Genomic DNA, 72089 nt, shown 5'->3' on the forward strand with positions numbered 1-72089 from the left:
AGTTGGGAGTGCCTGGCTGGCTCAACCACAGAGTGTACAACTCTTGATCTTGGGGTTGTGAGTTCAAACCCCACACTGGGTGTAGAGCTTACTTTAAAAAAATAAAAGAAAAAAGAAGGGAGTGCCTGTGTGGCTCAATTGGTTAAGCATCTGACTTTTGATATTGGCTTAGGTCATGATCTCAGGGTCTTGAGTTTGAGTTCCTAGTCTGGCTTCAGTCTCAGCGAGGAGTCTACTTGAGATTCTCTCTCTCCCTCTCCTTCTGTCCTTCCCCCTAGTTCCTATTCTTTTTCTCTCAAAAGAAAGGAAATAAAGAAAGAAAAGGGCCAAAGTGTTGGAGCCTGCTGGACACAGGTTCCAATCCTATCACTATGAAGTTCAGAAGGAGAACATTCAAAGTACTCAGTTCCTAACAATGTTGTTTATTGTACTATAAGAACATTTTAAAAAGTGAAACTAAGTAGAGAATATTATTCTTGAACCCTTGCTAAGTATATGCAGTAGGCAAGAGTAAGCTGCTTACTATGCCCAGAGATTCTATCATTTTTGTAAGAGAAGGCAGTGGTGGGCAGCCCCTCCTTTCCTTGCTAACTTCCCCTTGTTGCATTTTGATCTTGAGATTGGTGGATGTCTTCCTGTATCCTCAAAGGACTTATGGTTTAGTGGACACTGAGAGTAGCATCCACTTGTTCCTGCAGAGATTGGAAACAAGGGGCTTATTGGCCATCTCGCTCAAAAGGCCCTAGACAGAGAGAAGGAGAAGGAGGAAGTCAAGAGATTTGGGAGTTGGAAGGAGATGAGTACTCTCTGTATCTGCCTGGCAGAGGAAAAGCTCCTAAGTGCAGAAAACATAATGACTGCCTTTGTTTGCTGGAAGGTTGCTGGTGTCTTTGGTTTTCAAGTTTTAGCTTGCTTCATAGAAGCAGGCAGAAAGCAAGAGATGCTGGATTCCCTTGAGTCCAGCAATTTGTAATGCCATGATATTAAAAAATTATTTTAATTTGTTGGAATGCAAATTCAAGAGGAAAATGTGGGATTGTTGCATAAATGGGTGGTATTTTTAAGCCTAATAAGTCAAAAGCATTGTAACTTTGTAAGAAAACCACAAAATGTGAAACATTCTCATGCTATTAACCTAGCAAAGTTATCTTAATCATGTAACGTGCACTCAAAATATTGCAAACATTTATCCTCCTCCATTTTGCCTTTATAAGTGGGGGAGGGTAAATAAAAAGATTTTTCCTCCTCTTTTGCATTAAAAAATTTTAGGAGCTACCTTTGTGTAATTGATTATCATATGGGGGTAAATGCTTGGATTCTGCTTTGGTTGGGATGCCATCTCTACCTTTTATTAGCAAGCCCCTCCTCCTCACAAGGATGTGGTTTCTTATAAAATGGGGGTTCTTGAGAAGATTAAGTGAGTGGATATGTGAAGTCCTTGGCAATGGGAACATTCTATAATTATAATCCATTTTTCTTCTTACATGCCTTCAGTTTATCATCACCAACATTTTCTGAGGAAGATAGAGCAGGAGTCATTAGTGTCCTTGCAAGGAATAGAAAACTCACAATGACAGAGCCCGTCGGCTGGGATCACATATTTAGTAAATGCGATTCAGATTTAAGTGTTCTGGTTTTCCACTGCATCTCCCGTGATATCAGGAAATTATATGTTTCTTATCTTCTCTTTAATGCTCCGGGAGTGAATTAAGCTCACCTGTTGACTGAATAGACCTACTTCAAATATGTATTTATTGATTGAATAGAATAACTAAGAAGCAGGTATTATCTACAGTAGTGTTTGGTCAACATTCCCTGATATGATATCACAGACATTCAAGCATTTTATAAGAATATTTTTCCTTTTGAGAGCAACCAAGTGTTTTATTATTTTTCAGGTTAGATTAAACAAAGACAATAGGTGCGTGAACCCCTACTATTGCCAAATTCACCAACTAAGTGCAAACAGGCTCACATGCCCGATGCTAGAACACAAAGCCACATTGCAAATGATGCAGTCATTGAAAATGAAGCATTTGCATAATCTGAAAGTATGATTAATCTTACAAGAGATTGATTTCCATATCTTTTGTCCATAACATGGCTATCCTGCCTTTTCATCAAAACACTAAAGCCTGAATCAGCCTTCCTTCTGGGGCCTGAACAACAGCATCTATGGCAGGAAAGAAAATCTAGAAAGACATTTCTTCACTTTGTGGAAGTGTCTGCTTGGAAGCCCCAGAGCTGAGAGGAGGAGGAGGTGATGGTGAATCTGGAGGGAGAGAGGGAAGTAGGTGGAGCTGGTAGCAGCATGGAAGGGTGAAGCTGAGGAGCAAGTGCTGCTTAGGGCACAGTGCTTGTTAGGAATAGATGAAGTTGCTATAAGGACAGCTTGCTCTATTTCTTTTAAGTTTGTTTGTTTATAAGTAGGCTTCATGCCCAACGTGGAGCCCAACACAGCACCTGAACTCACGACCCTGAGATCAAGACCTGAGCTGAGCTAGAGAGTCTAACACTTAAACAACTGAGCCACCCTCGTTCTCCTTTTTTCCTTTAAGTTTTAAGAAAATATTTCTAAGTTGATTTCACAGAATTTTATCACTGGGGGAGAAAGTTTAGAACTTATTTGCCATTTCCCTCCACCTTTTATGGTAGATCAAGACCCAGAAGGATCAGCAGTTCCCCCGATGTCACAGTGCAAATTCCACATAACCAAGTCAAGACTAGGTCTTTGGACTCCCTTCTGGATACAGCAATAGCTTACTGCTGAGTCCTGCACCTGATACATTGTCAATATTCCACAAATATTGGAAGGAGAGAAGAGCAGGAGGGAAGAAAGGAAGAAAGGAAGGAAGGAGAGAGGGAGGGAGGGAGGAAGGCTCCATCTCCCATACTTTACATTTGTGAACCCCATTTTTGTATCCCGGAATAAGAAAAAGGCAAAATAGATTGTGGTGGGCTTTGTAGTTGGGCACAAAGATTTAGAAAGCCAAGATTTTAGTTATGGTACAGATTGAGAAACATCAGAAAAATGACTCCACTTCTTTTTTTATTTTTCCGTTTACTTGAGGGGCCATCTTTCGGCATTGATGTGTCTGATCAGAGGGTCAGGCTCTGAGGCCAGCCACAAGATGAAGGCCACAGATAAGCAAAACTACCCTTGAAACTCTCCTAGGGAGGTGCCATGCCAGAGGTTGTGTACTGCTTTTCAGCCAGTACCTGCCCCCATATGCACACCGCCGTACCCCAACCATCTCTCTCTATTTCTTGTATAATCAAACTTACCAAAGTTAAATGCGTGTAAAATTCGACTCCACTGTCCTACCTAGTCCACAGGGAAGACTGAACTAAGTACCAATAAAATATTCTAGAATCAAGATCTATATGAAATGTATTTCATTAATTTGGTGGAGCTTCTTAGTTAAGAGATGGCTCAACTCTAGAATCAGATTTTTTTTTTTAATTTTTTTTTTGCTGTGTAGGCTACAAGAAAAGGAAGCTTTTGTATGAATATCCCTGGGAAAAGGAGAATGAATTTGATGACAATTGAATTTAGAGAAATTTAAATGCAAAAGGAAATCAATCTCCACTACCCTTGCCCTCCTCTCCCCCTCCCTTAAAAAACAAAAACAAAATTCCTGGTTTTCTCATACTTCCTCTTGAAGATTTGATTTAGGCATCAAAGCCTTCTATGGCCACCGGTTTCCTCAATGGGCTGCTCGTTGCTGTTTCTACATCCTCTCTGTCTCCCTTCCTTTTCCTCCTCCCCACCTCTACCTCAAAATCACCTTCCCACTTTTGTTTATGTTGCCACCTCGCAGTGGGCACAGACTACGGTCTTATGGAGGCCTTCGTGAAAATTTATTAAAAATGAATCAACTCCTGGAGACATTACAGAGGACTTTGGACAGGGACCCAGCTGATTTCCTGGAGGAATACCTGGGGAATAATTGTTTTGGCTCCGAAAGGATGATATTTTAAGTTGTTATATATTTGCTGATCTTGGGGAGATTGTTGGAACCATCCAGCATGCACAGGAAGCTTGGGCTCTTGGCCCAGTCAGCTCAGAGTCTAAATATTTGGAGGATGAATACTTGGAAGTGCATTTAAACATTTAAAGCATTTTATTTGTTTTTCCAGTAAGTCTCATTGTTAGTGTGATATCATTCTGCAGTAAGACTCTATCTGCTGAAGGCCTAGCTAGGCCTCCTGACAAGTCCAGACCTAGGATTCACCTCAAGTCTTGGCTCAAAGTCACAGGTGTAGGTCTACTGGCTAACATCCACACCACTGAAGTGGGTTGTTATTACAGTCATTCACTGTTGATGCCCATGTTCTAAAGTCATGCTAAGGTTCTGACCCAACTCTTCAGTGCAACCCAAGAATGGAACTTGCACACACATGAGCTCGCAGGCACGCACACGTGCACCATTTTCCAAACCAAACGCTGCAGTGCTTCCTTTCTTTTGTCAGTACTGGATCTTTACTGTTATTGCCAACCTTCAGCTCGACCCTGATGATGACTTGTGGTCAGTTTTCTTCCCCAGCTTCCCGGGCAACGTACCTTTGGGCTGGTATATGCCTAGAGAAGACAAATTAATATGAACACATTAGATTATGTAAAACATAATTAGAAAAGTAAATTTGCTATAAAAGCAGACTGTGTGTTTATAGAACTCTGAATCAATTATAAGCAATTGGAGGATTTTCCATGTTTTTTAGACCCACAGGTATACTCTAGAACCTGAATTATATGAATTGCTTGCCTATCCCAATTGAACTATCTAGATAGTTGCTAAATATCTACTTTGCTACACCACAGAGTCACAAGTTCTTGTTGTCTCAACAGAATGGGAATGAGTATCGAGTTCATTTCTGAAATTCGTAGTAGAAAGGGGTGGGTGGGGTGAGTATGGGTGTGCGCCTGGCCTGGTAATTGCCATGGTAAGGTGTCCTAGACGACATGATCATAACCCTCTTGATAGAATTGGGGATGTGATAGCAACAGTAAAAATTATATTAAACTCAGCTTGATGCCAGACTATCAGCCTCCAATAAACAAAGGACAAGAGAAACATCTCTAAAGAGACTAACTTGTGAATCAAGGAAACAAAACAGGCCAGAGAGGTGCTTGCTTGAAGAGACAATGCTTTCACTTCTTTGCAAAAGCTTTGCCTGACCTAATTAAAATGCCCAATGTAATTAAAAATCTAACCATAATCCCTCTGGAAGCCTCTTGCTCTCCCTCTTTCCACTGTTAAGATGCTCAGTTGGCACCCCCCTCTAGCTGAAAACTTATTGAACCAGAGTCCATTTGAGCACACACACATAATGCCTAGCCTGCTGAGTTGGAGCAAGGACACTAGTGATTTGTCCAGTGGATGGTGGTGTCTCGCTCAGCATTGATGTATGACATGGATTAGTACGGAGTGGCCATCTGCTGTTGGGGAGGGCGGTAGACCAAATCTGTTTCACTGTGGCAGATGATTCCCCAGTGCTGGCCAGCTGGCTTAGAGGGGACAAAGTTGGACAGGGCAAGTGATGCCCCAGCAACCCTCCGGGGATATAATTCAAGGGCCTCTCCCTTATGTGCCTGTATTTATTTCTGTCTTCTTGACTCATACACATACACTGTAGAGCTGACATGAAACAACATAGTTTGGAACATGGAGAAGAGAGAAGTGGCACATGTCCACCGTGAAGGCTAAAATTTGTTGGTCTTAGTATGAGAGATAACTTTGAGTTTCCTGGTAGCCTGGGCAAAAAGAGGAGAACTGATAAGTCACATAGTTCACGTTCTTTGAGAAAAGAAGCAAATCAGTTTCTTGGAAGAAATAAAGCTGCTTACCCCAGTTGTCAAATCTGTTTTTTCATGTTTGACTTGATAGGGAGGAGAAACTGAGTTTTTTAGGGCATATATAACAAAACAGCAAACTGCTAAAATGCTTGGCCTTTCGACAGGGAGAGGACCGGAACATTGACCCCCCTCACTCAGCAGTTCTCTGAGACTGGCAGATTTAACTTTGCCTCTTGACACTTGCCTCTTAAACACTATGTCAAAGAAATATCTGCACCCCCATGTTCATTGCAGCCTAATTTTTTAAAACGTGTTTTTCAAAAACAAATTTAACACAGCAATTAAAACCAATTCTGGAATGTCTTCATATTTGAAACACAGGGCAGTTACTTTTCTCTGCATTGTTAGGCAAAAACAAAAAAATAAAAACATTTGTTTCTACATAGGATGGAGGACAATCAAGAGAAATAGTTTATTTTTTTAAATAGAAATATTTTCTAATTTATTCTTCACTGACTACATACATATATACTTCCTTGCACAAACTCATGTTCACCAAAAAAAATGCTCCCCCCCTCAATAAAGACAAAACAATAACAAAATAATCCTTTAAGTCACACTACACTTTGTATTTAAGCAAACAAAGATCCTGGAAGTAAGTGCAAAATGTAAAATTAATTGAGGGACACCTGGATGGTTCAGTTGGTTAAGTGGCCCCCTTCGGCCCAGGTCATGATCTTGGGGTCACAGGATCATCGAGCTCCCTGCTCAGTGGGAACTCTGCTTCTCCCCTCTGCCCTTAGCCCCACTCGTGCTGTCTCTCTCTCTCTCCAGTACATAAAATCTTTTAAAAAAGTAAAGTTAATGGAGAGAAAAATGGTGAACAAACAGCATTATTAATATACAAAATATTCCTATTACATAGTGTTAATAGATGATATTCTCTGCTTCTCTAGCACTTTTTGAAATCATATTTAGTGACAGCATTATTTATAGTTGCCAAGACATGGAAACAATATAAGTGCCCATCAATGGATGAACGGATGAAGAAGATATGGTGTCTATACACAATGGAATATTATTCTGCCATGAGAAAGAAGGAAATCCTGCTATTTGTGACAACATGGATGAGATCTTGAGGGCATCATGCTAAGTGAGATAAGTCAGACAGAGAAAGACAAATACTGTTTGATCTTACTTATATGTGAATCAAAAGGAAAGGAAGGAAGGATAAAAGACAGGAAGGAAGGGAGGGAGGGAGGCAGGGAAGGAGATAAAAGAGAAAGAAAAAAACCTCAACTTATAGTAAAAGAGATCAGATTTGTGGTTACTAAAAGCAGGGGATGATGAGTGGGGGGATTGGAGGAAGGTGGTCAAAAGATAGAACTTTTAGTTATAAGATAAATAAGTACTAGGGATGGGGTGTACTACATGATGACTACAGTTATCATCACTCTATGGTAGATAGGGAAGTAGATAATAGAGTCAATCCTGAGAGTTGTCATCTCAAGGGAAAAAAAGTGTTTTTTCTTTCTTTCTTTCTTTCTTTCTTTCTTTCTTTCTTTCTTTCTTTCTTTCTTTCTTTTTTTTTTTTTTGTATCTGTATGAGATGATCAATGTTAACTAAACTTATCGTGGTTATCACTTCACAATATATGTCAGGCAATCATGCCATACACCTTGACCTTATACAGTGCTGTATGTCTAGTATGTACCAATAAAACTGGGGAAAAAAAACCCTCGTAGAATCATAACTTTTCCCTTTTTGTCTCTGTATCTATCTGTATTTTCTAATATTTTCCCACAATGAACATGGATGCTATTGTCATGCAAACATGCTGGTTCTGGGTTGTCTCGGACCTGAGATCCTTTCCTTGCTCTTTCTCTGCTGGCTCTGTATGCAGGGCACCTGACCCTCCAGACCCCTTGTCAGTGGGCTCCTAACTGGGTCTGGCCAGTGGTGGGAGTGTGGAGAGCAGGAGAAAGGGGGAGTCAGTATGTTTCTCCCTCTCCCTTTCCCTCTTCACTGGGGTGGCATCTCTGGCAGCTGCTGCCTCCCTTCTTTGGCTCCAGCTCTCACCGGAAGCCTGCCATAGTTCTGGCTTCCTCTGGGCCATCCCGGGCTCTGGGCTTGGGTAGCATCACCTCCTCCTTTTGTCCCTCCAGCTTAGGAATGGCAGCAACTTCCTGCTGTGGCTAGTCTCTGGATTGCCTCACAATCCCTTGTTTGGCTTCTAACTTTCTTTCATTTTATTGCATTAGATTTCCTTTGTTTTAAATATTCAAGGTGGTTTCTGTCTTCCTAGCTGGTCCCTGACATAAAGAAACAAAAATGTGTTTGAAGCACAAATGAATCAGGCAAAAGAAGGTAGGAGAATGTGAGTTGGAGAAGGAGCCCAAGAAGCCAAAGACTCCACAGATAGTGACAGCACACGGAGAGGAATGTCCGATCTTGATGTGTACCAGTTGGAAAGAACTTCTGGTCACCTAAGGACCTGTTTCCAGGCACATTCACACGCACAAAAATAGCAGTTTTACTTAGAGTTGTCTGCTCCAGGAGTAAAGGATAACAGTACACAAGATCCAGAAAAAGACCCCAAAGCCCAAAAGCAAGCAAACCCAAAGGATTCAGAGTCCTAAGTCATGAATTCAAGTCCTGACATGTCACAGATACTGTGGTTGACTCTGTAGCATGAGTCCCTCCCACATGACAGAGCAGCCGTGGAGTTTGAAGGAGACTGACCCAAACCCAAGCTTCTAGACAGTGGCCTCCATTGACATGGTCACTGGTTCATGCAGGGATCTCCCAGTCCTGAGCTAATCAGTACTTGACATTCCTTTGGCCCCTGGTGATAACAGTGAAGCCTGGTACTCATATTTGGTGGTAGGAGAAAGAAGTCCTTTCTTTCTCTTAGATAGTGTGATGGGTCCTGAAACTGCTTCAACAAGTGCTATGAAATGAAAAAAGAGCCTGAGAATAAAGCTGACACACACAAAAAGTATAAATCCAAGACACAATAAAACAGGGCTGGATTTCTTTTTTCTTTTCTTTTTTTAAAGATTTTATTTATTTATTCATGAGAGACACAGAGAGAGAGGCAGAGACACAGGCAGAAGGAGAAGCAGGCTCCCTGCAGGAAGTCCAATGGGGGACTTGATCCTGGGACCCTGGGCCAAAGGCCGACCCTCAACTGCTGAGCCACCCAGGCATCCCAGGGCTGGATTTCTGACCAAACTGTGCCTGAAGCCCACTGCCCCCCTAGACTTTTTCTGTTACAGGAGTTCCTACATTTCCTTTATTTACTGTTTCATACATTTTAATTTGAGTTTTCTGTTACTTGCAGCCCAAAGCATGCTAGTTGATAAATAGAAATGTTGTCTTGTTGTCCGTGTGTCCTTAGACTAGTCGTTTGATCTTTCTGGTTCTCAGTCTTCTTGTTTATAAAATGGAGCTATAAGACAATTTACCTTAAGGAATTTTTGTGAGGATCAAATGAGATAATAAATGAGAAAGTGCTTTGTAAATTGTAAGCAGTTATTTCAATCTTTTTATTATCACACATATAATTTATTTCAATTGTTAATGCACATTTATATCTCTGTAACATACACAGAACTTATTTAATCAAGCCTATAGTTCTATAATACCTGCTTTATTGCTGTATCATGAGTGTTCATCGGGGTTAATCAGCAATAACCATTATTTCACTCGGTACAGCTCTAATATTTTACTTTTGAAGTCCTGGGTGACCTAGGTAAGCTTGAAAGGGTTTACCTCCAAACTCTCAGCCAAGTGGATATAAATTGAGTAACCCTTTATGTGACCACTCATAACTTGTAAAATGCATGTTCTGGAGCAGCCTGTGCAAGTGGGCATGTGACATTCCTCTCACTGAGTGAAAGTTTGGGTGCATCCAGGTGGTCAGTTCTTGCCCTTGCATTTTCTTGAAGTTGTTGCCCTGAGGGTGTTTGGGAACCTGAAAGGGTAGTCTGGGCATGAACCTTTAAAAGAGCTATAAAACTAAGAACTCCCAGAGAAGCATCACATAGTATTTAGATTTTTATAAGAATAAAATATGAAGGGCAATTCATTGATCAAGACTAATTAGATAAGGTCTCTAACAATTAGGGCAATGAAAATAAAAGTACAAGAGAGGTATGTTTATGTATGATTTTCCTCCAGTAACTGGCATATTTTAGAACAGGACCTGGTATGGCCTTGAGAACCCGTGGCAGGTCAGGGCAGGTAGGAAGCGATGGGGACTGAGAACTTGACCGTCCCACGGGGCTGGGGCAAGCCCAGGGTACAGGAGCTACAAGTCAGACCTTGGTCCTTGTCACCTAGCGAGGCTGGTGCACCTCCCAAACCGACTTCCAGCTCTCCCTTCTCTGTCTGCCCTGCCACTGAGCTGGCTCAGGTTCCCATCATGTTTCACCTTCTACTAGTCTCTCCACCCCTAGGCTCACCCCCTCACTGCCCCCAGCTCACCTCTGTTCATCTTCCTTCCTGCTAGAATGTTAAGTCATTTTTAAAAAGCATACTGTGCTGCCCCCACTCCCTTTCTCCTTCCCTTAAAACTTTCACTGGCTCCCTATAGCTCATCCTATGAAGCCCAAGCTCCTTAGCATGGCAAGACATTTGTGGGGTGTGATTCCTCTTAACAACCAACCCAGCTGCTGTCCCACCACCCTTTCTCTCACTCCCCAGCTTTCCTCCAAACTGAGTCAGAGACCTCAGACAGCTCTTCGAGGCCAGGGGTTATCCTGTTTTTATAGTCCTGCAATACTTGAGTTTGTTAAAAAATACAGTTTCCTGGGCTGCATCCTTACCGGATTATGATCTAGAGGACTGCCAGGTTGGAGAATCTGAAATTTTGCAAGAACTTTGGCCAAGTCAAGTTCAGGTGGCTCAGGCTGCCTTAGGAGAACCACAATATGATAACCCGTATCCCATGGTAGTCCACTCCTTCCCTCTCACGTCTGCCTCTGACTAGAAGTTGCTGGAGGAGCAAGCTTCAGGTCTTTTCAGCTGTGTCTCCCTAGGACCTGGCACGGTACTCAGCATGCACTAAGCTCTTGTGTGTTAGGTGAATAAATGAATCCCAACAGAGCCAGTATCTTGAAAATAAGGCAGGGATAGGAGTCAGGGATCAGGGCCCTCAGCACGGGGGCCTGGAGAGCAGTAAGTAGTTTAGGGCTGAGAAATGTTGGAGATGCAAGGGAGCATTGGAGGAGTTGTCAATAAAGACACTTGTCACTGGGCACCAGGTGGAAGGAGGATCCTGCTCAGTGGGGGTCACAGGGAGAGGGTTAACAGTGGGAAGGAGACTGGGACTCAGCCTGAGAGGAGCCTGGGACAACTGGGCTATACAACCAGGCTGGGAGAGCATGGCTCAGTTCAGAGTTCCAAGTTATTGCTCTAGAAAGCAGCTGTTGCCAATTTTACCTTCAAATTACTTTTACCTGGAGCAGTGTTTTTGGAACCACACAAGCAAACAAAAGTCCGATTTTCGCGTTCCAACCCAGAGTCCCCGAGTGAGACTCTGGATATGTGCAAAGGGGACAGCAGGAGTCCTGCAACTGTCATCATGTGTACAAGGATATCCCCCCATAATCACACTGGTTGTTGCCCACTGGGCCATTTCTATTTAGAGAATCATGGGGCTCCTGGGTGGCTCAGTCAGGTTAAGCACCTGCCTTTGGCTCAGGTCATGATGCCAGAGTCCTTGGATGGAGCCCCATGTTGGGCTCCCTGCTCAGTGAAAAGTCTGCTCCTATTTCTTTCTCTCACAAGTAAAATCTTTAAAAAAAAAAATCACATTTGTTTTTTGTTTTAGCTCCAGGAAACATTTTCTATTATTATTTCTTCGGTTACTTCTTTAGCTCTGTCTCTCAGTTCTCTTTGTCTGTAACTTCTATTAGATGGATGGTGGAATTTCTGGGTATAACTTCTACAGTCCCCTAACTTTTAATATTTCCATTTCTTTTTTCTTTAGTATAGTGTCCTGGAACAATGTCTCAGCCTACTCTGCTAGCGAAGGGCTGCATTCTGCTGTGTCTGTGCTGTTATTCAGCACGTCTATGGAGATTTATGTTTCTATGACTGTATTACTCACTTCCAAGATCTCTAAATACTGAACGTCACAACAGACTTCTTGCTTAGGGAACACAGTGTCATCATTTAATTCTTGAGAACATTCCACATATAGTACTTCTTTTGAGATTTTCTTCTGTTTCTTTTATTTATATTGTTTCTTCAGATATTGGCTTTTTGATTTGTTTAGTTTGGTTTTCCTTTCATAATTTGAGTCTTCCTTAAATATTTGGTGATTCTGGGCTCTGCACTGATTTTTGTATTTGATAATGTTTTTTCTTCTAGATTAGGGCCAGTAAATTGTGACCCATGGTCCAAATCTGGTGACTGTTTATTTTGAAAATGAAGTTTTTTTGGAACACAGACATGCTCATTCATTTCCATATCATCTATGACTGCTTTCATGCCAGGATGGCAGCAGCACCAAGTAGCCCACAAAGCCTGGAGTATAATCAGTTTCCTTACAAAAAAAAAAGTTTGCCAGCACTGCTGGATCTAGCCATCACTTTACAGGAAACAGCGCAGAGAGGAGCATGGCGATCAATGTTGATACCTCAACCAAAGCAGACTATAAGTTATTCTATAAGACAAACACTCAGCTTCTTCACAAACAGATAAAAAGAAAAAAGGAAATGAATGTGGGTTAAATAATATTTAAACTATCAGCCAAAAGCAAAGTGTGACCCTTGCCTGGATACTCATTGAAATAGGTGAACCATAAAAAGCAGATTTTTTTTTTTTTTTAAAGCAGATTTTGAAACAGTGGAGGGAGAACAGAACATGAACTAGCATTTCTGATTTTTTACTGATAAGACACAAATGACCTTACCACTTAGTGATGTAGAACAATAACCAGGTTATGTTCACAGGTTCTGTGGGTCAGAAATTTGGATAAATTTGGAAGCCTTGAAAGGCTGGGCTCAGCTGGAAATGTTGAATGAACACCTACAGATGGTCCCTTGTGTGGCTGAATTCTGAGAGGGGCCATTAGAGAGAGAGTTTCTGAAGAGTAAACACTGCAAGAAGGTCAGGTAGGAGTTAGAGACCTTTCTGACCTGGCCTTCAGAGGCAGGCAGCATTTCTGTGCTCACATTCCATTGCTGCAGTGAATGATGAAATCCCACCCAGAGTCAAGAGGAGGGGATTTAGACTTTACCTCTTGATGCGGGGCATGGTGAGCTCATTCTAAAGAAGATGGGAGATGTTGCTGCAATCATTTTTGGAAAATACAATCTGCCACAACTGACTGTCAGATGATATTAATAAATCATTGTTTTTTTTTTTCTCAGGTATGGTAATGTCTCATGGATTTGTTTTTTAAAAAGTCCTTCGGGCACCTGGGTGGTTTCGGCTCAGGTCATGGTCTCAGGGTCCTGAGATCCAGTCCCCCATCTGGCTCTGCACTCGGCAGGGAGTCTGCTTGGGATTCTCTCCCCACCCCCCACCCCGCCCCACCTGCCCCTCCCTGCAAGCCCTTGCACTATCTTTAAAATAAATAAATCCTTAAAAAAATAAAAAAAATAAATAGTCCTTTATGTGTTAGAGTCACATTCAGTATTTGTGAGTGAAATGATGTAGTACTTGAGATTTGCTTTAAAATACCCCAGAAAAAAATGAACGGTCTTGGTGGTGGTGATGATGGCATACATAAAACAGGAATGATGGAATGTTGGTAGTTTTCAACCTGGGCACTGAGTTCAGGTTGTTTGTAATATTCTCTGTCATTTGTATATGTTTGAAATTCTCTTATGTGAAAAAAAGGAAGAGAAATCTGGTTTTGCCTGTTACTGGTGTTCTTTCTACCTTCAGCAGATGTAGGTGAGTCACACAGTCTTGGTACTGAGGCGGGTGGGGGCGGGGGTTGGGAGACACCAGTCACTCTTCTCCAGGTCTAGGGGCTCCCTGTTCTTTCTGGGAGTTGCCACCGCCCCGAGGCATTTTCCTGCCTCTTTCTTCTAAGTCCTTACACTCACTGTTCTCGCCTGAGGCAGACAGTCCAACAGGCCTACTTCTTGGCACAGTTTGGTGGTAGGACGGACCTACCAGCCTGATGACCTGGATTGGGTTATTATAATCTCCCCATGACTGCCCCAAGGCTCCCTCCTGTTCACTGTATCTGCTTCCTGTGTTTGGAGAGCAGGATGAGCCGCTCCTACAGGTCCACCAGTCTCCCCTGAACATAGTTTCAGATGTAATTTGCTTTGTCAATGTAGTCTTCTCTGCTTTCCTTACTTCAAGGGTTACTTACAATTTCTAATTTGATGGTAGCATGCTTTGCATAGCATTACTAAGGTTTGAACTGACCTCCTCCCAAATCTCCCCACCTCCCTAAAATCCCCACTTATCTGTCATGTTTTAGAGACGTTGGTTGGAATGGAAATATATTCATGAGCATGAATTGGCCATTTTGATTCAGTAAGATTTTTCAATGCATTATAACTGAACAATATATATATAATTTTGTATCTTGTGGGTTTTAAAATCCTACATTAGAACTAATTATTTTCCATTTATTAAAGACTACTTGTAATAATAATTATTCATAATTTTGTCACATCCTATATGTATCTTGTAATTTATAATTTCTGAATATTTATATTCAAAGCATTTCCAACTTTTTGATATTAAGTATAATGACTAGGATAAACATCTTTGCTTCAATGTTTACTCTCAATATTAATTTTATTTCCTTTGAATAAGTTCTCATACATGAAATTACAGTGAAAGAACATGATCTTTTTTTAAAAAAGGTTTTATTTATTTATTTGAGAGAGAAAGAGCACAGGAGTGGTGGTGGGGAGGGGCAGAGGAGAAATAGACTCCTTGCTGAGCAGGGGGCCCAAGCAGGGCTCAATCTCAGGATCCTGAGATCATGAACTGAGCCGAAAGTGGATGCTTAACTGATTGAGCCACCCAGGCACCCCGAAAGAACATGATCTTTAAAATGAATTTTGATATCTATTGCTAAATTTTCTTCAGATTATTTCTGTTCACTTATGGTTTTCCTTGCTGCTGTCAGCAATGCAGGAATATCCATTTCATCCGTTATTAATTTTTAGAATTGTTTTAATCTTTGCCAACTTCATAAGTATTGAATGATATCTCATTCTTTATGCTCTTGTTTTCCCCAACAAATTTCAGAATAATTTTACTAAATATAGAGAAATAGAAAGAGAGAGAGAGAGAGAGAGAGAGAAGGAGGAGAAAGAAGAGAAGACCAAAAAAACCTAAGAATTCTTATTCCATTAGGACTTTTATTGGATTAAAAAAAAAAAACCCAAAGTACTTAAAAATGACATACATAATACTAAAAATAAAATTGATTTAGGAAATCAAACAAATCAAAAGTATATAGGGAGGAAAGATAGTTATTAATTTTCTCTTTATCCCCCCCCCCCAGATACAAAATTTTGGGTTTTTTTTTTAAATCCTTATAAATTTTTATTTATATTTGTAGACAAACATAATTTTTGTTAAATTGACTGTTTTGCTTCTTTTTTTTTCTATTCTTGCTTTGAAAATTAAACATACGATCTCTATTTCTCTAATAGTTATTCTTAAAAATGTACTTATTAAACATATCAGTATCTAGAAATAAACCATGGCATATCCTTTCCAAATAATAAGACAAAGCTTAGGTAATTTTTCTTTTTCTTTTTTCTTCATTTCCAACCATAAGAAAATCATCTGGGATTTTTAAAAAAGATTTTATTTATTTATTTTAGAGAGAGAGAGAGAGAAAGAGAGAAAGAGCATGAGTGAGGGGAGGGGCAGAGGAAGAGGGAGAGAGAGAAACTCAAGTAGACTCCACACTGAGTGCAGAGCCTGACACGGAGCTCAATCTCATGATCCTAGGATCATAACCAGAGCTGAAGTCAAGAGTTGGACACTTAGCCAACTGAGCCACCCAGATACCCCTCATCTGGGATTTTAATTTAAGATTTTCATTAATTTTTTTACATTGCTTATCACAATTATTTAAACTTAATTACCCATCTTTCTACATAAAGTTTTTGGTGCCCTTGTTTTTTTTCCTTCTTTCCTAACAAATTTTATTTTTCTGAAGTATGTTATTTTTATTTATTTATTTATTTTTAAGATTTTATTTTAAAGTAATCTCTACCCCCAGCGTGGGGCCTGAACTCACAACTCTGAGATCAAGAGTCACATGCATTACTGACTGGGCCACCTGGGCACCCCATTTTGTAAGTGATTTTCTGAAAGGAGATAATAAACTTTTTGTATCCTTTCATGTTGAAAGTGTTTATTTTGTCCTCTCCATTCAAATGTTGGCTGATATAATTTTAGATTAAAAGTTCTTTTGTCTGAGACTTATGAAGATTTGCTCATCTATCAGTGTTCATTCACTAAATTTTTGCTTCTTTGTCTAATCTGCTGTTAAACCTATCAGGAGTTAAGAACTTGAGTTCTTAGTTTCAATCATTGTATTTTAAGTCCTATAATTTTTATTTATTTTATTTTCAAGTCTGAAGTGCTACTTTTATAGTTTACAGGCTTTTTTTGCCAAAATTTAAAGCTTATCTTTTATTTTTTGAAAATAGTAAACATTGTTTTATAGTCTGTATAATATCTATTAGAATCTGGAATATCTCTGTGTCTGTTACTGTTGTCTGTTATTTCTGCTGGTTCTTGCCCATAGTGTTTTGTCTTTTTTGTGTGACTTGTTATTCTTGATTGTGTTCTAAACATCTTTTTAAAAAATATATTTATTTATTTATTTATTTATTTATTTATTTATTTAGTGAGTGAGTGGGTGAGTGAGTGGAGGGAATGGCAGAGGGAGAGGGAGAGAAAGAATCTCAAGCAGACTCCATGCAGAATGTGAAGCCAGAAGTGGGGCTCAATCCCACGACCCTGAGATCATGATCTGAGCCAAAACCAAGAGTTGGACACTTAACTGCCTGAGCCACTCATGTGCCCTGTAAATGTCTTATTTTAAAAACTTGTAGAAATAATTTGAGGCCTGAAATAATGTTCTCTTCATCATGAGACCAGTTTTGCTTTTCTCTGCATAACAAACTGTCTGGGGTCACCTTAATCAAGTAAGTACTGGCTGAAATTTGTTTCCCCCATGGATGATGTGAAAATGGGGAAAAGACTGTATGAGGGCTGATTTACTTCCAGTTTGCCTTTACACCCAGGGGATAGTCCTTCAGGGTCCTAACTCAAAGTAGTGGTGGAAGATATATTTTATCAGAGACCTGGGATGACCCTGTTGGATTTTTTTTACTCCTCATCCCTGAGAGGCTTATCAGTAACACACTCATCCTCTCTGCCTTCTCTCTCTCTCTCTCTCTCTCATTTTTTCTGTATTGGCAAATGTCCTCCCCACAAAAGTAATGTCAACACCAGGTTCACTTCTCTGGATTCATGTCTTTTTCTGGATCTTGGTACTTGAAATAGAAGTTTCTCTTTCTGGAGTGTCTGGGTGGCTCCACTGGTTAAGCATCTGACTCTTTTTTTTTTTAGCATCTGACTCTTGATTTTGGCTCAGGTAGTAATCTCAGGGTCTTGAGATCAAGCCCCACGTCAGGCTCTGCACTCAGCAGGGAATCTGCTTGAGATTCTCTTCCTCCCTCTGCCCCTCCCTTGGTGTCTCTCTCTCATAAATACATCTTTAACAACAAAAAAAGAAGTTTTTCTTTCTGATAAACTCAAAACAAGCTCTATTTTGCCAAAAGAAAAATAAAATCTCCTTATGGCAACTCTTTATGAGAACTCTCTCTGCACCTTCAGTAAGAGTTTCGAAATCTGGATGATTAATAAAATCACTTGAGGAGCCTTTAAAATGATCCAGTCCTGGGAAGTGTGTACCTTGGTAGGTGAAGACTTTCTCAGGTTCTGTGACCACAAATGGTTTTAAGATAATCTCCAGACCCCACAATGTCCATGGATATTTCTTCCTAAGAAACCACTTGTGCTTAGGTACTCCCTTTCATGGAGCTCTTTTCCTACTAATAGCTACTAAAGCCAAACTAGCCAATTGAAGTATGCAGTCCTCCTGGCTTGAGTGATTTTAGTATATCAACATAACTGAATCAAGGATAATCAGAAGCCTGTGGGGGATTTTTTTTCAAGGGCCATCAGAAAGATTTGTACCTTCCACTGTGGTTACTGAGGCAGGGAGATGTGAGTCTTGTTTTGCTGATGGCTGCCTTGTCTTCTCTATAGAAAACCTACCTCAGAAATGAAGAAAAGAAGAGAGAAACATTTCTGACATTTTGATGAAGCCTCTGAACATTTTGCTGGATATTAGTTATATCCTTGGACTTAGTAGTTAAGTGAGCCAATACATAGTCTTTTTTTCAGGTTCAGCTAGTTTGTGTTGAGTTTGTATTACTTGCAAACAATGAATACTCTGTTTCTCCATTCTAGAGGGACTGATGTGACTAGGCAGGTTGTCAAGACAAAAACTCAGGGGAAGAAGGCAGATGCTTGACTGTGAAACCTGGGGTATCTGGCCTGGTAGGACCAGAAGCATGGAATTGGATTAGGGGCACATAAAATATGGTCAGTACCTGGGCTAACCATCCTTGTCCTGCACTCATAGAAGGTTTTAGTAATCAATTACAGCATTCTTTCCTACAGAGTCAAGACAAACCATGCACCCTTACTCTTCTTAACACACAGCTCCAGGCAACCACTACCACTGATTTGAATTTGTGTATATTTCTCATCCTCGATTTAATGCCTGAGGACTGAGATGCATTTGTCTAGGAACTAGGGGTTGAACTTGGAGGTTGGTCCAGTTTTATTTGGGATTTCCTCCTTGTGGATACTTTTGGAAGGTTGACTAGTCAATTTATTGTCAATTGTTTGTTATTGAATTCATAACAATTCATTTGTTATGAATATGAATTAATGGGAAATAATTACACTTTCTTTTTTATGGCATTTTCTTTTTTAAACATTTTAAGTATTTTACATGTAACTAACTGTAAATGATTCCTGAATTCATATCTTTCCATTGACTTCCTCATTTCTTTTAGCTGTTCAAGAGTAATGATATTTTCAGTTGGTTCTGAGCATTGTCAAATACTACTATTTTTGGAGTTGTTGCTCTGTCATTTAAGAGAAAGCCCAGGAGAACTTGGAGCTGACATAATGGCACGTCACTGGGCAGTTACAGATTTTCCTCTTGCAGTAGAACAATGCTTTCTTTTGCTAACTGCCTTAATTTCCTGCCTGTATCAATCAAAAATCAATGATAATTGTCTGTTATGTGGATTTTCATTTAACCTTTTACATTTAAGTTCAACATTTCTCTACAGCCAACAAACAGATATCCTACTCAAATGATTCAAGTGCAATTGCTAAGAGAATTTATAACAAAGAGTTTTATGGGCTTTAGCAATCATTCACAAAAGTCAAATACCATTTAAACCTTTACCTATTTCCAACTCTTCCTAAAATCCATTGCATATTACAAAAGGAATTCAAATTGTATTATTGTTGTAGAAATAGTAACCCTTTGTGGCTTCTATTTCTAAAGTCACCTTCTGGCCTAGGATAGCTACTGGAACATCAGTCACCACCACATCTGCATTCTAGGAAGTAAGAACTCACATACCAGTTCTATTTTATGCCTTTGGTTTGAAGTTAGTCACAAGGTCACATGAAGCTTCAGGGAAGGCTAGGATAGGTAGTCTTCATGCTGGGGAGCAGTGTGCTCAGCTGAAGCTCAGAAAGAGGAGAAAATAAATATGGAAAGTGGTTCAATAACAGTACGTATTAATGTCATATTTTCAGTTGCTTTTCCATTATTTTTGTGAATAGAAGAATCTTATATATTTATATATATAGTCCTATCATTGTTTTAAAAAATCAACTCAGAAGAGCATCATTAAAATGTTGCTTATTATTATACATTCAGTCATTTCACAAAACAAATTAGATCCCTGAATCTAAAACAAATAAAGCAGAAGCTTGGCATTATCAGCATTATCATTTGTCTGCTACACAGAGGTCAGTCCTGCCTTTAATACTAGCATGAGAAGAAGGTTTTGCTATTAAGGAATACTCTAACAGGCACGCTTTTATGGTGTCTTGGTAATTATATTCTTGCTTAACTATTGACTAGAAGCCATGAGAGAACAAGTTTCCTAGCTTCTGACTCTCTCCTTTATACTGTGCCAAAATCTAAGTTGGAATGTGTATAACTGTGAACATCCACTCATGCAATAAAAAATTCCAGGTACTGTTCTGGGTATCTCATTAGTAACCCTAATACTTTTATAATTCTATGCTCTTGTTTACTTGTCAAAGGTTTTACATGCATGCTATTGCTTTGATACTCATCCCTAAGAATATAAATGTACATTATCACGGAAGTCCTGAAGGAATGATGGAGCATTTTTTTTCCCATTTGACAAAGTATTTATTAAGCCCTCATTCTATTCTAGGCACTGGTTAGATATGCAGAGAGGAGATTCAATAAATAACATCTCTTTTTACTACCTAATATTGGGCCCTCAAGTTGAGCCGTCTTCACTGCCAGTCTCAGGCAACACTAAGGACCAGGTGACCAACACAGGGTCTGCCCCTATACAACCTGTGAGACAAAGGAAGCAGGTGATAGGCTGGACTGGGACAGACTTGCTTTACCTCCTATAGGAAGGCTGAGGTTATACCAAGGAGTGTGTCTCCCATGAAGGAAATGTCAGGATGAGTAAGAAGGTTCTCTCATCTGTCTCTGCCCTCACAGAGATCAATCATCAATCTAGAACCAAAGGGGAAGCTCCCCATGAGCCACAGAGGAAGTGTTTTCTGTCTCCCCAGCTTTTTACTTCATCATCCCCTAGTTCCTCTGATGATGGCAGAGTCTTCCTAGAAGCTGAAGTCACCTCTTCTGCCTTTAGGTACATCAGCTCTGTGGTTCACTCTACCTGTCAGCTGACTAGTCCCCTTCCACCATCCTTCTCCCCAGACACCTTCCAGTAAGATGACATTTTTGGTTTTGGATACTGAAATGTAGATAGAAGTTCCTGGGGGAGCCTGCCATTCTCAATCTACAAGGTAGAACCTTTCTAAAAGAGAAAAATATCTTTTTGGCCCTTTGTTCTTTTATTTTTCCTGCCTGGAAGGTGAAGATGGGGCCCAGAGAAGCGGTAGCCATCTTGCCATGAGAAGACAACACATTCAGAGATGAGAAAGGACTGCTTGCTAAGAATGTGGAACAGAACTGGAAAGTGCTTGCATTCCTGACAACACTGTGGAGTGCCTTTATGGGATCAGGACCAGATGTCTCAAGGATCCCCAAATGATATGTGATTCTTGCTGTGTGCTATGGTCTGAGTGTTTGTGTCCCCTAGATTCATATAACAAAATCCTAACCCCCAAGGTGATGGTATTACAGGTTGGGGCCTTTGGGAAATAAATAGGATTAGCATCCTTATAAAAAAGGTCCTAGAAATTTCTTTTGCCACTTTCCCCATGTGAGAACACAATGGAAAGACAGCCATCTATGAACTAGGATGCTTATCCTCACCAGATACTGAATCTTGGACTTCCCAGCCTCCATAACTAAGAAAAGAAAATTAATATCCATTCTTTATAAGGCACTTGGTATATGGTATTTCATCATAGCTGCTCAAAGGGGACTAAGGTACTATGTATCATAACCTCAAAGTACTGAATTTTGGTTATTAGCTATCCTTAATGTTGAAAATGTTCTTTTGGAGACAAGTGTTTGATTTGCCGTATTCCGACATCTAAGGCAAGTGAATGCTTAAAATATTGTTTAACTTTCTTTTTTAACACATATATTAATACATATTAAAAGTTAAATGAAAACGGGGGACATGGGGGCTGGAAGAGAAGTTGAAGAATAGATGTCTGTATCCAGCACTGCACTATTCCTCATGTCCATGCTTTAAGGGAACTCAGGGAGCTTCTAGTCTAGGGGTTCTCAGATTCAGTCATGAGGACTTCCTTGGGGATGCTTCTAGAGGGAAGCAGGGAAGTTGAGTACCAGTATCCAGCCCCATCCTGGTTGAACCAGGACACCTCCATTTTTACTTGTGTTCTTCCCTGGATTCCTTGTTACAATTAATCCATGTTGTCAAATGAAAGTCAAAACTACATGTTGAGTCAAAATTAAGTTTAAAAACCACTAATCTTTCCCAATACACTTATTTTATAAAAAAAAGAAGGTGACACCTAGCAAAGTTCAAACGACTTGATCAAGTGGCAGACAGTAATACCTCTCCTTTCTGTTCCCAGTATATTGTTATTCCTGCATGAATGCTTGATTTCCATAGATTATTAAAGAGGGAATTTCCTCCAAATGTTCATCTGTGTAAGACTGGATTTCTTTGGAACAGCTGCTTACTTAAAAGCCTCATTAATAGAAATGCCACAAGGCTATTAACTCTAGTCACAGTGAAAAAGGACATAATGCACCTGAAAATTCCAGAGGTAGATGGACTTTATGTTCTATTTGATCAGCGTTCTCATTCTGTACGTTCTGCTCACCGTAGACTAACTCAGTCTGATTCTTTACATGATAGTTGTCTGAGGGGCCAGGCATGAAGATCCTGAACAACCATGAAATAATCCTGACCTTTGTGATGATCAACCCACCTATGAACCAATAACTGTAGCAAACTGTCCTGGTTTCTAAGGACAGCTGCCTTGTCTTCTTGATGTGTGCTGAATGTTCTCTTTACCATGCCTGTGCTTATTCAGTTTAAAAATATCTCTTGAACTTAATTATCTTGTATGACCTAATGATGAATTTCCTTATTTTTTCCACCCTTCCTTTTCTGATCAAGTGTTATCTGAGGTGTTTACTTCCTGGTGCCTTATGATTATGGGGTTCCATATCATGTTTCTTTAGTGTTGGCTTCGTTTTTGACATTGTCCAACCTGAAAATCTGAGTGGAATTGCTCAGGGTTTGCAGCTTTCACCATCAAAGTGATCTGGAGAGTGTCTACTCTTTTTCTCTAATTGATGGGGTGGAGTTGATATTCTCTGTGCAGCATTTCTTGTCTGCGTTATGTAAGGTTGGAGTCTAGGCAAAGATGGCAAGTGCCATTGAGCTAAAGTTGCTGAGGGACACTAATGTCACTAGATCTCTCTGGCTTCACACACTGCATTTGCAGCCCTTCTACTTCCTTAGCCAGGAGTGGGGAATTGAGACTGGGATTTTGGGTTATGTCTCAGATTCTGAACTTTTTGGAACATCCCTGGGCTTTCTGTTTTGCCTGCCTGGATTGATTCATAACAAATCCCTTAAATCAAAATGACCTGCATCTTTGTTCCCAAGAATAAAAGAGAATAAAGCCAGCTTGGGGTAAAGGAGTCCCAAAACAAGAGTGGGGATGTTGAGGGGAGCAGAAAAAAAAAAAAAAAAGAATGAGAGTGAGACCTCATCAGAGGATTTAGGAGCAGAAGGCCTGGATCCTGAACAGAGTTCTTGCTCCCAAAGGTATATAATAGGAGGATAGGGGAGACAGTTGGGGGCTCCTTTGAGATTTTAAAGATTATCTCAGTCAAAAGATTTGTAATTTCATTTGCAGAGGTAGATGTAACTTCATTTGTAATTTTATTTGCAGAAAGTTAAAAGAAACAAATATATCAAAAGAAGAAAAATGCCATATGAGCGATGATTTTTATGGCAGTAGTATATATAACTGTACATAATACTACATCTGCTGTAATAGCAAAAATGAAAAGCATTTTAAATGTCCAAGGACAGGGAAACCACAAAATAAACCGAAAAATCAATACAACAAAATATTATGTATCCATTGTAAGAAACAGGCATGATGACTCTAGAATTGTGTTGGTCAATATCAGAGTCACTAGCCTCTAGTGAATGTCTAAATTTGTATTTAAATGGATTACAATTAAATAAGAAATTCAGTTTCTCTGTTACTCTAGCCCCACTTCAAGGGCTGAAGAGGCATATGTGCTTAGTAGCTACCATCAAAATGCAGGTTTTGAACATTTTCATTATCATAGAATGTTCTATTGGAAGTACTGCTCTAGAATGCTGGAAAGGTGTTCACATGTGACTTTTGAAGTGAAACAAAAGTGGCATGAGAAGCACGTGCACTGATTATACCAATGGAAAAGTTATATACATGCACGAATAAAGATTAGTCAAGACAAGGAAGCATTAAAATTATTTCAATCAGGGAAATAAATGCATTAGGTGGATTTAAAAGTTACCTTTTAGAGTGGTCTAGAGTTCAATTACTAATGCAAGAAATTCATGAAAACTCTCTTTGGGAAGCCAATTGTACCTGCTGCTCCTGGACTAGACCCAGAGAAGTTGAAGAGGTGGCATCAAGTGATGGAAGAGAAAGTAAGCTGGCTTTGCCACTGAAACAGCTCTGTGATGTCATGGAAGTCACTGCAAGTCTCTCTTTTGTCAGATAAACTCCAAGGTGTCTTCCAGCTCAGAGGAATGGCTGTGCTTGTCTTCCAGGGGAGGCAGGTCTTCAAGGGGCCCATTGTGCTAGGCATCAGGAGGCTCTACTAATGGAGAGACAGGAACAAGTTATCAGGTGGTGGGAGAGTTTAGCAGAATCTGGTGCTAACCATGGATTCTAGGGACAAAGAAGGAGAAGTGGAAGGGATACCCGAGGACAAAAGCTGGTCAGTGACAAGATGAGGGATTCATATTCTAAACACTAAAGAGGTATAAGAAAAATGGCATCTGTTTTTATTAAGTGTTAGAGATGACTTTGAACGGAACTTGAGTGAAACTGCCAACACAGCTGAGAAAATCCCAGTTCTGCTTGGTTCCTCGGAGACTCCACCCCCTCTTTTTCCGGCTGGTTCTCTAGTTACAAGTGGTTCACCAAACACCCTCCCATTGGCTTCTTAGTAACACTCTAGAGCAAGGCAATTCTTCCCTTTGTTCAACTATTTCTATGTCAGATCATAAAATCATACTTTTTGAAAATCACTTATTCTTGAACATTTCCTGTCTGAATTGATTTTACAGTGGTAGAGTTTTATCTAAATCATTTCACACTTCTTTTTAGAATTTGAAGATATGTAGCATTTCCCTCCTGTATTTTTCTGTTAAGCATCACATGGAGAAATGATTCTACTAAATGATTGAAATTATCATCTACCTTTATGACTTTTTGAGGCATAATAACTACTCATCCACATACCTTTGATATGTCTCATGTACACTCTGGTGTTATATTCCTGTTTATGTTTTTGTCGTACATTTAAAACAAAGCAAACTACCTGAATCTCTACCTGTAAGACCCTTTAATGATGTAAAACACATATATGAGTTGGTGTGTATCTGTGTGTGTGTGATCTACACATTCATTGAAAAATGAGCCATGCCCTGTGGGAGATCAAAGTTGAAAACACATAGTCCTATCTGCCAAGAAGCTTGTAATCAAGTGAACATGTGCTTCGATCATTTCTGGACAGCCCCCAAGTTAGAAAAAAATTGGGTTCCAAAAGTGTATTTTAAAGCCAATGGCTCAGAACCTAAAAATTTTTTCCTTTTAAAGTTTGTATATGTTTAATAGTTTTCAAATTCAGTCTCCCTAAAGTAACTGAATGTATAATATATATACATATACATATGTATATTATACCCTGGGCATCATTATACTCAGCATAATTTCATTCAATTTATCAATAGCTTTGAGAAACTAGAATATAAAGATGAGTAAGACATATTTCTTGTTCTCAAGCAGCTCCTAGTTTGGTAGGGAAGGCAGACCAGTTAACATATAACCACTAGTATGTACAATGGGAGCCAAATAGGTCCAGGAAGACTTCATAGAGAGCACTGGTAACCACTCTATCGAGAATGTGGGCATTTTTGCTAATGAACAGACCAGGAGGCTTGGAACACATCTTCCACTGACAGAGCTCTGGGGGTAGAAGAGGAAGGATCTGCCTCCCCTATTCTTCTGATCTGCTGATCCGGCTGTAGAGAGGCACCAGCTCCAAGGGAGTAAGATCATGGTCTGGAGCAAAGGCTGAATGACTTGTCAAACCAGGACTTCCTGCTAATGCAACTCCACAGGCTAACTTCCTGTTTTCTCCTCACTCTTCATCAGGAACCAGGAAGGAGAGCCTGTCCTTCTTCCAACAACAACATCACTGATTTCTTTTCTTTCCTGGCCCACTGTGCAGCTCAGAGAAGCCTAAGACATGCATTAAGAGCTCCTCGCTGCCTTTCAGATAAAATCCAAACTCCCTTCAAGGCCAGCCCTCATCTGTCTCCATCTTGAGCTCAGCCACATGCCACCATGTCCTCTTTGCTACAGCCATGTACACTCCTTGTAGTTCCTCAAGCACATCACACTCCCCAGTATGTTCTCCAGTTTTTTATTTATACTTTTCCTTTTGTTGAAAACACTTTTTCTTCTATTGGACTGTCTGAACCCAAGTCATTCATCTGTCCTCAGCTTGCATTGCATTTCCTTATGCATCTCAGGTCAATTTCCACTGACCTGAGATGAGGGAATTCCAAGATGACCCACTGCTTCCCTTTTCTTCGTTGTCATCAAACTTTATATGATTATTCTCTCCACTCCTTTCATCTTAAGCTCCAGAGGGAGGGCACAGACCACAACTCTCTGACTCACCACTGTAGCCACCAGCACTTGGTGGATGCAGGGTAGGCTTCACAGGCGTGGGACCTGTGTCCTTGTGCTCAAAAAGGTGAGCTTCATGCTTGATTTAATGATTTGCATTTATTGTTTTGAGAGTTCTTAAAAACTCTGGACAAGGGGCACCACATCTTCATTTTGCACATTTTATAAATTGTGGAGCTGATCTCATGTGGATGAATAAATGAATATATATTAATCTTCACAATTCATTGAATCAAAAAAATTAAGGTTTCTGAAGTCCTAATTTCAAAATAAAAAAGGGATTTTAGGAAGAAATTGCAATGTATAAGGCAGACATTTTTATGATCTATTTTGCTATTTTTCATGTATTGTTTGCATCCACGAGGAAAGAGAAACAATGCCTGAAAGATTTCATTCTGTTCTGTGACATGTATTTTCATTTAAAATTACTTTTTAGGGACACCTGGGTGGCTCAGCTGTTGGGTGTCTGCCTTTGGCTCAGGGTGTGATCCCGAGATAGGTCATGGGGTCCTTTATTGGGATCCCTGCGGGGAGCCTGCTTCTCCCTCTGCCAATGTCCCTCCCTCCCTTTCTGTGTCTCTCATGAATAAATAAAATCTCTAAAAAAATAAAATTACTTTTTATTCAACCACACTGTTTATGAATTTAAAAACAAAACAAAACAAAACAAAACAAAAAAACAAGTCCAGAATGATTTACTTTGTCCTGTGCCTGATTCATTAGACTTGGAAAGATGGGTATAACTTCTTAAAAAGGACAAAGGAGCAAGAATAATTCTGCAAAGAGTGGGTGCTGCCTAGATTTCTACTTCTGTAGGGTGCATGAACAGCAGCGGCAATATTTGAGTAGTGAAAGCAATACTAGAAAAGAATGAATCTCAAAGGAAAAAGATGCAAAGTGTGACATTGCATCATAAACTCAAGGAAGCCATTCAAGAGAGACTGTGGAGTCTGGGCTTTGAGCTTTTAAGGCCTACAAAGGACCTCTGGTAAGCTCTGTGAGGGCAGCTGGGGAGCCCTCTATTTTTATTAAGGATCCTCTGAACTGTCATCACCACCGCTGGCAGCCCTTGGCCGTCATCCACATCTTTAACTAATTGAGAAGGCGGCTTTTTGGTGGGAGGGGGCGGGAATGTGGGTTCCAACAGAGGGCAGCCTGGAGCAATATATCATTTTGAGAAGCTGATTTCTTCTCACCTTTACAGGTTCAGAGGACCAGCTCCAGGTTTTGTTATGCTAATCACTTGCTTTGTGGTCTTAATGATTTCCTATCTCCCGATCTTGGCTTCCTTGTGTGTAAAGCCGGAGGTGGATAAAAGCTTCACATCACCTCCCACCTACACTTCTGGTACCCTCAGTCTCCACCTAAGGTCATTCCTTTCCCCATCTCTGGGAGTTTGGAACTGACACTCTGATCCATCCACTGAGTTCATCCTCACCAGGTCCCCATTTACTAATTCCTGACCCATTATTCTTTCTTGCACATGCAGTTGTCTTTGTCCCTGTGTCCTACTGAATACTCTCTTTTCACTCTCCTCGCTTTCTTGATTTACCTGCCTAATGCCTACTCACCCTTCAAAAATTAAATTCCATCCTGCCCAGAGCTCTCTTGAGCTTCACCCTCCATCCAGTCTACACAGTCCTGTTGACGGGCACTCATGTGTGCTCACAGCCCTCTGCTTCCCTCTGTTCCATCTCCCATCCCACTGTATCATCATTGCCTATTTCCTTGTCCTTCAGGAGTCCCCGAGTTCTTTGAGGGCCTCGATGTTACCTTCAACATCTAGCACAACCCCTGCGGCATAGTAGATGTTCAATCAATGTTTGTGGAATGAATGACTGAATGAACCAATGAAGGAATGAATGAGACCTCATCACCCTCCTGCCTCTTAGAAAGCAATACTGTACTTACTGGGCCTCCTGGAAACACAGGGCCTTGATGAAGGAGGGTCCAATGGTAGAGTTTAGGCTGGTGGGGAAAAGGAATCTCTTTGCCACTTAGCGGGCCCGTCTGCTTAGCCAAGACCCAGTTGGCTCAGCTCACAGCATAACTGTAAGGAATAGCAACAGGAGGTATCAGGAAAGCTCGTTGGGTTTTGTTGCCTTGCTCACATCTTCCAGGTATCCTCACCCTGCCTTAATGGTATTGGCAGTAGGAGGTAAGGGAGAGGAGCAGTTCTCCGCCTTTATTGTAGCTCCTGCTGGGGTGGCACAATTCCTGCCTCAGAGATACCCAGGAGTGAACAGCAGAGACATGATCCCCAGTCTTGGTTCAGAGAATGATGCAGCTGATGGGTGTCATGTACTCAACAAACATCCAGGTGGCAGGTAGGCTGCTGGTGCTGACACAGGTATGTAGAGAACCAGACACAACACTTGGCCTCAAGAAGCTAATAGTCTGGGCAGCCCGTGTGGTTCAGGGGTTTAGCGCCGCCTTCAGCCTAGGGCATGATCCTGGAGGCCCAGGATCGAGTCCCACATCGGGTTCCCTGCATGGAGCCTGCTTCTCCCTCTGCCTCTTGTGCACTCTCTCTCTCTATGTATCTCTCATGAATAAATAAATAAAATCTTAAAAAAAAAAAAAAAAGGAAGTTAGTAGTCTATTGGAGGAGCCAGACAAGCAAAACATTATAGTGGAATAACAATTAGGTAAGTTTTTGCCTCCCACCAGAGTGTAAACAATTAAATAAGCCCAAATGTCTGCTTTTAAGGGAATGAAAATGTCAAGCTGATATTAGGAATTCTTTATTTAAGCAAGTCCTTTTACATACATAATCTTTAGCCCCCCACAGAAAATTCATGAGGTAAGTAGAATTGTCTTCTTTTCAGATAAGATTAAAAAAGTTAAGCCATTTGCTAGAAGTCATCTAATTTTCAAGAGTGTCTTGAGATCAGGACCTTTTAGATCGTTCTCCTAACTCTACTCCTGGATCTTCCATCCTCCAAAAGCCCTGGTACTCGGGAAGCTGAGTCTAAAGCTTGACAAGTTTGTAAAGTGCCTTTGAAATAATCAAGAAGATGATTAGACTCAACATATTTAAGTCATACGTGTGTTTTCATTTTTTGAAAGTTAGACATCCATGGAGAGCATATGACATCTAGGAGCAGGTCTGGGCATGAAGAGGAAGCTCAGCCTGGGGCAGGGGGTGTTGGCTGGCGGGGAGGTGAGACAAGATGTGAGGCTGCTCCGGACATAGGCAGTGATGGGGGTGCTACTCTGGCTGCGGAAGCGAGGCTGGGGAAGGAGGCCAAGTAGCTCAAGGCATAGTGGTCAAGTGACAATGTGTACTCAAGCCAAGTCTCGACCAGCTTTGGCACCAGTTGGCATTGGTGAGTATGATCCAACAGTTGGGAGTCAGCCAGGCACTAGACTGTGGCCCGCAGCCCTGTAGCTGGTGTTGCCAAGGTCAAGGTAGAATCTGAACACAGACCTGCCTTACCCTCCTTCCCAAAGAAAGATGGGCAAAGCACTCCAGGGGGCTCCAGGAGCCTAGGGTGTGGGCCATTGGTTGACTTTATCACTGAATTATGAGGTCCTATCTATTATGGTGTATCTGAAGCCACTAACCTCTTGCCCCAACCAGAAACTGAAGCATGTCTGGGCCTGCAAGTGGATGGAGCCTACAGAGGATCTAGCCCAGGCTAGGCAAGGGTCAGGGAAAGGAAGAAGGGCCTTATAGTAAACGCGGTAACTTGCAATTAAGTGGAAGAGTAAATAACTCAGAATACCGCATTCCTCAACCATTCTGAAATGAGTTTACTGTAATTCCAGATAAAAACAAAACTTTCAGAGCTGATACTTAGAGACTTGAGGCAAGGTTGGTTTATTTTTTTCTACAGTTTCAGTATAATTCAGCACTTTCACTTTGCAAAGATAGACCTGCACTTTATGTGGTCTGCAGAATGCTGATTCAACATCAGGGTAACCAGTGGTGCAATCATGACATGAAACAAGACTCGTGGTTGTCAGGGTTTTTAAATCTCTTTACTTGGGCTATCCCATGATCTCGGAAAGCTCTGCCTTTATCAGAAATTAGAGCCCTTGTTGAAACGGGGGTCTGGAAATGCATCTATTCATTTGAAACCGTTCTTAAAAGGATTTTTTCCCCTAGCTTATAAGGGGTGGGGAGGAGTGCTGATTTAGTTTAGGTCTTGCCCTGCTCTCTCCTCCAGTAGGACAAATGGTAGCCGAAGCTGGTGAAAAAAGAAATGGGGAAGGAAGTAGGGAGAAAAGAGGAAGAGGGTGGGGGGGGGGCGGGTAAGAGGGAGGGTTGATAAGGAAGGCTCGCTTTTACTTCCTTGGAAATAATTGGTTCATTTCCAAGAACTCCATATTGAGGTGCCTGCCCCTGAAAAAGAAAAAGGCTTGGGTTCTTCCAAATGTCTGTTTATGTGACTTTTATCTGGCTTCATTTTATGGTTCCTTTGCCATCAAACCTTGAATTTAACTTTCTCATGTGAAAAATAGACAAAAGTTCTTCCCGCTTCTTCAAAATACAATGCAGCAGGTGCCCCCTTACCCCCAGCACACTTCAAAGCACCAAATTGATGTTTTCAACATACTTATCGTAAATCAAATCTGCTGTGCACACCAGTAAATAGTGCTAGTAAGCCAGGTGTAACTGAATCAGATTTTTTAGCCTTGACTTCCAATGGTGAGAACAAGAATGTGCTGACAGATGGGAAAAATGATGAGGCAAAGGTGCCATGCACTTACCCTTTCAGAAGATGGAGAAAATCTGGGATAAGGATGGGATGGGGGTGGAGTCTGGAATAAGGATGAACCCGGGATCAACGATGATCCAGTGGTCTTGAGGGACAGGAAAAGCCAGAAGACTTTATGTTTGAGAATTCCATGTGGCCTCAGGGGGCTCTTGATGGCTTTTCTGGATTTTTTTCTACAAGAGTGGATGTGAACTCTGGCACAGATAGAATAGAAGATGTGAGAAAAGGCTTGTACCTGGCTGGTGGGACCCGAGCCCTGGCTGAAGCCTCAGAGAACAACCCCTGATCCCAGTCTTGATTCTGGACTCTCCATGAATGTACTAGCACAAAGAACCTAGAAAAAGTGTGCCATAGCCCATCAGCGGGTGCCAGCCTCTTGCCCAGTGTAAAATTGTCTACAAGAACCAACCTGTGTTCTGGAGAGATGCAGGGTATCTAGAAAGGTACAGGACAGCAGGGATTATAGGTGATTTTGATTTTCTTAACAATTTTTAATAGTTTTGACTTTCCCCCAACCACTAAGTCAAAAACATCACATTTTAAATCAAATTGTTGGTCTGAGCCTTTTCTTTCGAGGGTTGAAACATTTTATCAGAAGCATATTTTGGGAGACCACCCTCTTTTATAAGTTTATAAAGTGATCCTGGGGGCTAACATAGTACCTCAAAAATGAGGAAGGAGGCCACTTGTCCTTCTTGCTGCTGATCTTCAGCTGTCTTTGGGACACTGAATGCCAGGTGGTCTCACTTCATCATGGCCCTCTTCACTGCAAGCTTTGTCATGGAAATTCTTCTAGGGTTTGAGGCTGTGGCATGTAGGGCCCAACCAATATAGTGGCTGGGTGTCTGGGATGCTGTATGCAAAACGAGCAAAAATTTCAAGAAAACTGCAAACATCCATCACCTTTTATAATACTAGGAAATCAAACCCCAGGGTTTCAGTCTCTGCCTCTTTGCTATGGTTTGAATGTCTGTGTGCCCCTCAAATTCATATGTTGAAATTGTGATGCCCAATGTGATGGTATTAGGAGGTAGGGCCTTTGGGAGATCATGAGGTTGGAGCCCTCATGAATGAGATTAGCGTTCTTATAAAAGAGACCCCAAAGAGCTCCCTTGCCCCTTCCACCATGTGAAGACACGCTGAAAAGTTGGAAGTCTGCGGCACAGAAGGGAGTCTTCACCTGACCATGCTGGTACCCTGATCTTGGATTTGCAGCCCCCAGAACCCAGAAATTAAGGTTTGTTGTTCATAAGCCACCCAGTCTAAGACTAGGACACCCTTCCAGCTGAGCTCCTTCAGCAGCAGCTCCTATTTCCTCTGCTCTGGGCAAATGCAGTTTAAGTCTTTCTCTTCAGCCCTATATTTGTGTCCTGGGGCTCTTATAACTCAATGCCACAAGCTGGGTGACTTAAAACAACAGGGATGTATTGTCTCTCAGTTCCGGAGGCCAGAAGTCTTGAGATCAAGGTGAGGTTGGTTCCTTCTGCAGGCTGTGAGGGAGGGATCTCTTCCAGGCCTCTCTCCTTGGCTGGTAGATGGCCACCTTCATGCTGTGTCTCTTCCCTCTACACATATTTTAAATTTCCTCTAGTTATAAGAATACTAGTCATATTAAAATAGGGTCTATGCTAATGACCTCACTTTAATTTGATTGCTCTCCAAAGAAGGTCACAGTCTTAGGTACTGGGGGTTAGGACTTCCATATACAAATTTTTAGGGGAAACAATTCAAGTTATAACAAGCCTAAACATAAGACAGGGGGAGAGGGTGAAACTGAAAGCTCAGACTTTTTAAAATTAAATTTGGTTTATTTATTTAATAAATAAAGATATTAAAAATATTTTATTTTAAAAAACATTTTATTTATTTATTCCTGAGAGACACAGAGAAAGAGGCAGAGACACAGGCAGAGGGAGAGGCAGGCTCCCTGTAGGGAGCCTGATGCGGGACTCAATCCTAGGACTCCAGGATCACGCCCTGAGCCAAAGGCAGATGTTCAACCACTGAGCTGCCCAGGCGTCCCAAATTTGACTTTTTAAAGACAACTTTATATGACAGGAAAATTGAGAAATTAGGATAGAGTTTTCATAGACCCCCTCACTAGTTTCCCCTAGTTAATATCATATATTCTGATGGTACATTTGTTATAATTAATGCACTAATATTGATACATTGTCATTAACCAAAGTGCATGGTTTATTTTGATTTTTCCAGTTTCTACCTTATGTCCTTTCTTCTGCTCCCAGATCTCACTGAAGATGTCACATTACTTTTACTTGTCATATCTGCTTAGGCTCCTCTTAGCTGTGATAGTATCTCAGACTTTCCCTGTTTTGGATGACTCTTGATGACAGTTTTGAGGTGAACAGATTAATTATTTTGTAGGATGCCCACTTTTGGAATGTGCCCAATGTCTGATTTTGTTTTTTCATGATTAGACTCAGGTTATGGGCTTTTAAGGGAATATCATAGAGGTAAAGTGCCATTCTTGTTACACTGGATCAAGAATACATACTATCAACATGATCTGTCACTATTGATATAGACCTTGATCCCCTGGCAGAGGTAGTGTTTGTGAGTTTCATCACTATGAAGTTATTATCTCTCCACCTTTCCCTACCCTACCTTTTGGAAAAATGTCTCTATGTACAACCTACACTTAAGGAATAAGGATTTATGTGCTCCTTCCGGAAAAGTGAAGTACCTACACAAATTATTTGGAGTTTTTCTGCAGAGGCTATTTGTTTCTTCTCCCTATTTATTTATCTAATCATTTATTAATATCAGTATGGATATGTGGATATTTATTTTATACCTTGGGTTATATAATCCAGTATTACTTTATTCTCTTGCTCAAAGTGTTCTGGCTTTGGCCATTGGGAGCTCTTTCAGTTTGTTTCTATGAGTTTTTGAGGTAGGGTTTTGGGTTTTTCTTAGTATTTCCTTACTCTGTGGCACAATAAGATGCCATGTTGGCCACTTATCTGTCCTGACTCCAACCCCAGTTTTTATGTGTTAACTTCTAATTTGTTCCTGATACCCATGCCCCAACTTTTGTCCTTATTCTAGAAAGTCAAATCTGCCTTAGTCCTTATTTCACTCCTGTGTGGAGTTGTAGCCGCCTACTGACCACTGATATCCTTCCTTGATATTGACCACAGCTGCTGCTTTGAACTGTTTGCTCCCTAGTTTCCATTTTTGCTCTATCTTCACTTCCAGCACCTCACACTCCCATATCCATCTTCAGGCCTCACCCAGCTGAGTCTCTGAGGGGCAAGTATACCTCAATCACTCCTGTATCCCCTCGATCATTACCTCTCCCCAAAAGGTTCATTTCATTTTCTTCATAAGGAAGCTCTTCAGGCTCCTTCAATGGCATTTTTCCATAGCACATTCCACAATACAATCTGTGAAGATAGAACTCTAAAGTCAAATCATGTGAACTACATCTCTTTCAGATTCTTGACTCATATTAACATATTATAGACATGCTGCTAGTAAAGAAAACACTTTTACTCTGTAACTCTGCCCCTGGAGTTGTTTTTTGCCATCATTGCTGCCACTGTGCCTGGTACTCTGCAATGCCCACTGGAGGAAACATTGCCTTTACTGTTGGGAAGTAGCGCTGTACAGTGGCTGAGAGCTTTGATATGGAACCTCACTGCCTCTTACTAGACATGTGACCTTGGGTGAGTTACTTAATTTCATCTTCATCTGTAAAATCAGGTTGATCATAATATATTGTTTCATCTGTAAAATCAGGTTGATCATAATATATTGCTTTATATCCTTATAAAGCACCTAAATAGTTTTCCATTTAGGGCTTTTCTCAAATAAGGTTCCTCTCCCAGGTGGTTTTTGGAGGGGCACAGGTGTTCCTATTTGCTTTCCCCAGAAGTAGCAGAGGGAGGAGCCAAGTTTCCTGTTTATTGCATTTAATCTCAACTACAAGTTCTCTTACGGATATCTTGGGCATGCAGGCTCTAAGCAAGGTGCTTAGAATAATAACTAGAATATTATATGCACTTAATAAGTGAAATTTGTTATTATTTTTCTTATGCTCTTTTGGGCTACCTTCAGTTCTATAGTGTATAATGTCTTCAAGATACTCTTTCTTGGCAATAACTAACACCCCAGGGCGGGCGGGCCATCCTGTGTGAACATTTTAGATAATCTCCCTATAATTTATGATCTTACAAGTGTATATGATAAAGCCCCTTTGTCATATTTTTCTCACTTCTGCAACCTTAAGAGGTTCCCTGCACTTTATTTAGTCACTTAAATAATGTCTCAATTAAAAAAAAAATTCTATGATGGTTGAGAAAAAAGTCAGCTTGTATCTCTCCCACAAAACAGATGGGAAATGATTCAGAACAAGACAGTCTCTAGAGGTACAAATAGTGCCCTTTCTTTTGGGAAAAAGAATGACTACTTTTTTTGTGTCTATGCCAAAGTCTGGGATAAAATTAAATTAGTCTTTGTTTATTTCCTCTTTCTTACATTATCTTCAACTGTCTGAGGACTCTGCCCACTGAAAGTGCAGCATCCACCTGGAGGTTGTAGCTCAAAGAAATAAAAACACTTCTCTTAGAAACAAAGAAATAAATAAAGATGAAACCTCCAAACCAATAAATTTTAAAACCTAACTTTGCTCTTAATTACAGAGTCACACAATAATTTATTCTCTTATAGATAAGGCTTAAGTCCTTAAGCCATTGATTATCAACCCAATCTCAGCAGACTTGTCAGTTTTCACTTATACACACATATGCCATTGTCTTGTCTTTGCTTTTGCTTTTTTTTTTTTTTTTTTTGAGAGAGAGAGAGAAAGAGAGAGAGAGAACGCATGCGTGTGTGTGCACATGGTTCAGGAGGGGTAGAGAAAGAAGGAGAGAGAGAATCCTGGGCAGGCTCCAAGCCCAGCACAGAGCCCCACGGGGGTGGGGGTGGGGGGGCTCAATCTCATGACCCTGAGATCATGACCTGAGTTGAAACGAAGAGTCAGACCTAACCGACTGAGCCACCCAGGCGCCCCATGTTGTATTCATTTTTATGTAAATTTCATCCCATTTTATTTTTCAACCTATCTCTGAATAAAAAATATCTTCCATATGGACTTAAGTGATTCACATGTTAGCCTTTATCATTCACAGCTATAACTTCTTCTAGTAAAAACACACTCCAAGTGTTACTATTTAATACATTAATATCTGTGTCAATGTTTTTTCATTAGATTGCTTAGGTCCATGGTTCTCAAACTTGCTATGTGCTAGACTCACTTGGGAGTCTAAAAATCTTAATGCCCAGGCTTCACCCAGAGCCAGTGAAATCAGAATCTTGGGGTCGGTGGGGTGCTAGCATTAGTTTTTTTAAAAGATGACGAGCTAATTCCAAACTGCAGCCAAGTTTAAGAGCCAGAGTTTAGGAGGTGCCTGAATCTTGTCTTCTCAAGCCTGATTCTTGCAGATTTCGGGTTTGAATTTGTGTACAGAGAAGTTCTGAACTGGGTCTGCCCAAGCAGATCAGGAGACTCTGCTCTTTAACTATGGTCATCATTAAAAAGAAAAGCTGAGAAATAGCTTTTTATTGTCATTTCTTTTCTGATATTTTGGAAATACTGTAACAGTTTCCTTCTGAGCTATCAATAAAACTTTAGAGAATAATGGGGGATCCTTATGGAGAGTCTTCCAGAACCCTGGGATTAGTCCATAGAATTATTCATTTAGATGATAGGTTGGTGACAATACCAGGGATCACAAATAGTACTAAAGTATGGAACTCCAGATGCCCAGTTCATGTCAGAAACAAAGGGGTAATGACTTAAAACATTATGGGAAGCATTATAGTGAAGAGCAAAAGCCAAGACATGAATTTAGATGAGTTCATGTTCAAATATGTCCTCACCAGTTTATCTGTAACCTTGGTCCAATTACTTTATCTTTTTCAGGTTGTTTCCTCATATGTAAAATGAGCATAATATTTCATACCCCAAATATTTGTTGTGATGACTGTTGAAAATTTTGTTAAAGTACCGAACAGTTATTGGCACGCAGAGGCATTCGACAAATGCTATTTGGTATTTCCACTTCAGAGACTAAAAATACTACATTATCCAGTTGTTGGGTGGTCTAAAAGTGATCCACAGGGACAGGAAAGAGATTCTTTCTAAAGAGGAACTTAATTAGCAGAGGGGACGAGGCACAGGTGAAGTATTTAAGTACTGCCAGTCTTCACTTTGCGTGGTTCTAACATGCACGAATTTCAATTTACCACAGTTTAGTTAAATAGCACCAGCTCTCAACAACACATTTTAATTTTAGCTGCTATGATATGTTAACTGTGAGAAATTGTATAAATATAATAAATCCCAAGCTTGTTTGCTAGCCCTTCATTCTACAAGTCCCTACATAAATAACATATGCAGTATGATCATGAATAATCACATTGCTTCTTCCAAAGTCTGCTGGTGATTGGTCACTAAGCATCTGTTGTTAAGTTTACACACAGACAGCAAGGCCTTTAATTGTGTTTCTTCCTTGGCTCTCAGTGATGAACTCCTGTGACATTTTCCAAAAATGGATAATCAAAAGAGGGAAGTGGCCAACCAAAAGGAAAGCAAGCAAGGAAGCAAAAAGGCATAATGTTGGAAGTTAATTCTAACTGAACATGAATAGAAGAAATAGCTGAATGTGAGAGGTTCTGAATATGCAGACAGAGAAACTTAGTGAAGGCAAACTTATTGACATAAATGAGGACAGGATTGTGATGATAAAGATAGACAAAGATATCCCAGAGGAAGCCCTCCTGGCAAAATACCTTACACCAAAGGAATTTGCAGGTATCTTTTACAACATTGAAAGTGCAAAGGAGAAAAAGTGAAAACCTGATCCAAACTTAGAGTGTGACAATTTTCCAAAGCATAGAAAAAAAAATGCTTGCTCCATATCATGAGTTACATGATGAGAAGACAAGCACTGATCACACTACTCTTGATAAGTTTTTGACAAAGAACGACAACAATTCTCAATGTTTCTAACGTTTTAAATTACTACCTACTAAACAAATTAGTTTTACTATTTTTTCATTGCCCTCTACATTTTTGGTTGACAGCAAGAGTTTTTAACAAATTGACAAAAAATGTTTAAGTATCACAAACCAATGTAATTTTCTCATTATTAAGATCACTTAGCACAGTTTCGGTTTGCATGGTTTTTTTTATGGTCCCATGCTACCATGCAAAGCCTGCATGCCCAAGATGTCCGTAAGAGAACTTGTAGCTGAGTACCTGAGATTAAATGCAATAAACAGGAAACTTGGCTCCTCCCTCTGCTACTTCTGGGGAAAGCAAATAGGAACACCTGTGCACCTCCAAAAACCGCCTGGGAGAGGAACCTTATTTGGGAAAAGCCCTAAATGGAAAACTATTTAGATTCTTTCTGAAGCTTAATCCTTTCCTAGGATTTTTTTCTTTTAAGTCTGTGCTGTGAACTTTTGCATCTGTTTCCACAGAACCATTAGCTTCCAGAGCTGTAGGCAGGATGGGGTGAGAGTATACACGTAAAGCACTTGCATTGTGCTTGATATGTAGTCAGTGTTCAATAAATTATTATCATTATTGTTATGAATCTTGTTGTTGGACTCTAGGGTGACTCACTGTCCCAGCTTACACAGGACTGAAGTGTCTCCTGGAATGTAGGATTTTCAGTGCTAAAAGTAGGATTGACACAGGCAATCCAAATGGTTGGTCACTTTATTTGACTCTCTAGGCTCTGGGCCAGACAAAATACTGAAGTTACTGCAAGAAATTCTCTTGGGATTTAGAAAGTGATTAGAAGAGAGAAAATCCCTCATGCACAGTTTCTAGATTAAGCTTTAGGGATAGGAAAGATAGAATGGTCCATGCTTCAATACTGCACAGAATGCTCTCTAATCCATCCCAGGCAGATTTTGTTTTTTCAGTTTGTAAGGGAAGAAAATAAATCATTGATAAATTATCAGTTGATAAAGGTCATACTTCAATCACTCTGCCAGAAGCTGAGGGAACACTGGTTAAATCAGACTCATTGCCTGTTTTACAGGAGCTTACATTCTACATATACATTCAATTATATGTATCATGAATTACCATGAAACCACCCTTTACAGACAGCTGGCACTGTGCAAGGTGCTTCCGATGTGTAGACTCATTTTATCCTCATGACAACTCCAACAAGGTATTATTATTCCATTTTACAGAGGAAGAAACTGATGTTCAGAGAGTTTGAGCTGTGCAAAGTCACAAAACTAGTAGATATGATAATTAATCTCAGGATTAGGTTTGTAGTAGCTGAGAGCATGGGTTCAGGAGTCAGCAAATCCAAATTTGAATCCTGATTTCCACTGACTTGCTATCTGACAAATGTCAGTGAGCTGCTCTGTCCTCTGCAAAAATATGATTGATAGTAATATTCAGAGTCATGAAGATTAAATGAGAAATGCATGTAGCAAAGTGTTTGACACGTAGTCAATGTTCAACAAATATTTATCATCATCATCACCATCATCATCATCATCATCATCCCGAAAATGCTTCAAGAGAAGAGAAACCCTTCATGAGGGGTGAGGAGACTTTCAATCTGTGATGATCAATAAAGGTCTCTTACAATATTGGAACTTTATCTTCATGAATGGATGGTTGTTCAATAGGTTGGGGTTGGGGCAGGGAGCATAATCCAGGCAGAAAGAAGGATTTTAGCTGAGGCAAAAAATCAGGAAAGCACAATGAGTTTGGGGAAGCGTATCTACTGGTGGTTAGAGTATAGGTTTCCTATAAGAAGACAGGTGGAGATAAGGCAGGAAAGGGTGAAATCCTCACAACTCAGGTGATGCTTCCAGGAAGCTTTTTGTGGACCTTTCCTTCATAAGCTGCTCTCACTGTCTTAGGTCTAGAATTGCTTCACCCATGCTTTCTCCTTCCTGGGGCTGCTCCCCTGACCCTGCCAATTGCTATCTCATCTTCATCCCTCTTATGCAATATGCTGGAACCATGGTGCTGTGCTCTGACTCTCCCAGGGCATTCTCAGATAAGCTCCCAAGCCTTTGCTGACATGCTGGATTTGAGGCAGGGGTGGGGGTGGGGGGGTAGAGGCTGAAAGAATCTCATAGGGATTAGATTGTCTGGAGGAGGACAGGAAAGATAGCACTTGTTTCTCAAGATGGATGAGTTTCAGGTTTCTTGGCTTTTTCTAAAGGGTTAAATCAAATTAAAAAACAAAACAGAACAGTCTGTGGCATGTGTTTCTCAGAAGGTCTGTTTTGAAAAGATGGCTCTGAGTGATCATAGGAAATTTAGAAGGATGGGCTCTTACAGAAAGGGAGGAATACATGGGGGAAATCTCTGGAAAGAATAGAAGAGAAGGCACAAATGCAGTGTTACTATCTCGAGAACAATAAGTGGCCTGTAAATAATGTAAGCAGAAAGAAGTTGCTCTGCCTGGAGGGTATTATGGGCTAGATTGTGTCCCTGCCAAATCCGTATGTTGAAAATATGACTGCATTTGGAAAGAGGGTCTTTAAAGAGGTCATTAAGGTTACATGAGGTCATTGGGATGGGCCCTAATCCATTTTAACTGTTATTCTTCTAAAACAAGGAGATTAGGACAGATACACAGAAAAGACCACGTGAAGATGAAGGGGGAAGAAAATGAACTTCCTCCCCCAAGGTGGACCCAGCGACCTGTGTAAGCTGTGTGTGGCTCCTCCCGGGGCAGCCTGGCAGCGGGGCTCAGCATTCCAGCCTCTCCCTCAGCGTAAGCAAACCATCTAGATTCACTGAGGATTTAAGGGAGAAGACAGCAGAGGGTCTAAACACATCACACTGTAAACAACTTAATGGATAACCTGTTAAGATTCGGTCTCTTTAGGCCTCCTCACCCTGGGTCTTCCTCCCAACTTCCACCTCAAGCAGGCCCCAGATCTCTTCCTTATTTACAAAGTGCAATGTAAGCTCTGTCTGGCTTTGCCAATCGTAGGGTCTCCCGATGCTCGGCCCCTGAAGGCTCAGCCTCTCCACTGGTTTACCAAAGCCTCCACTCAACGAAAGTTAACCTTCTCTAGGAGCAAATTCTGCTGCTAAGGAAACTATCTTCCTTTTCTGTATGTTTATATCTTCTGGGCAAATCTGTGCCCCTCCTTTTTTTAAAAAAAGATTTTATTTATTTATTCATGAGAGATGCACAGAGAGAGGCAGAGACATAAGCAGAGGGAGAAGCAGGCTCTCTGTGGGGAGCCTGATGTGGACTCGATCCCAAGACCTGAGCCGAAGGCAGACACTCAACCGCTGAGCCACCCAGGTGTCTAAATCTGTGCCACCTTTAACTCATCTATCCAACTTTCTCTGTAAGAAGTGTGGGAAGAGAAAGCAAAACACAGCTTTAGCTTGTGGCTCATGTGGGGGGGTTCCTGCTTGGCCAGGCTGGGGTGAAGGATTGGTGCTCAGATAGGAAGGGCAGTGACCATCCTGAAATCTAAATAACTGAGTAAGGAGGCAGGATCCCAAGAAGAGTCCATCTGGAGAAGGAGAGGGGAGGTTGGCCATGAATCAGAAGAGGGAAGAGCAAGTGTAAAGATGCTGAGGCGGCAACAAGCTGGCATGCTTTAGGGCAGCGAGAAGGCCAGGGAGGGGGCAATTGCGGTGTGCAAGATAGAGAGGAGTGGGGAGAGAGGCAGGGGTGCATGTGAGGGCTTCACCCCGAGTGTCAGAATCTCAGAGGACTGAGGCTCGCTTCATTACCGCCAGTCCCTAGACCCACCCTTTGCCTCTGAACCACACTGCTCAGTCACGTCCCCTGAGAGCATCCCCTTCCACCACTCCTACTTCCTCATCTTGAATTAACTTCACTATCAGGGAGGATCTCTCTATGCCCTGGTGAAATCTAAGGTTTTTGTTTATTCATTTGTTTTGCTATTTTGCTATAAACACGCCCATAGGTCTGATTCTCAAAGTTGTACCTACACAGCTAGGAGTAACTCCAAAGTCTTCAGAGTCTGTCACAGAGGGGCTGTTGGCCTTTCCTTGGATGTGTGCTTAGAAACCTGCCATATAGATCCCAGTGTCTCACCACACCATCATGCGCTTGAGGGCCAGCAGGCCTTCTACCACAGAGAGACCTTTGTAGCTTTGAGGCCTCCTCTAATCCCCAATCCTAGACCCTTGCAAACTTTCCACTAATTTGTTGCTTCTCCACGCCTGGGGCTGGCCAGCTTTGCAGCATCGCAACCCACAGGTCTCCTTTGCAGTCCTTTCCTGTAGTCTCATCACTGGTCATAGTTTTGGGAAGCACTTGCTAGACAGTCAGTGCCCTGAAAGGCCTCCCGGCTCTGGAAAATTCGCAGCAGCAGGTGAGGCTGGGGCTAGGGAGTGGGATTCTTCTCTGTGGTGGGTCTCCTTTCCCCTTCCAGGGCAGCATCTGATTTCTCAGGAATTTAGATGTGTCTGTCGAAGCTAGCTCACACATCATCCTTCCACCTGGATTTTATGAGGGAGTTTCTTAGAGAAAGTGCTCCTAACATCACAGACACTAGCACTTGGGGATGACTTTCAAAGGCAGTCACCAACCAAGCCAGGATCATTCTAAGGCTCCACTCTACTGGCATGGCAGATCAGAGGCAAATTTGTCATGGTGCCCACTCAGCCTCCTCTTTCTCTGGCACTCAGGTTGAGGGTACCCACCTAGCTCTCCTCTCAGAGAATGGTTCAACCTGAGCTGAAGCTGGTTCCTCCACCTTAAAAATCCTGAGGGGGACTTAGAACCGTAGCCCAAGTTGACTTCTCACAGGAAGCTCTGGTTTTGCCCCAAAGCCAACCACATATTTTGTCAACACATTTTCATATTTCTAAAATGAAATACAGAGCAATATATAATACATAGTGTAGAGAGAAATGTAGATTGTACTGGGAATTTAAAGATGAGAAGGAGAAGAGAGTTTACCTCTTGGTATAGCTCCAAGCCTCCTTCCCCCCCCCCCCCCCCCCCCCAAAACGGGTTTACTTTGCAGCAAACAACAAAACTCTACTGACCACGTTGGCTTTCCCCACCTCCGGCCAATTAGTTCCTTCTTTAGCCATCAGCTGCTTGGTGTCCCTACCCCCCAACTCCCCAATCCTCTCTCTGCACCCCTTTTTGCATGTGTATTCTACAATTGTTGATGTACTGATCCATTAATGCCCATGAGGCTAAATTGGTAGAGAGTGTTGTTCAAATCTTCTGTAGTCCTGTTAGATTCATTCTCAAGTTGCCTTTTGCTCCCTCTGCCCACACTGTCACTATTTCTTTGAGTTCTTTTGCCATGTGTTTGTTGGGTTGGTTTTTGGTCTCCGTCTTTCATATTAGTTTTCCTCAAATGTCTGATGATCCTTGGTTGTCCATTTATAGTTAAGAGTGAGGCACTAAGAGGCACCCAGCTAGCTCAGTTTGGTGGAGCGTGCAACTCTAGATCTGGGGATGTTGGGTGTGGAGATTACTTTAAAAAATGTTCTTTTTTACTTAAAAAAAAAAAAAAAAGAATGAGGTGCTAAGAAGCTGATGAAGGAGCTGTGTGTCTGCAGAGCATTTGTTGATTTGTATGCTTTACCAAACAGTGACTAGGTGGGACCCAAATGGGAGTATTCATCAATATCTATATTTCTAACTCTTGTCTACCAAAAGTTCTATTTCTCTGGGAGTCAAGAGAAGGAAGGCAGTTATGGGTCTTACTGTTCAGTATGCACTTAACCCCTTGACTTCAGCAAGGAGCTATCTATTTGCCCTCCTCTATCCTCAATAGAATTTTCCCATTTGGTTTCTCTGGCGAATAAACCCAGGGGTAAAGGGGAGCTGCCTAGTTCTTCTGGGGGAAAGTAGGAACCTGGGTATCTGAATAAATTGCTCTTCATTAAGATTTTGGACAAATCCTGATATTTCCAGCCCTGTCACTGCATGATTGTGAACTGGGGCTTCCAACTCCTGAATCTTTTCAGGATGCTATGTTGTGAATCGGTGTGCTTTTTCAAGCATCATTATCAGACTCAAGAGAGTTAGACGTGGCTTTCCTTACTTTTTCACGTTCTTCACCTTCTTCATCTTTTTTGATTGGATGTCTAAAAAACTCAGTTCATCAGTGGATGATGGAAAGGGGGGAGAAAAGGGAGCTTTAGAAGGTTTACCAAGGAATTGGCATTTTGACAAGGTTTTAAAGAGTCAGTTGGATTGTTTTGTTCTATTTTGTTTGAGCAAGAGTCAGTTGGATTTTGACTGCTTTAAGATTGACTGCAGTGTATTAGAATGTAGGGAAGAAAATTCTAGGTCAAAGAAAGCACATGTGTAAATGAAGGGCAAAGTGATTTAGGTTTCTTAGGGCCGCCACCACTTCGCTATCAGCTTTCCATTGGCAAAAATCTGGTCCACCTTTGTCTTGTCTCCTATACTTTTCTCTTTTTTCATTTTGATCCTTTAAAATACTTTAACTGTCAACTTAATGGGACTTAGAGGTGGAGCAATTATAAAACCTCGGCACTGTCGACATCTGGGGCCAGATGACTCTTTGTTGGGGGAAAGGAGCAGCCCTGTGCATTGTAGGAGGTTGAGCAGCATCCCTGGCTTCTGTCCATTAGACACCAATAGTTCTCATCCCTAGTTGTGACAACCAAAGTGTCTCTGGACATTACCTTGCTAAGGGGGTGGTTTAGGAGTTGGTTGTCCAGTTGAGAACCACTGATTTAACTCATCACTTTTTAGCAGAAGTCTAGAAAAATAGATACATCAGTGGATGATGAGGAGAGAGAAGAAGAAGGGGTTTTGGAAGGTTGCAAAGGAATTGGCATTTTGACCACGTCTTAAAAAATGTGTTGAATTTTGAAGGTGGAAGATTTGCTAGAGTGGTAGAAATGTAAGAAAGGAAATTCTAGGTCAAAGAAACCACATGCACACACGAGGGCAAAGTGATTGATGCTCAATGGTTTTCTATAACCTCAGTGTAGAGTTATCTGTAGCAAGGGACGAGTCTGCAGAGGTAAGAAGCAGAATGCGGAGGCCTTGACCACAAAGATGTGGAACATGGACCTTTTCTGCAGCAATGTGATTGCATCTTTGATTTTGAACAGCGACTTTAGAAAGTGAGACCTGAGTGCTGGGAGATAGAGAGGTGGCCACTGCAGATGTTAGGGACGAGGACAGCTGACTAGGACACTGGGAATTGCAGATAGAATCCTGAGGTGTCTCCATTTCCGGGATAGTGAAAGGAACTAAAGGGGAGTCAGAGGACGAGCAGAGGGGTTAATGGAGCTCTCTGATATATATATATATATATTTGCCTATTAAAAGAAAACCTGTCTTCATTCAAGGAAAGTACCTTACCAGTGGGAATTTCAGGAGGTTGATACCCCTACAACCACACCCATGAGACAGCTTTGTTGGTGTATTGGCAGCCCTGAGTCCAATTATAGCAATTGCCGATAACAAATAGCATTGATGCTTGAGGTTAAAAAGGGAACTAATGCTTCCTAATGAAGACCGTTTAAATTTGCATTTGAAGACAAGGTGGTCCACAGAAGGGCTGAAATGCTTTCAGAGGGGACATCACTGCTGTCACCCTTGACACCTCAGCTCCTAATCTTAGTAAGAGAACCGGAACTACCTTTTTATCTCAGGTCTGCTTGGAAGATCAAGCCAGTTTGGCTTTCTGACAACTACTATCTTTTTTTTTTTTTTTTTTTTTCTTTTAAGGTAATTGCAGAAACTGTTTCTGAATTACTTGGCTCTACAAGTAGCAAATTCATTAAAAGCAAAGAAGAGAGTAGATAGAAATTAATCAAAGATTTGGGAATTTGGGAGTTAAAGAGGTGACATTTATAGATGTAGCCTCCCTAGAGAAAACTTGCAAACAACTCTTCCCCCTCCCCACTTTCAATTTCTCCTTACTACCTCATCCTCCTCGTTAGTGAAATGATGGGGAAGTTCCGGTGAAAAGTGAATACTTCCTGATTTGAGTAAAAGAAGAAAAAAGTACAGAAAGGAGATATGGTTTTGAGAGCAAAGGGGAATTGACTAAATGTGAAATCTTTGGTAACTATATGAACTTGGGAGTGTCCATGTTGAGCTTTGTGCTGTGGAAGGTTCTCAGAGACAAGGTGTGGAGGCCCTCCTACTTGGCAATGGAGTAAGTCGGGCTTGATTTAAATGACTCCGTGTGACACTTTCAACCAAGATTTCATCTTCAGGCCTCGCTTCCCACTGGAAAGGGTGTCACACAATTGGCTGCCACGAGGTTAGAAACTTGTTCAATCAACAGAGAAAATGACAGTGATGTTTGAAGACTCTGGGGGCATAAATAATGCTGGCAGTGATTTAGTGCTTGAAAGGATAAAACAGTAGCTAGTGGAGAATATGTGGTCATTGAATTTCATATCATCTCCTCTGAATGAAACAGGATGAGAGCCAGATACAGTTTCACAAATGATTCTTGATGCAAACCTCGATCCAAATAGCCAAGGCAATTGTACCAAAAAAAAAAAAAAAGTAATTTTTTAGTCTTAATTTGCAGAGTTCTTCTTTTCTTTCAATTCAATATGGTACACTCTGCCACAGCAATGGTACACTGCCCCACTGCTTACAGGTGGGTAGAGATACAGCAGTGCACATCTGAAAATTGCCCAACAGAAATTGATGGTTAGCATGATAAGGGATTATGCCCATTGACATGCCTGTTTGCAATAATAGCCTACCTATCAGGTAGGGTGCTATTTTCTGAAAGCTATTAATAAATAAGAAAACTGGATACAGATTTGACTTGGGAAGAAAAGAACAAATACTGGTAAAATATGCCACAATCAACAAGTGCTATTTTAATATTCTTTCCATTGCCCAGAAGGAGGGCAGTCATTGGTTAAATAAAAGCTATAGGATAAAAACTTAAATTTCAACATGGACTCAATCTGATTTGTTAATCAATACTAGGCTTAAGTTGCGTTGAAGACCACGCCTTTGACAGATACATTGAACACAGTGGTATCGCTAGGTAGTCGATTTCTTTTTATTCTTTTTTTTAAGATGATTCTTATCTTTTTTTAAACTATACTTATTATTATTATTATTATTATTATTATTATTATTATTTAGTAATCTTGACACCTGAGATGGGGCTCAAACTCATGACCACAAGATCAAGAGTCACATGCTCTTCCAATGGAGCCAGCCAAATGCCCCCCTTTTTGTTCTTTTAAAATTCTCTATATGTCAATTATTCACTAAAATCAGAAAATCTTTTGAGTTCTATCTTGTTCCTATGATATAATGGAGTGCCTGATAGGGACTAGATCTTGACTTCTTGCAACCTGGAAAACTGTCAGAAAATTTAAAAAAAACCCTGGAAAATTAAAAGTATTTTATGCCTGTTAGATGGAGCCTGCCATCTGTCTTTGGCACAGATTGGTTTGGAGGAAACAACTTTGTGGGACTATTTGGCAGGCCTAGATACCAACAATAATGATGTCCAGCACTTACAGAGTGCTCACCGTGTGCTAGGCACCCTTCTAAGTGCCTTACACATATTAATACTTTAAATCCTAAAAAGGCCCTGTGTTGTGCCATCCCCATCTTTCAGATGAGGAGACTGAGGCACAAGGATATTCTATATTCATGCCTCCTCTTAACATAATGATGGCAGACAAGGATGTTGCCAATCAAAGGGATATGCACTTACCAGAACTAGCTTCTGGAATATGGACTCCCAGGGATTCCCAGAAATAAGTGAGCAAGAGTGAAGCATGGGGAAGAGAATCTGGAGCTCTGTGTTTAAGTAAGGTGGTGATTCAGACTACCATGGGAGCATTAAAGACTGGAGAAGTCAGGCAGCTAGGGTGGCTTAGCGGTTTAGCACCGCCTTCAGCCCAGGGTGTGATCCTGGAGACCCCAGTTCGAGTCCCACTTTGGGCTCCCTGTGTGGAGCCTACTTCTCCCTCTGCCTGTGTCTTTGCCCCTCTCTCTCTATGTCTCTCATGAATAAATAAATAAAAATCTTAAAAAAAAAAAAGACTGGAGAAGTCAAGAATATCTGAGTTACATGTTTTTATAGTCCAAAAGCTGAATTGTAGTACTTATTTCTAAGCTTGATCAATTTAGGAAAAGGATACAACTTATTATTTAGGAAAAGGATACAACTTATTATTTAATTTATCTGCTTACTCACTATTTATTGTCTCCTGTCCTATCTGCACCAGATAGCCACATGAAGCAGAAGACCCTAGAACACTCATCTGAAGGAACAAGCATCCCTGAGCTCCAAGTCTGGAGGCTCTGGTTTCCCACGGCCTTCTTAGTGAGTGCCATCGGACCCTCCTTTCCCTCTCCTCTATGCTGGGACTTGTGTCCAGAAGACACTTGAGAGTTCTAGGCATGGCCACCCACACAGTGAGTGGTGGTCCCTAGCAGAATTGGGAGAGGCTGAGGGAACCCACAAAGCCAAGCAGACCCTGCCCATGGAGTACAAGGGGGGAGAGAGACTTGGGAAACACTTACCAGAAAATCTCCCCTTCCCCAGCATAGGTCTCAACACCTTACCTATACTTCTGTGGATTTGGGGGGCTCATCTTTATTTGGCAATAGTACCTGACCGCACAAGGGGCTGTTTCCTCTTTACTTATTTCACACAAGTGCAATGTTCATTTGCTTTACTATAGAAATATTCATGTGTTTGATTATGTAGAGTCCTCTCAATCCCACCAGGTGTGGAAAGGTATGATCTGTGCCCTAGATGACTGTGCCAGATGCCTTTCATTTGCCCAGACCCACGCTCCACCCTTCTTCACCTTGCTCTGGCCCTGGGAGACCAGCCATGTGGATCCTTCCATGGGTGTCTCTTGCCCTCCAGCTTCTGGTGGGGATCAGCCAACAGGAGGTAGCAATTGAAGTCAGAGTCAGCAGGAGAGAGAGATGGGGATATTTATTCCCCTGGCTGCCCTGCCGCTGTGCCTTGAGGTGGTGGTGGCTCAGTTCCTCCCTGAAAGGCCACAGCTTTTGTCCCACAGCCTCTCCTGGAGCCACAGGTTACAGTTCTGTCTGGATTCCAGTAAGCACTACCTTCCCTACCCCCTCAGGCCTATGAATTGCCAATGAGATGGAACACTTAAAATAGAAGATACAATTACAGGACAGGAGGCATCATCTAAAAACTCTCTAGGTTGTTGAGAATGAGGGAATAAGAGGAATTATGGCTCGGAAGGTGGAGACAGTAATTTATTGTGTTCAGAAGACACAGAGAAGAAAAGAGGAGAGATCCAATTAAGTTCAGAAAATGATCATTTATTGAGCATCTATTGTGAGCCAAGTTCACTCACGTGTATCCTCTTGCTAATTTCAACCCACAGCCCTGCAAACTCTGTTATTATCCCTATTAGAGACTAGGGACTCGGCTGTGGCTGTGCTCATAGAGCTAGGAAGCATGGCTAGTTAAGTGGTAGAGCCTGCACTCAACTGTATACCTCAGGGAGGGGTGACCATGAGTGCTTCTGCCCTCGGCACCTCCCAGGATGAGGATGCCCCTCCCTGGTGCTGTCGGAATAGGGGAAACAGGCACAGGAAAAAGGAGGCTGGGATATCACAGACAGTGATGGATTCCAGATACTGGATCCGCCCCTGTTTTGGCAGAGGGTGAGCCAGCAGAAGGGGGCCCAGGTACCGGCACTAGGGGAGAAATCACCTCCGAAAGGGGTGAAAAAGTATAGAAAGTTAGCAGGCCCTGCGAGCTAACCTTAAGTCATCATGTAGGGTTTTCTATAGGTTCACTTTGGTTACTTTCAACATATCAGACAAATAAGAGAGAAGGTCTTTATTTTGGTCCTTTGTCTAATGGAAACCATGAATGTGAGTACCAGCAGCCCGATTGATCCCTGGGAATGCCACGCAAACTTTATTTTATAGAAGCTTCGTACCGAGAGGCTCTTAATTGGGACACCACTATCCTTTAGAATCAAAGAGCAGTCTTAGGTGCTCAAGAAAGATTTAGCAAGTGCTTCTTCCATTAAGAATGCCTACTGCTCTTCTGACGGTAGCACCTAGAATGGTCAGCGTGGTAGGTAACAGCGCGGCTTTACAATCATGCAGAACTGGGTGCAAATTCTAGCTCAGCTACGAAGTGAGTTAGGGAATCGGTTGGCTATGTACAAGAAAATCAAACTAATAGAAGTTTCAATGAGAGAGAAGTCTATTTGTTCCCCTTACTTCAGAGCCTGCAGGTAGGGGACCTAGGAAAGGTAGAGCTGGTCTGCGAGAGGTGGCTGTGGGAACCTGCTCCTTCGATGCTGCTGTCCTACCATCCAGATGATAATGCCTGCGACTGTAAGGCAACGAGATGTCTCACTACTTCATCAACGCTTCAAGCAGCAGCATGGTAAGAGAGGGGACAGGTGGGGAAGCTCCTTCCCTTTAAGGGCAAGTCTAGGAAGTTACTCATACTGTTCCAGGCCCCTGCATGCCCCAGTGGTCTGATCTTCATGTTCGTACCCAACTTCAAGGGAGGCTGGGAAGTGCTGTCTCTATCCTAAAAGGCAATAGGCCCAGGAAATCAGAGATCCTATCTCTAGGAGACCAGCTGTGTGACTTCAGGCTAGCGAAGGAACTTCTGTGCCTCAGTTTCTGCATCTGTAAAATGGGAATGATAAAAGTCTACTTCACAGAGTTGATGTGATGATTAAAGAGGAATGTGTTTAAGTGCTCAATAAAGGTAGCTGTAATTATCGTTGGGTTACTGGGGCTGGGAGCACATCCCTAGCTTTACCAGGATCAGGATCTTGCCACTCCTTTTCAGGGTAAGCTCATATTGGAATCCTTCAAAGACCTTTCTGGCTAGGATTTAGTGACCTACAAAGTTACCTGCCAACAATGAAAAGCAGAAAGTCCATTCCACATTATTCCTAGGAGAAGTGGAGTTGGCAGTGGCTGTGATTCCTTTCCCCCATTCACTAGCTCAAGGGACAAGGATCAGGGGTGGGAGACGGGGGAGAGGAGCAGAGTGTGGCTCCATCTTCAGCTGCCCAGTCATGCCCAGAGCTTACCTTTCATCTCCCAAACCCAGCGATCCAGTTTCAAGCGGGAGCATGCCAACTCCCCACACAGAGCTTTTGCTACCATTCTCCACAGCCTGGCCCCTGTCCAGCCCACCACCAAGCCTGCCACAGTTAGCTGGAAGTCAAAAATGAATTATGATTAGAAAATAATTTTTACAATTGCTCAGTTTGCCTTTCTCTGGCTTTGTTTCTTGAGGCCGGGTAATAACGCAGGTGCGGAATCAGAGCGGAGGGAGAAGCTTCTTCCTTCCAGAAGTATGGCTTAGAACCTCGTTGGAGAATGCATTTGCACTCTGATGTGGCTGATCCGTTTTAAAAGGCCCTATAAAATCTCTGCAGTTAAGAGAAGCTACTGGAGCACCTCTGAGGGGTAATTAGTGGTGTGGCTTGCAAAATACCAGCCCTTCATCCCTGTGGCCTAAAAGGCACTCTTGTTTTCAGATAGCCAGTTAGGGTGAACACCCTCAGCTCGAGGTCAGCAATCACGTGTTGCAGCCTCACTGTGTGCCGAGCTCTCCCACAGCCCTCGGGCCTCCCACCTTCTTGCCCAGGGGCATATATAGATGAGCACCCTGAGCACTTTGCATGGTTCCACCTCACAGTTCTGTTGGCAGTTCTCACTGCATTTCAGGACATCACTTCCTTGCTCATCCCTCCTCATGGAAAGAATTACCTCCTTAACTTCATCACTACATCTGGCAGCAAAGACTGAGAGCCCAGGACAGTGAAAAACACACATATATTTTAAATCGACAGGGGTTCCAAGTTCTTCTTCTTGGCCGTAAATCATCAGAGAATGTCTCAGCTGGAAGGGTTCCATCCTTAACACACAAAGATGCTAGTGGAAGAGGTTATAAGTCAATAGCTTTTCTTATTTCTTTCTCTCTTTCCTCCCTTCCCCCCACTCCCTCCCTTTTTCCTTCCCTCTCACCCTCTTGTCCTTCCACCCTTCATTCCTGCCTTCCTTCATTTTCCACTTCTGCTTCCCTTCCCTTCCCTTCCCTCCTTGGATGTACATCAAACACTGTGATTGCAATAAACAGCCCAAAGGTTCTGGGATTTTAGTGAACTAAGGTTTACCCATCATAGCTAATCACTAGTTTGTCCTCCTTACTTGCACTCTCTGCACAGTTAAGAGAACCAAAATGAATTCAACTCCACACTCTGGTTATCCTCAACGAAGACCTGTCCCTTGAGGTGCATCACTTACAGTGAAAACTTTGGTTTTCCAAATTGGTTCAGTGTCTCTCAATTCCATCTGGATAATAGAAGTTGTAATGCAAAACACAGGCAACTCTGGTTTCTGCGTAGAATGAGGGTCCTGTGCGGAACTGAAGCCATTCTTTTTCAATGTAGTTTATTTTCCGACAACAGTTTTGGAAATCTCCAATTGTGATACAAGGAAAGCCAGCACAAGGCACCAAAGATTTCCTCCCCCAAATCCTTTAATCTTTTTGTGTTGATTCTTTGCCACCGAAACCTAAGGAAATAACTCGGCTTAAATATAATTGCGATGAATTACCATAACCTGTTGCTAGGCGTGGTTTCAAAACAGTTTTTTATTTCCTATGTATGTCCTTTGATAATAAAATAACATGACCCTTCTAGTAATTAGTAATGCTTTTCAACAATCACTCATAGAAGGAATTGGCATAATCCAGCAAGTCTAGTTATGTTTCAAATAAGTATTTGTTCACAGATACAAGGAAGGTATTATAGACATGCGGCAATATCGTACTTACCGACACAGAAACCCATAAAACCCCAACTGGAAAGCTTCTCATTCTGCTGTTAGATTCAAAAACAAAAGCCTAGAAAAGGCAATCTGTATTTTTAATGATTTGCTATTAAAGAAAAATGTCTTATTTCTTCAAAGGCACATTAAACAGAATGTAAAGATTGTGGGTAACATAGAAGGACTGTAGGACTACTCTTCTAAACTCCCAAAAATTGGCTTCAACGATTTTCTTTTTTTATTCTAGAAAAAAAGACCTTTTTCTATCATTTGGTAGAATAGCTCATAAAGCATTACTCAAGGAATGGGAAGACATTTCATTTTAGTTGATTTTAATATTGAAACATTTGCTGGAAATGCTCATAATTTAAATTTGCAGTGAAAGAAAGCAAAATGCTAAATATCAGGAGAGCTTTTTTGGAAAAACTGGGAAATTTTCTATTAAAAAACTGAAAAAATACATACTAAAATGTTAGCATTTGTTTTCTCTGGATGTTGAGATCATTAATTGGAGATGTTTACTTTATTCTTCTGTGGCACTTTCCATTTCTACAGTGGTCAGATCTGACTTTTTAGGAGAAAAATTATGATTTTAGGAAAAGAGATGAAAATAATACAAGGCCTCCTCTACCAACAGAAATAAAATAGGAAAAAAATAGGAAGACATGTTGCTTTGGGAAAGTGAAACTTTGAATATATTCTTTTTCATCTTTATTCTAAGAGTCAGCAAACTTTTCCATAAAGGGCCAGCTAGTAAATATTTTATGCTTTGTGGGCTATCCATGTCTGTTGCACCAATTCCGCTGTGCCATCGTAGTACAAGAGTAGGCATACATGCCACGATACATAAAGGAATGGGCACTGCTGGGTTCCAATACAACTTCATTTATTGATCCTGGAATTTGAATTTCATATATTATAAGACATTATTCATCTTTTGATTGTTTTTTTCTATCATTTAAAAACGTAAAACCTAGAGTTCCTGGGGATCCCTGGGTGGCTCGGTGGTTTAGCACCTGCCTTCGGCCCAGGGCATGATCCTGGAGTCCCGGGATCAAGTCCCACATCAGGCTCCCTGCATGGAGTCTGCTTCTCCCTCTGCCTGTGTCTCTGCCTCTCTCTCCTTTTCTCTGTGTCTCTCATGAATAAATAAATAAAATCTTAAAAAAAACAAACAAACCTGGGGCTCCTAGGTGACTCAGTGAGTTACCTGCCTTCGGCTCAGGCCACAATCCTGGGGTCCCAGGATAGAGTCCCATGTTGGGTTCCGTGCTATGCAAGGAGCCTGCTTCTCCCTCTCCCTCTGCCACTCTCCCTGCTTGTGCTCTCTCTCTCTTTCAAGTAAATAAATAAAATCTTAAATAAATAAAAATAACTTTTTGTAGCTTGTGGGTCATATAGAAACACCTTCAGTTCACCCTTTGACAACCATTGTTCTATTTCATATTTTGCAAAAAAAATGTAAAAGAGATGCATAGTTTTTTTTTACAGTTGTCTTACTTTAAGGATTTTAATAACATCAAAAAAATTTAAAACAAATGCATATACTCCGGTCACTCATATGATAAGATTTTATTCCCATGGGTAGGAACCGAGCTCGGCCCTGCCAGGCCATGTGAAACCCGAGGTCTGTGCGGTCAAGGTCAACGGTAGGTCAGAATTTAAGTCACAGCTGGTGTGGCTTCACCGTGCTGATGAAAGGGAGAAGGGTCTTACCCAACAAACTTGGCCACGTCAGAGCCATCAGAAGCCACCCGTACAAGGTATCTGGCAACGGTTTCAGTGACATTTCCTGAAGCTTCATTGGGACCTCAGTGTGGAGGAAACAATAATTCTCCTGTGGTCACCCCAAGGGCAGAACCGGGGGCACTTTCCCCACTAGTATGAGTCAGAAGTCTCCCAACAATGGTACCTCGCTGGTTCAAAGAGAATGTTGTTTATAGGAGAGAGCATAGATGAAGCCAGAGGCCAGCGCGGTTCAACGTTAGTAATTTTGTGGTCCTTCTAAGTGACTGTTGTTGTGTAGGCTGCGGTGATTTGGGGGTGGGAGGGAGTAGAGTTAGACCCCGGCTGTTTGTTTTTCAAGTGTTAACAGACTGTTTTGTTGAAGGCTTGCTTATTCCTGGAGTCTTTTGTTATTGTTGCTTTTGTTGTATTTTTTAAAAAAAATAGAAGACACCCCCACCTTTAACTGCTTGGTTACCTAATTCAGTAGAAAACAATCAAATCTCCGCAGGATCATCATTAAGTGAGGAGAGAGGGACAGTGGCTGCCTGTCTCAAGGAGCACAACCTTGAGAGATTGTAAATGCTGGAAACCCAGCAGAGAGGAAGTCTCAGGGAAGGTGGAGCATGTACATTAAATCATCAGTCAACAAATCTAACACAAATCACTCGTTAAATACTTACTGAGCTCTAGATCTCTGGCCCCTGGTACTTACTGAGCTCTAGATCTCTGGCCCCTGGTAATTCTAGTCGCCATCTACACTTATGATCAGACAATTAAACAATTAAAATATGCTTCCAGGGCTGATGGGAGGTGAGCGGAAACATACAGGGAACTTTTTTTTTTTAATACTACTTTGCGGGTCACCTGGGTGGCTCAGTGGTTTAGCGTCTGCCTTTGGCGCAGGTCGTGATCCTGGGGTCCTGGAATCGAGTTCTGCATCCAGCTCCCCACAGGGAGCCTGCTTCTTCCTCTGCCTCTCTGTGTGTCTCTTATGAATAAATAAATAAAATCTTTGAATAAATAGATAAACACTACTTTGCAACATATCGAAGACTCAAAATTTTGCTTATTTTTAATCAGGTGACATTATAGGACTAATTAATATCCCTTATTTGTGTAACAAGTTGTTTCTTACTAGTCCATGTTAAAAGAACAAAAACATGTCTGTAGGTTTCCTATTTTACTTGGTAGAGAAAGATCGCACCGTACAAAGGCACACCTTACAAGGATTTGAACAGAAGGAGTCTGATTCATTTGCTGTGGGTGGAGTCCTGACTTTGGAATTCCTGAGGTCCTAGAAGTGATTTGTGTTAGAGCTTCTCTGCAGCTGGTCTCCTGACAGTCATCAGAACAATCTGTCTGTTCCAGAAGGCCATCAAGATAGCCTCCTGCCAGGACACCTGGGCTGCAGTGTGACCCCAGTGGGCTGGAGAACTGGAAGCATCATAAACATCCTCCCTGTTTGACAGATCTGCTCTTGTATTCTGTATTAAACCAGTAAGAGCTGTAGGTAATCACTGTAGGGAAAGCAGGGGATTTAGGTGATCAGGTCCCTCCAGGATGTGGGCGTGGGTGGGGTGGGTGGATGGACACTAGGATGTTAAGGATACTTCAAACTTTGTCTAATGATGTTCATATTAATTATCTGGGGAAGCTGCTAACCAAACTTGTTAGAATTGTTGTTCACAATCATTTACTCATTTGACTAGTGGCTTTTTGGTCCTCTGAACTTCCATTTTCAAAATCTCCAAGCATTAGAGTATTTGTATCTCTCTGCTAGGTATTTCCCTAAAGAACACTAAGTACTAATTTGAAAAGATATGCACACCCCTATATTTAGTGCAGCATTATTTACAATAGCCAACATACGGAAGCAACCCAAGTGTCCATCCATGGGTGAATGGAGAAAGAGGATGTGGTATATATATGATGGAATATTATTCAGCCATAAAAAAGAATGAAATCTTGCCATTTGCAACGATATAGATGAATCTAGGGAGCATAATGCTGAGTGAAAGCAGTCGATCAGAGAAAGACAGATCCCATAGGATCTCACTTACAGAAAATAAATAAGAAAAGAAACAAATGAACAAAGAAAAAAAAGAGACAAAAAACCAGATTCTTAACTACAGAGAACAAGTTAGTGGTTCCCGGAGGTGGGTGGAGGGTGTGGGAAATTGGTGAAGGGGATTAAGAGCACGCTTGCCGTGAGGAACACTGGATAGTGTATAGAATTGTTGGATCAGTATATCCTACACCTGAAGCTAATATAATACTCTATGGTAACTACACTTGAAAAACAAAGTCTGTCATTCTTAGGTGATGGGAATTGAGAACTGGGAGCCCAGAAACATAAATCATGGAAAAGACGGAACGCCAGGCCACTGGGTACACCACAACCTCACGATTCTTCAATCATAGAATTTGAGCAGGAGACTCAAGGCATCAGCTAGGTTTGGAAAGGCAAAGTAGAAACAACCCTGACCGCTGGAGACTTGTATTTTCATGCTGTCTCTCTCATCTGCTGTGTGACTGAAGGCCAGATATTTCACTTCCCTGGACCTCTGTTTCATTGACTATAAAGTAAGAGAGGCCTCGATGGTTTAAAATGCTCCGAGGTATCTTACCAGAAATTCATATGAAATAACAGCACAATTATGTATGGAACTACGCCTCCTCTAAGAACTCTCACTACTTTGCCACACTTGCTTCTTTATATGTTTTCAAGATGGCTTTGAAGCAGGACACCTGGGTGGCTCAGCTGGTAAGCGCCTGCCTTCGGCCCAGGATGTGATCCTAGAGTCCCAGGATCAAGTTCCAGGATCGAGTTCTAGGATGGAGTCCCACGTCGGGCTCCCTGCATGGAGCCTGCTTCTCCCTCTGCCTGTGTCTCTGCCTCTCTCTCTCTGTATCTCTAATGAATATATAAATAAAATAATTTTTAAAAAATGGCTTTGAATCCTATTCTGAACCACTCCCCTCTCCCCCACTTAATCCCATTCTCTTCTCTTCGTCCCCAGAAATAATCATTATCCCCTTACTGGAGTTTATCATTCCCATGTATATTTTTTACACTCTAACCTCACCTGTCCACAAGCCATGTATCACATCATTTTGCTTATTTTTACACTTGACATGAGTAATATGACTATTTTATTCTGCTGCAGTTTACTTTTTAAAAACTTAATCTAGTAGATTAAGTAGAACCTTTTGAGGTTCATCCATTTTGATGCATGTGTCTCTGGTTTGTTCTGTATAATGTACCATTTAGAGCAATCCTGATGATTATGAATCTTAAGTTGTTCAGATTAGAGAAATTGTAAGTTGTCCTCCTGTTTGAGCTTTCTAGGATTTGGTATAAAAAATAGGGGGGAAGAAGTTTTGTAACAACACTTTTTGGCTTTTACCATTTTTCTCAGTGATCACTTTTTCAAATGGTAGCTTGTAGGTGTGTGCCAGATTGCTGGAAGCCTGATCTCAGATCAGTGGGGGTTGACCCTATGTTTACTGGGAGAGGCTGTATCATGCAGCAGTTAAGAGCAGACATTGGAGGGGCACTTGGGTGGCACAGTTGGTTGAGCATCTGACTCCTGGTTTCTGCTCAGGTCCTGATCTCATGGTTGTAGGATGAACTCCGAGTCTGGATCCACACTCAGCACAAAGTCTGCTTGGGATTCTCTGTCTCCCTCTGCCCCTCCTCATCGCACACACAGGCACTCTTCTCTCTCTCTCTCTCTCTGAAATAAATAAATACATCTTAAAAAAAAAAAAAGCTGACATTGGAAACAGTCAGCCTTTGTTTTGCATCCTAAGTTTGCCATCTGTGAGTTGAATGATCTTGGGTAAATTATGTAACTTCTTTGAATTTCTTCATCTAGAAAATGGGGAAAGCAATTTCTGTTGCATATGGTTGTCACAAGGATTCAAAAAGATAATGCATATGAAGTACTGGGGAACATACTTGTCACCAAACAAGTGCTGGATTAAGTGATTGGATATGTGTGTGTGTGTGTGTGTGTGTGTGTGTGTGTGTGTGTGTCTGGTATGAGAGAGAGAAAGAAAGAGAGAGAGAGAGGACTCTTCAGGACCAGTGCTCATGTTCACCGTGCTTTCTGAGGTATTTCCAACTTAACACGATGGCACCTAGTTTGTTTTTATTTTTGTATTTTTATTTTATTATTTATTTATTTATTTTAAAAATATTTTATTTATTCATGAGACACAAACACACACACACAGAGAGAGAGAGGCAGAGACACAGGCAGAGGGAGAAGCAGGCTCCATGCAGGGATCCTGACGTGGGACTCGATCCCAGGTCTCCAGGATCACACTCTGGGCTGAAGGCAGTGCCAAACCGCTGAGCCACCCAGGTTGCCCTATTTTTATTTTTTAAAGATTTTCTTTATTTATTCATGAGGGACACAGAGAGAGAGAGAGGCAGAGACACAGGCAGAGGGAGAAGCAGGCTCCGTGCAGGAAGCCCAATGTGGGATCATGCCCTGAGCTGAAGGCAGACGCTCAACCACTGAGCCACCCAGGCGTCCCCCTAGTTTGTATTTAATAAATATTTACTAAAAAAAATATAATAAGTTTCTTATAAAATCAAACATACTCTTACTGTGTGATCCAGCAATTGCATTCCTTGTTATTTCCCCAAAGGCGTTGCCCGTACAAGAACCTGCACATGAATGTTTATGGCAGCTTTATTCGTGATTGGCCAAAGTTGTAGGCAACCAAGATGTCCTTCAGTAAATGAGTGAATAAATGACCTGTGATATAGTAAAAAATGGAATATTACTCAGCGCTAAAAAAGAAATGAGCCATCAAGCCATGAAAAGAGGGACTGCAAATGCACATTCCTTAGCGAAAGAAGCCAGTCTGAAAAGGCTACGTGTTATCCAATTTCATTTCACCTCACCTATATCACACTCTGAAAAAGGGAAAACTGGAGACAGTAAAAAGATCAGTGATTTCCAGGATTGGGAGGGGAGGGTTGAATGGGTGGAGCACAGGGGATCCTTAGGACAGTGAAAATACTCTGTGCGATCCCATAATGACGGATGCATGCCATTCTACATTTGTCCAAACCCCCAGAATAACAACACCAGGAGTGAATCCCAATGCAAAAGATGAACTTTGGGTGATGACCAACGATGTGTCTGTCTGGTGTAGTTTGTTCAGCCGTAACAAATGTCCCACTCCGGTGGGCGCTGCTTATGATAGGGAGATGAACCATGTGTGGATGCAGGGGGTATATAGGAAATCTCTTCCCCTCATTTTTTCTGGGACCCCCAAACTGCTCTAAATGAAGGTCTTAATTAATCTCTTCCCCTCATTTTTTCTGGGAACCCCAAACTGCTCTAAATGAAGGTCTTAATTAAAAAAAAAATAAGCAAGGACATAAATATATAAGTGAGACTATCGAAGAAACATATTTACCAGTGGGACTGATGGAAGCATAGTCTATGAGATGACAGTTTTTCAACTGTTCCTATTCTTAGGGGGGTGACTCCAAAAACGAGAGAATTTTTCCTGAAGATCAAATACTCTGTCACACAAATCAATCACTTCTTTCACTCCCCCAAAACAATCTTGCTGAAGCTTCAGGCAAAGAATAGGCCCAGGAGCAGCCTACAGCTCAGATGTTACCTACAATTTCCTATTTGTCATTGTCACAGGTCCCGGCCCTAATTGCTCCATCCTGTCTGATCAGAGCTCACTCTCTAGACAGCCCGACTTCTTCAGTGAACGTCCACGTTTACACTAGAGCAGCAGGCACTTCCTGGCTGGCTCCTTCCAGACAAGGAGCCTCTGTTCGCCTTGGGACCAGGGAGGAAACAGCCTCTGACTGTCCCAGCTGGTGAGCTGGTGAGCCGCTAGCCCAGCCCTGGGACAGCAGACTTCACATACATATTTCTGAGCACTGGATGGGAAGCAAACCAATAGGTTATGATATTGCCAGCCTTTCAAGAAGCAGCACTCAGCAATGGTGTTTACAGGGTGACATTTAAGCAAACAAAAATGCCCAGCTACCAAGCCTCCCTTTTAAGTGGTTTGCAAAGGTGTGTCACGACTAAATAAAGAGCTTTTGACAGGCGCTCATGCTAAATAGTGGTGGAGGATTGTTATGGTCCTATTTTACTTTGGCGGTTGTGTTTATGTCCTGCTGCAAGCCTTTAAAAATACTGTACATACATCTGGGATTATACTAGTTTACTTGGCTCCTATTTAAAAAAAAAAAAAAAGAGGAAGGGAGAGAGAGAGAGAGAGAGAGAGAGAGAAAAGCAAAAGACAAGAAAGTATTCCTGCCTGACTTAGAGGTTAGTAAATGGAGTGTGGCAGGTTTGTGGTCTCTGGTTTGCTCAGCTTAAATTGATTCAAATCCTGCTTTGAATCAGCTTTGGCCTGCCTTGGGGGTCAAACTGGGGCCTTTTGTTAGGGGCCATCCTGAGTGGCGGGAGGGCCAGGGAGATGGAGGAGGGACAAGTGTTACAGGACTGTAGGTTGCTATTGTCTCCGACAACCCAACTGTTTTCTTCTGTTGAAGGGAAGCCGGATAAAGAGAGAGGACGTGCTCTGGGGACCCAGAAGAAGGGAGGACAGGAGAGGAGAGGCGGGAAGGGCTGGGGCAGCCTTTGGGCCTGGCCTCACTGTGCCTCCCAGCTCCCAGGCCCCCCCCCCCCCCCTCCCCCCCCGCAGGAACCCAGGGCCTTCTTGCTGACCCAGAGAAGGGACCAGAAATGCCATGCTTTGAGGCAGGAACTCTACCCGGCAGTGGCCCTCTGGAGCCCAGGCCATTTTCTAGGCAATTCGCTAATGAGACCTGACTGAGGCTCTGAAGAGAATCCCGTCCAGGCCCGGTTCCGCCCTCCATGCTAATGAAGAAGGCAGTGAGGTGGATAATTAAGAGCAGTGATGTGGATAATTCCACACTGATAATCCAAAGGTAATGAAATGCATTATGAGTTTTGGGGACAGCAGATCTGCTTTACCAGCCAAGGCTGTTCTATGATAAAATGAGCTCGCCTTTTCTAAGCACAGACCAGCTGACTCTGGGAGGAGCCGGGTGGGGACCACAGGGGGGTTGGAGGAGGAGCCACCCTGGGATCAAGCATTCGGGCGGCCATTGGAAACAACGTGTGGGCAGCTTGCTCCCTGCTTGGGGAGACCCCCCCCCCCCCCGTGGGACCTGAAGGCACTGGGGGGAGAGAGAAACATGCACCCTGAATGGTTTGACCAACCACAGCAATGTGAAAAGCAAACAAAACGAACACCAAACCAACCAGATCCCTAGAAGAGAGGCTGTAAGGAAATGCACCAGAGTGTTTTTCTACTTGGTAGTTATCCAGGGACCTGGAATGTAGGTGATTTCTTCCATTCTACTCTCTGCTCTTGTTTTCTAGATTTTCTTATATTAACTTGGATCATTTTCATCAGGAAAAAGGGGAACACACTGAAAAGAAAAGGGAAAACAAACAAGAATTTATTTAGCAGAATTCTTCCCCAGAAGTGACCACAATGCCAACTCCTTGAGTAATGTGCATGGGCAGGGGCTCCAGGCAGGCTCGATTCTACTGTAGAAGTGGTTAGAGGTCCCAGCAGTCCTCTTCTGGATAGAAATATTTTCTCCGTCAAATTCAGAATATATGCATCTCCCTGGCTCTGCTTTTCTGAGAGCAAAAGACGAAGCAGCAGCTTTTGGCTACATGTTCTCCTTAGGGTATAACCAATTCCTACCATATGTAGTAGCTTTCTGGAACCTCCTCCGGGCTGTTTCTTCCTCGCGTCTTCTAGTTTTCAAACTAGTTATGAAAATAGCACTATCAAATTAAACGGATTCTTTATTTCACCACGCTGTGGGGCTGGCCAATCTGTGGGGCTTATAGTAGATATCTGGGAGGAGATGACTGGTTATTTCTCACTCTCACTAATAAGACAAATGTGAGAGACTTGGTAGCAAATTCTTTATTTTGTAAAGATTTTTAGTTAATGAAAGTGATCTGTCACCTAGAAATAAAATCCATACTTCCTTCTACAAGTGTTTGGTTTTGAAAACATTAAAACAAAAACCCTTAGGACTCTTTGGATACTTGTTCTCACAAAGTCACTTTTGGTACGAGATCTGCCAGGTGTTTATGCTGCTGTTGGCCATGATCTTATTTAGGGCTGGGGTGGTGTTTAACTGTGCATTCCTGGAGAGTAGGGTGCCTCTGTCTTACTGAATTGAGTTGATCGAAATACTTACTGCAATCTTACGATATCATCCAGATTTTCACGTTTTGTCCTAATAACATACATATTTGCACAAACACATAATCATTTCACATTTCTCGACACTATAACCTAAAAATGATGACATCGATACTTCAAAAATTATTAAGAGAATTAAATGAAATGTGCGACGTGGTTATACGGCAGGTAAGTCCCGTACTGCATCTGTCAAGCAGTTGCATCCGAGTTACAATGCTCACATGGTGGAAGCCAAAGGATGCCTGGGCTACCTGCAGCCCTTTCTGGGCACTTCCTCATGAAGTACCTTATGAGGTTAGGTTACTTATAGGTGCCAAGTTATAACACAGAGGTTTTGTTTTGTTTTGTTTTTGAGGGATGACAGTCCAAAAACGACTTTATCAGGAAGAAGTATAAGACGCTGGGTATGTAGAATCCAAAGGTGGAAACTCATAAAAAGAAAATGCTGAAATAGAGACTTAAAAAGGCTTTACCATTTCTTCTTTTGAAACTTGTGACTTGAGGGGCAACTGGGTGGCTCAGTGGTTGAGCGTCTGCCTTTGGCTCAGGTTGTGATCCTGGGCTCCAGGGATCGAGTCCCATATCCGGCTCCCTGCAGGGAGCCTACTTTTCCCTCTGCCTGTGTCTCTGCCTCTCTCTGTGTGTCTCTCGTGAATAAATAAATAAAATCTTAAAAAAAAAAAAAAAAGAAGAAGAAAAAAACGTGTGACTTGATGCCATGTGTTTGGTGGGAATTTTGTCATTAGCATCCTGCCATATTTCCCTGGGACAGAGTGTGAAGCACGTGAGTGCACAGCTCCAGTTTTTCTAAAGACTTTTTTCTTTATAGTTCTTTTGTAATGTATTAACATATTCTTGGCTAAAGGAATTGACCGATATTTGCTGTTAGGCAAAATTATTTTTTGGTTATCGAAATCTTTTATTCTAGTGTCCCCAAAATTGACTGTGGAAGTAACAAGTTTCTACATTAAACAAGTTAACATTAATTACATGAATTGTAATTTTCATAAAAGTCAAAGTGAGACGTTCGGCAAAGAACAAAAGATATGCCAGGCAACAGATCAGATTTGCACAAGACCACCGAAGCCACGGATAGTAGTAGCACAAGAAAACTGTTGTCCATGGCAGACTAGCAGAGATTTCAATTCGGTATTCCATAAGCCCAAGAGTGTAAACTACTCTTAACTATACAAAAGCTCTAATAACACACAGAATTTTGTGTAGGAACTCTTGTGCCTCTGGTTGGCATATCTTCTACTTTTTAACATGTGAAATTAATACAGACACTTGAGAAACATTGTGCAAGACTATTGTATTTGAAGGAAGAATGTGAATTCAATAATGCCCATGCACACTTCACTCATATCTTCACCACAGATTCTTTTTTTTTTTTTTTTTAAGTAGGCGCCATGCCCACCATGGGGCTTGAACTCATGACCTTGAGATTAAGAGTTACATGCTTTACAGGCTGCGCCAGCCAGGTGCCCCCTCACTCACATCTTCAACAACAAAAGGTAGTCTAACACTACAGAACTGGATAAGACTACTAGTTTCTTTCTTTCTTTCTTTCTTTCTTCTTCTTTCTTTCTTTCTTTTTTTTAAGACTACTAGTTTCAATGGCAGCTGTTAAGCGCTAGAGGCACATAAACTGCACCAGAATGGACAAATATTGCCAAGCAAACTCTATTGTTAAAGCTGCAAGGCAGCCTTGTCCACATTCCAAGGCTTGGCCACTGTTGATTGGATGGAAAGAGGGTGCTGGACCAAAGACAATCATTTTACAGGCTGATAAAGAGTTTATGAGGTTGTACCCTCTGACTGACTATTGGGAATATAGGAGGCTCCCTTTCCCGATCAGCTCTTTGAGTGAGTGGAACTCTTGATGTACTTGGAGAATCAGTTAGTACGAGTAGCAGAGGTAGCTGAGTCACTGAAAGGGCTATAGCTTTTTCCTGCCCAGCTTCTTTTCTTCTACATCTTTTCTTTTGGGAACACCCCAACCTTCTGGCCATAGCTACCCAAGCCAGGTCGGAGGCCTTCCTCAGCTTTTTCTAATTAGGTTCCCTTTCTTCTCTGGGAAAGAGGTCCTATGAGCCCTGGTGTCACTAGCTCATGCCTACAGGAGCCAGATGGGTAACTTCAGTGAGAAGTGGCCAGATTGGGGAAAAAAAAAAAAATGGAGCTGGAGAGGGCTGGTGACCAAGGAGAAGACGTGTGTGCCAAAGGCAATTGTATTAGAGAATTGACACCTATCCTGGCTAGTAAAATAAATAAGGTCTAATGTGACCTTCATTGGGGGTTTGCTACCTGAGATAATATCAGCTCAAAAGCCTGGGCTTCATTCACTCACCCTAGAAATGGGCTTTCTTCAAGAAGAGGATTGTGGTCATTGGTATTTTATAAGGAAGGTATTGTAGGATGAATGTTTGTGTCCCCCTCAGATTCATATGTTGAAATCCTACCCCTCAAGGTGATAGTATTTGGGAGATGATTCGGTCATAAGGGTGGAGCCCTCATGAATGGGACTAGTACTCAGTCAGTTAAGCTTCCTTATGATTTCAGCTCAGGTCTTGATCTCAGGGTCATGAGTTCAACTCTGCATTGGGCTCCATGCTGGGCATGGAGATTACTTTAAAAAAGAAAGAAGAAAGAAGAAAGAAAGAAAGAAAGAAAGAAAGAAAGAAAGAAAGAAAGAAAGAAAGAAAGAAAGAAAGAAAGAAAGAAAGAAAAAAGAAAGGAAGGAAGGAAGGAAGGGCCCACAGAGCTCCCTCACCCCTTCCACCATGTGGAAACACAGAGAAAAGGCATCATCAGTGAACCAGGAAGTGGAAGTGGGTCCTCACTAGACACCAAATCTACCAATATCTTGGTCTTGGACTTGCTAGCATCCAGGACCCTGAGAAATAAATCTGCTGCTTATAAGTCACTCAGTTTATGGTATTTTATTACAGCAGCCCAAATAGACTAGGAAAGACGGGCTATTCTGTGCCCGGTGACTCACCATCTAAGTGGTATCAAAGATGGAAACCCTAGAGGAAGAGATCGAAACATGTGACTGAATAACAAAAGTGAAAATAAGTTAAAAAGTAAATTACAAGGCAAATGATAAATTGTAACGAGTACTTATAAGTAATAGACATTTATGATGCTGCCAGCTATAGCTGAGTGCTAAAGCTACACACCATTTTTCTTTCTTTTTCAGTTATATACCTTATCCAGCCTGGCAGATCCAGACAGCTTTCTCTGTGAGGTGACAGATTTTGAGTTAACCTGTGGGTCTTATGTTCTACTCCATCAGAACAACTGATCCCCCAAATTAGTCTGGTCCTAAGACTAGGGGTGGGAAGGGGGGCTTAAGTATATGATTTTTGACATTTTTATTGTCATTTCCATGGACTCTCAGATAATGTAGATTGAGAAATGTACATTGAGGAAATGTAAATTTGTTTTATATTATTTGCTCTTCTTGGGGTATAACAGCAAAATGTCACTTGCCCAATGGGGAGTGATGGCTTCGTTGCCGGTGTGTCCCTGGGTCTGGGTTCATATAGGATTGGAAAGATGATTATACCTCCTTGCAAAAATGAATGATTCTATGCAAGTATATAGCTTAAATGAGCTCAGTTTAGAGAAGGCTCCCAAATTCCCCGCTCTTACGGGTGGTGTCTTTAACCTGTGAGAATTAACTGAAACACTTGGCTCTTAAACTGGCAATATTATTTCCCAGGTGAGATTTCCTTTGTGACCCAGGAAAGCTCCTACCTTAGAGATTTGCCTCATAGAATTAAATATCCTAATTGTTAATACCAAATAATACAAACCTATTGTTTTACTTTGGAATGTGCTAGATCTTGTAACATCAGCCACAGCATCACAGAACTTGAGCAGCTTTGAAAAATAAGCTATGAACTGAACAACCAGAGCTCTATTTTGAGGGAAGATGGCTGCATCACAGAGAAATTCTCGCTGATGGGGATTGCCTGCTGAGGTATTCTTGAAAAAGAGTTTTTAAAAGACATCAAGCAAGAAAACTTGAGGGCAGTTGGAGGAAATCATTACTTCTTTTTTTTTCTTTAAAATTTTGTTTATTTGATGGAGAGAGAGAGAGAGAATAAGCAGAGGGAACAGCAGAGAGAGAGGGAGAAACAGGCTCCCTGCTGAGCAGGGAACCTGATTTGTGGCTCAATCCCAGGACCCTGGTATCATCCCCTGAGCTGAAGGCAGATGCTTAACCAACTGAGCCACCCAGGCGCCCCAGAAATCACTTCTTGTTGATAGGTAAGGTAGGGCTAATTCATGTAGGAATTCAGATGACCTTTAGATGACTGCCTTGGGTTGTGGAGTCCTTAGTGCCAGCATCCAGGAAGATAGGGGGGAAGGGAGCAAATCACAAAGGTGAAAAAAAATCCACATCATTCTGATCATCTATTTGTTGTTGTTGTTTTTTTAAAGATTTTATTTACTTATTCATGAGAGATACACAGAGAGGCAGAGACATAGGCAAAGACAGAAGCAGGCTCACTACAGGGAACCTGATGGGGGAATTGATCCTAGGACCCCAGGATCACAACCTGAGCCAAAGGCAGACGCTTAACCACTGAGCCACCCAGGGTCCCCCATTCTGGTCATCTTGTTGTATAATAAGTCACCCCCAAAATTAATGACATAACACAACAATTCACCATTATCTCTCACTATGCTCTGGATTGATATAGCTGTAAGCTGGAGGCAAGATGGCATGGCATCACTGCCTGGGTGACCTTTCCACATGACAGCTTGGCCTTCCTTACAGCATGGTGATCTCAAGGCAGCCTGATTTATTCTTTTATATGGTGGCAGCTTCTGCAAGAGCAAGTGCTCTAAGAAGTTAGGATGGAAATTGTCAGTCCTGTTGAAGGTTAGGCCCAAACTGGCATGGCATTACTTCTACCATTCCGTGTTGGCCACAGGCTACTCACGGGGCAGCCAGATTTAAGAAGAGGGGAAATTAATCACACCTCAATGGGAAGAGCATCAAAGAATTTGTTGCCATCTTTAATCCATCACCATCACTAAGGTGATCTTGAAAGGAGAAAGAAGAACCAAATTAAAGCTCAGAGAAACTAAGTAGTAGAAGGATGGCTTTTCCTTTTCACTCTGCTCAGCTTCAGGGTGTGTGGTTGTTGCTTCAGTAATTGGAGAAGGAGATGAGGAATTTGGAGTTGTTTCAGAGAGTGGAGGACCCTTATAGAGATGATTGAAATGTTGGGAAGTGAGATCTGTAGAAAGGAATCAAAAGAAGTAGGATCAGTTTGGCCTGAGGCGGAGAAGGCTGAGGAGTAACTGAATAATCATCTGCAAATATGTGAGGGTTATCAGGAAACAATACATGGCCATTCAAAGTTGAGCATAAAGGGACTGGGCTGGAAACACTAAAGAATTTCCCACGAAGAAATGGGCATCTCTGGGCCTCTTTTCTGAAGCTATTTGAAAGAGAACCCATTTTATAAGCCTGCAAAGGATATAGGATTAGTTTTACTGAAAATAGAAATGTTAGACCAGATTGTGGCTTTTTTCAATAAGTGTCATTTTTTAAAAATAAAACCTTATATAAAACAGATGAAGAGTGGTGTTTGTGTTGAAGCGAGAGCATGCAAAGCCACACTTGCTCTTCTCCCATCCCTTATCTCCCCAGGTGGCCCCATAAGTCACTGAATGAGACACAAGAATCCTGCTAAAGATAGTTTGAAAATAATTAAAACCGATAAAGAGTTCCCTAACTGTTCTGTTAAAGCTGTGGGTGACTGGAGTTTTTTTTCAAACAGAAGTTAGGCCTTGCGGCTTTTGTGAAATTGTTGAAATCTCTTCATGGTTCAAATTTGTGAAATGTTGCTGTTCCTGAACTCGGGTTCTGTTCTTTTGTGTATTGTCAAGTGGCACTTTTATATTCACTCTTTAGTAGCACATGTGTTACGAAGTGTTCTAAAGTATAAGGAAAACAGTGGCTGAAAATTTTTCACCTTTTGGTAAATAAAGTTTTACTTCATGAATGGTTTAATTTCACTAACAGCCAATGACACTCAGGGTTTACTTTCTTAACTCTTACATAAAATTTTTGCAAAAAAAGAGAAAATCTTTGTATAAACACCAAGGTTGTCATCTCACTATTACTATCCAGATAGCTTCATGAATAATCCATTTGCTTTGGAATTCTTCCTACACAAAAGGATAAAACATATTCTAGCACCATTTTAATTCTCACACATATTGTTATAACTTTTAATACTTGATAAAGTTCACATTAAAAATTTAAATACGTACAGATTTCATGGTTGATACAACTTTTATTCAAGATGGTGAATTGGGCACCTTGCTGTATTTATCCCTCTCATTCCAACCCATACATTGGTAGAAAATATATTGGGAAAAAAATACACAACTGCATTGAAAATCAGATATAGTCAGGTTGGATTTTTTTTTAGATTCCGTCTATGTTTTTTATAAGAAATATAAAGCATGATGGCACAGAAAAGCTGAAAATACAGGGATGGAAAAAACTTACTAAGCAAATGCTAACAGAAAGAGTCTACGGCAATATTCATATAAGACAAAATAGAATTTAAAGTGAAAGGACAATATCAGACAAAAAAGAATTCAAGAATTAAAGAGGATATTCCATATCGGCAAAAGTAACAAATCACTAAAAATTATGTGGCTTCATGAGCTTTTGTGCACCTGAGGATGTAGCTTTGACAAACAGACGTGTTTGAAGACATACATTGTAGCAGTGTGTATGGTTACAAACATACATTAAAACTGAAGAGAACCTAAAAGCCCATCAACTGGTGATTGGCTAATATTAACACTTTGAAATACTTTGTAACAGTTACAAAAATGATGTCAAACTCTACCCTAACATAATTAGCTCTTTAAAGTGTACTGTTGACTGAAAAAACAACTTGCAGAAAGGTGTGGACAATGTGTAATCATTTATGTTAACACACATCCAATACTATGTATTTTCTTTGGATACAGAAGTCTTTATATAAATAAATTTTAAAAATGAGAAAAGAACACATGCCAAAAACACAATTGTGGTTACCTCCGGGATTGGGAGGGGGAAGGTGAGTTGGAGTTGAAAGGTGCTGAATCAGAAAAGGACTTTAAATTTTCTCTGAAATGCTTCCATTTTTGAATAAGAAAAATCAATTTTATTACTCATGTTATTAAATTAAAAAAAAAAAAGGATTCCATGATTTTGAAAAGTTCTGAAAGTCCTGTACTGGTTGATGTTTCAAGCTGGATGCCTTTGGATGCAAATACGAAAACCTAATCTGAACAATAAGGCTTGGACGGTAAGGGAGTTTATTATCCCATATAATAGGATGTTAGCAGAGTAGAGGGTTGATTAATTACAAAGTTCAGCCATGTCGCCAAGGACCCAGGTTCTTTCGATTTCTTTGCTTTAGTGAATTTTGAAGAAATTTACTTCAAGTTCTCTTGCATTCCTGGAGTCTGTTGAATCCTCAAGCTCAGAGCAAGATGGTGCCAGCAGTTTCAAGCAAACAATATCCAGAAGAAAATAATAATAAAAAACAGTAATACAGTGCTTACTATGTGCCAGCATTTTACATACAGTATCTTATTTTTTTTATTCTCATAACTGCTTTTGCAGAGGAGAAGACAGAGGCACTGAAAGGCTCTGTAATGTGTTGAATATTACATAATTAGTAAGCAGTAGATTCAAATCCAATTAGGGTGAGCTAAGAATCTGTGCGCTTAATCTCAGGACTTTACACTGTATCTGCTTTTCCTTGTGACTTTTTTTTTTTTTTTCTTTTCTTGTAGTTCTCTCTAAGGAGTAAGGAAACTTTTTCCAAAAGCTTTCCAGCAGACTCTTCACATCTCATTGGCACATGCCCATTCCTGAAGTGATTAGATTACCCATTGCCCAGACCACCCCTGGAGTTGAGAATGGAGTCAGCTTCCCCCCAGGGGACATTACTGTGTGGGAAAGTGTAGACACATGAACCAAATCTAGGTTCTCTTCAGAAGGAAAAGGGGGTGGACCGGAATTAATGCTGAGAAGATAACCAACAGTCTCCAGTAAAGGTAACTTTTATTGGTCTTTTGCAGCTTAATGATTCATTCATTTGAACGCTTGTTATGTTGGGCACACAAGTGAAAACATCCAGGAACCATTTTTGGTTCAAATCTTGAGAAGAAGAATCTAGACTGGAGAGACAGATCTGAACATCATCAACGCACAGACTGCAATTGTTTTAAGTCATGGGGTTGGAGAGAATCCCCACAAGAGAAAGTATAGAGTTTTGGGGGAAGATGAGCTACAATAAGAGAGTGTTTTCATCTTGCATGTAATTAAATAAAAAGTTCCCTTGTGATATAAAAAAATATATAACTGTATCTGGCATATTTAATGTTAATAAAATAGCCACGCATTCACTCATTCACCCAATTTGTTTGTTTGGTTTATTGGTTTGTTAATTTGTCTGTTCTAAACACCATGGAGATTCTGGTTCTTCACCAGTGTAAGATGTTGAAGCGTCCAATGATCAAAGCTTTGCAAGAATAATAACCTGATATTGTCCCCAACTAAATCTAGGAGGTAAAGTAATCTAGTCCCTGTGATGGTAACAGAAATGTGCCCTGGTGCATGTAGCCTGCTGACTTTGCTTTGAATAGATCTTGAACTCAGCAATCTGAAGAGATGACTTCTTAGAATGTTAGGGGGACCGATCTAACAAGCCCCATAGTTCAGTGGCTTAATCCATGGAGGTTTATTTCTTGCATATGTGGCAGTCCAACTTGGGTTGGCAGGGATTGTTTCCTTTCATCCAGCAGCTCCACCATGCCCTTGAGTGCCGAAGACCCCACTGGATCCTGAGCATTTGTCTAACAGATGAGGGAAGAGAGAAAGAGCATGGAGGATTGCATGGGAGGGGCCAAGCCTAGGGGGGTGACCATCGCTTTGGATTCATATTCCACTGATCAGAGCTCAGACACATGGTCACAGCTAACTGTAAGGAAGTCTGGGAAATGTAGTCTAGCTATGTGTCTGGGAAGAAGAAATGGATTGA

General features: G+C 41.4%; 1 long non-coding RNA gene across 1 annotated transcript; it reads right to left on the minus strand.

The window, feature by feature from the left end:
* Positions 1 to 4127: 4127 nt before the first annotated feature.
* LOC112653721 (uncharacterized) lies at positions 4128 to 22429 on the minus strand. Its single transcript, XR_003132442.1, has 5 exons — positions 22314 to 22429; positions 20370 to 20463; positions 19483 to 19586; positions 18012 to 18088; positions 4128 to 4582 (listed from the first exon to the last, which is right to left on the minus strand). It is a non-coding gene; the product is annotated as an uncharacterized LOC112653721 (long non-coding RNA).
* Between the last annotated feature and the right edge of the window lie 49660 nt (positions 22430 to 72089).

The sequence above is a fragment of the Canis lupus genome, chromosome 3, assembly GCF_003254725.2.
Source record: "Canis lupus dingo isolate Sandy chromosome 3, ASM325472v2, whole genome shotgun sequence".
NCBI lineage: Eukaryota > Metazoa > Chordata > Mammalia > Carnivora > Canidae > Canis > Canis lupus.